General features: G+C 41.0%; 1 protein-coding gene across 2 annotated transcripts; it reads right to left on the reverse strand.

Annotated features, from left to right (window-relative positions):
* Positions 1 to 1,653: 1,653 nt before the first annotated feature.
* Positions 1,654 to 60,470, reverse strand: Mecp2 (methyl-CpG binding protein 2). 2 transcript variants are annotated; one of them, XM_071606605.1, is made up of 3 exons: positions 60,346 to 60,470; positions 4,007 to 4,357; positions 1,654 to 2,873 (listed from the first exon to the last, which is right to left on the reverse strand). In XM_071606605.1, the coding sequence occupies exons 1-3, from the start codon at positions 60,405 to 60,407 to the stop codon at positions 1,787 to 1,789; spliced, it is 1,500 nt and encodes a 499-aa protein (XP_071462706.1). In that variant the 5' UTR covers positions 60,408 to 60,470; the 3' UTR covers positions 1,654 to 1,786. The 2 variants fall into 2 exon arrangements, with proteins under 2 accessions (XP_071462706.1, XP_071462707.1); XM_071606606.1 differs by lacking the exon at positions 60,346 to 60,470 and having other exon boundaries at positions 1,654 to 2,709; positions 2,819 to 2,873; positions 4,007 to 4,032.
* Positions 60,471 to 72,089: the final 11,619 nt, after the last annotated feature.

A 72,089-nucleotide genomic window follows, 5' to 3' on the forward strand; every position in this document is an offset into this window, starting at 1 on the left:
TGCCAGCTCAGGTCTTGGGAGGATTTGCACTTGTCCTGCCATCTGCCCTGCCACACTCTGCTAGACATCAGACTTCTGAGGGGGGCCGAGGGCGATGGGCATGGAGCCCCTGCTGGGCCACTCAATGACTGGCAGGCCACAGGGGACCTCTGTGCCTTCCTCAGATACCACATGTGGCCTAGCTTCTCTGGCCCACTTCTTTAAAGCAGAAGGGTGAAAAGGCATGTTGTTTAGGGTCTGAAGTCTTTTGCCTTTTTTCTTTTTTTTTTTTACCAGGGAAGAGGGCCTACCTAGGAGAGCAAAAACTCACTGCTCTTCACAGATGCCAGGGCAGATTCAGCAGAGCCCAGGACTTCCTCAGGGATCAGTAATGATGGGGCTGGTGCTGGTAACAGGGAGGCAAAGGGGAAGGAGAGTTCTAGGGGGTGGAGCCAACTGTGTCAGCTCAGTGTATGGTTGGGCATTGCAGCTGCCTGGAACAGAGGGGATGAACTGGGAGGTAGGAGGAAGGGGAAGAAATGAAAGGATGAAATGAAAGGCAGGCAGAAATGGAAGGACAGAAGAGAAACCAATCAGGAAGTCCTTATAAAATTGCAGCAAACACTTAGAGTTTCGGAGCTTCGTGGGAACCCTATGTGCTGAGACCACTTTAAAACAAGCGCAGGTATATACAGATCCAGGTAGTTCTGAACACCATCATGTCTGGTGGCTTGAGGGACAAAGTGTCACCAATTCAAGCCAGCTTGCTCTCAGAGCATCTGTTTGTTTTGAAGTGGGAACATGAAGACTCAATAGTGCAAATAATCTAAACTGTCCCTAAAGGAGAACTGGAAAGTAATTGGAAGAACATTTTCCCTCTCTTCCCTCCTTGCCCTTTGTCCCATCAATAAGTCCTTAACTACCAGTCACAGACTGCTCTGAGCGACTAGGAATCTCTCTTGCCCTGCTGCACTAGGCCTGGCCTGATCCTGGGCCAGCCTGCCTGTGCCTCCTCCTGCTGCTTCCATAGCTTCTCTCTCTTTAGCGCCACCCACTGGATGAAGTGCCTCAAGAATGGTTGATGCCACCTCACCCTGGGCCACCCTCTCCTGTGGCTCAGGCCAGTCTACACTCAGCAGTTCAGGACTCCCTCTTAGCCATGCCAGAGTTGGAGCAGACCAGGTGCCACCTTCCTGTCCTGTGAAATGTCATCAGTTTTGGATTGGGGCTGACATGGGGCTAGACTTGTGCCACCACGGGTGGGATCACATGGGCCATAGCCACTGGCCATCTCCGTTGTCTTCTCTAAAGAATCCAACGGTCTCTCCTGCCTCATACCTCATTGTCCCACCATGGTTGGGAGTGGGAGAGGTGAGGGAGACAGAGTAGCTGTGGGTGGGGGTACCAATGGCACCAAAAACTGGAGTGTCCTCTCGACTGTTCTCTGTCCTTAATGACCACATGAGGAAAAGATTTGGGTGGGAGGGGAGGTGCCTGGTCAACAGCTTGTCTGGTCAGTAGTATCTGCAGCAAGCCTTGTTGAAGGAGCCTAGTTTAGAAAAGTGCAAAGCTACTTCTGGCCCTGGTTAGGTCTTCAACCTGACTGTGCTTGTCGGTAAGAAAAACATTCCCAATGCTCCAACTACTCCCACCCTGAAGCCACGAAACTCTAAGTTTACTGAAAGAAAAAAAAATATTTTTTATTTCAGTTAATCGGGAAGCTTTGTCAGAGCCCTACCCATAAGGAGAAGAGACAACAGCTGCCTTTATTCTTGTTGGTTTGCTTTGCAATCCGCTCTGTGTAAAGTCAGCTAACTCTCTCGGTCACGGGCGTCCGGCTGTCCACAGGCTCCTCTCTGTTTGGCCTTGGCATGGAGGATGAAACAATGTCTTTGCGCTCTCCCTCCCCTCGGTGTTTGTACTTTTCTGCGGCTGTGGCGGCAGTAGCGACGGCGGGCTGAGTCTTAGCTGGCTCCTTGGGACAGCCGTCACTCTCCAGCGAGCCTCCTCGGGGCATCTTCTCCTCTTTGCAGACACTGCTGCTCAAGTCCTGGGGCTCAGGGGGGCTGGTGGGGTCCTCGGAGCTCTCAGGCTCTGGTGGGGGCGGGGGCGGGGGCGGGAGCAGCGGCACAGGGGCCTTTGGGGACTCTGAGTGGTGGTGGTGATGGTGGTGCTCCTTCTTGGGAGGTGAAGAGGCGCTGCTGCTGCTGCGCCCCTTGGGGCTGCTCTCCTTGCTTTTCCGCCCGGGGCTCTTGCAGGTCTTCAGTCCCTTCCCACTCTTCTCACCGAGGGTGGACACCAACAGGGGCTTCACTACTTCCTTGACCTCAATGCTGACTGTCTCACGGGTCTTGCGCTTCTTGATGGGGAGCACGGTCTCCTGCACGGACCGGATGGAAGACTCCTTCACGGCTTTTTTCTTGGCCTCAGCAGCAGCAGCTGCCACCACACTCCCTGGCTTTCTGCCCCGTTTCTTGGGAATAGCCTGGGGATCGACCTCAGCTTTTCGCTTCCTGCCAGGGCGTTTGATCACCATGACCTGGGCAGATGTGGTGGCCCCACCCCCCTCGGCCTTGCCCCCAGGTGATGCTTGAAAAGGCATCTTGACCAGGAGCTTCCCAGGACTTTTCTCCAGGACCCTTTTCACCTGAACACCTTCGGATGCTGCTGCCTTGGGTCTCGTGGTGCCGCTCCCTTTGGGGCGTCCCCGACCTCTGCCAGTTCCTGGAGCTTTGGGAGATTTGGGCTTCTTAGGTGGTTTCTGCTCTCGCCGGGAGGGGCTCCCTCTCCCAGTTACCGTGAAGTCAAAATCATTAGGGTCCAGGGAGGTGTCGCCTACCTTTTCGAAGTATGCAATCAACTCCACTTTAGAGCGAAAGGCTTTTCCTTGGGGACTGTGGGACAAATGAAGAGACACAAAGAAAAATCAGAAGCTTTCCATAGCAATATCAGAGATGAGGCAGAGCAGATGGTGCTGGTGAGCTCTCTGATAGATGTTATACTCGATCAAGAGTCACACTGAAAAAAAGTCAGGATGAGCTAAAGGGGCACAACCAGGTCAGATGTATGGGCAGGAATCAGGTCACCAGGGGGTGAGCACCTGTATGGCCTGCTCTGGTGCCATAACAACTCAGTGCTGGCTGCTCACCAGATGTTGGCTGGAAGCCCTGATGGGGAGCACGGTCTCCTGCATGGACCAGATGGAAGACTCCTTCACGGCTATAACTATAACCCAGGTGGACCTGACTATAACCCAGGCCACTCCTCTGACCTTCTGAACAATCCAGCAACCAAAGGGGTCAGGTTTAGAAAAGTGGGGGCCATCAGGCTGGGGCTCATTCTGCTGGTTGTTGCCCAGGCCTGATCCACCATCAGAACATTCCTATGTCTGAACTTGGGCATGGTGCTCGGTTGCTCTGGAAATCTCAGTTGCAAAGGATGCTTTGCTCATCCTTCTTAGAATTGTGGAATTAAATGAGACTGTTCACAATCATACTTTGAAAACTGCTAGCCTTTCTGGGATCATTTAAGGTACAGAACTGGGATGTACTAAGAAGTACATCTGCTCCTCTAAACCTTTGACCCTGGAAGTTAACTCTGCTTCAACCAAGAACACCCAGCTGTCACTCTAATGCTAGACAAATGCAAAAGAGACAGCTGGAAATGCACATAGAGCCTGTCTGCCTCTTTTCCCAGAAGCCCTTTTAGCACACCTTACCCAATACTGATTTGCAGAGGAAAATAAAATCAGACTAGATACTTCTGCTATTTCATCTCCAGACAAGGACTTGAGGTATGGCAAGGGTAAAATGGGCCTGCTACCCCTAGCACTTCCAGGCAGGATAGAGACCTCTGTACAAAGTCATTTTTAAGCATACCTGGTCCTTTTGTTCATTATTTTTTCGCCCCCCAGGTGGGGTTATCCACACACATTTTTCTGATCAATGAGCAGCAAAGAGCTATAATTCCAATGGATCCCTGTCCCTGACCTCCCCACCCTGGAGAAACAAGACCAGCTCTTACTTACTTGATCAAATAGACATCATACTTCCCAGCGGAGCGGCCAGACTTCCTTTGTTTAAGCTTTCGTGTCCAACCTTCAGGCAGGGTGGGGTCATCATACATGGGTCCCCGGTCACGAATGATGGAGCGGCGCTGTTTGGGGGAAGCAGAAGCTTCTGGCACAGCTGGGGCAGAGCCCGATCCTTCTGATGTCTCTGCTTTGCCTGCCTCTGCTGGCTCGGCAGAATGGTGGGCTGATGGCTGCAGAGGCTCATGTTTGCCTTCTTTGTCTTCTTTCTTATCTTTCTTCACCTTTTTAAACTTCAAGGGTTTGTCCTTGAGGCCCTGGAGATCCTGGTCTTCTGACTTTTCTTCCCTGAAGTGTTAAACAAGTATGTAAGTATCACAGAGAACACAGTGGTCTGCAGAAAAGCAAGCAAGGGCAAATTTGGAGCACATGTGAGGCTACTGCATACCCAGATCCTGGTGACTTCCCCAGTGTATTCCTGGGCTAGCCTGGGGCCCAATGCAGGGACTCTGGGCTGCTAGTGGTGTTGACCAAGTGCATTTGACCCATAATGTGGCCACCCCAAGTCCCAGTCAGAGCATCTCAAGGGAGTGAGCAACCTTTCTTTCTTTCTTTTGAGTACAAGCACTTGGAGCTTCTTAGCAAATCACTTTGGCAGAGGCCAATTTATGAGTCATACCTGAGGGCTCCTGGGCTTGCCGACTGATAAGAGGCCCTCCACTGGAAAGGAGTTGCTCACCCCAATGGGGGTGGGAGTTTCCTCCAGGAAGGCCCAGGTTTGGGTGAGTTTTTGGTTTTCTCAAGTGTGTTAACACACCTATCAAATCTGTGCTCAATAAAAATCAGCGTGTGAGGCACAATACAACTTGATGATAGGAACATGGCCTAGCACAACCCCCAGGGAGATGGTATACAGCAGTGTCATGAAAACACCTTATACAAGGTTTATAGCCAGCCAACCTGTGTTCAAATTCTGGCTTTGCCACTTTCCAAACACAGAACCAGGCAAGTGACTTCAGTATTTCTTGCCCTAATTTCCTCATCTCAATAATGAGGCCTCCTTACTGTGACTATCATAGAATAAAATTCCTGAAGGTACTATATAAATGCCAGCTATTGCCAACTGCTGCTCAGGGTTCTGGTGTGAGAAGAGATTCTAGGTCATTTTTTTTTGTGTGTGTATATGTGTGTGTGTGTGTGTTCCTCGGGATTGAACCAACGCCTTGTGCACCCAAGGCAAGCACTCTACCAACTGAGCTATATTTCCAGCCCTCACATAGGCCTTTATTGCAAGACACTCCCTTATAAGGAATGGCCTTGGTCCCAGCAGATGTGGAGGGAAAAGGACAAAGGTTTAGTTTCAGTGTGTCCCCTTCCTGTTGGCACAGATGAGCACCCAAAAGCACTCTCCCCATTCCTCAGCAGGATGCCTGCCCATTATTTTATGAGGACAGAAGCAGCTCCCTACCTACACTTCAGTTCAGCCTGGTAGGGTCCCTTCCTCATGTATTTTAGGGATCAGTTTGGCTGTAATGCTCTAGTGACCATCTGAGGGAAACAAGAGACTCCAGGACTTCAGAACCTGGCAATGCTGTGGCCTGTACCTCTGAGCTGCAGGCCAGGTCAAGGGAAGCTTATAAAGAAACAGCAGCTACCCCCCAGTTCCTTGGTTAGCAGTTTATTCTGGAAAAGAACATGACCATTCCTCTGTGTTCTCAGCTCTAGAGTTCCCTGTCCTACTTGGTTCATGTTAGTGCTGGTCACCGCCACATGACTGGTGTACCCCAAGCAACTTCCGCTCTTGCCCTCATTGTGGAAACTGCAATAAAGGCACTGTGGTGTGCACCAACATGCACCATCAGGAAACTGGATCTCAAACAATGTGGTAAGTCACTAAAGGCTGGTTAGTTAGCTCTAGGACTCAGAAGCTACATGGACAAAACTTTCCAGAATGATCAGGTCAGGTGTGGGGAGGCAGCAGTGGCTCCCACTGAGTGACAAGATCCTAGTGAGGGAGCACCCCAGCTCCACTGTGGCTTATTCCTGAGTTTATGCTTATCCTGAATCTTCCTGTAGCAGTTTAGGGTCCATAGTGGGGCTGCTAGTTTCACCTAGAGCCATGCCACATATAGATGCATCTAACAGCCCATGTGGGGGGCCTTTTCTCACTGAAACGTATGTGTCCCTAATGTGTTTCAGCACAGGTCTCACTTTTTAAAAAAAGTTTTTAGTTGTAGATGGACACAATACCTTTATTTTATTTAGTTTTATGTGGTGCTGAGGATTAAACCCATTGCCTCATAAGTGCAAGGCAAGTACTCTGCCACCAAGCCACAATCCCAGCCCTCACTTTAAAAAAATTTGTTTTTAGTTGTAGATGAACACAATACATTTATTTATTTTATGTGGTGCAGGGGATGGGGATCAGAACCCAGTGCCTTATGCATGCCAGGCAAATGCTCTACCACCGAGCCACAACCCTGCCCCCCCTCATTTTTCATTTCTGTCACTCTTAGGGTTCTCAATGGGAAATGAGAAAAAGCCCTGGGAATGTAGGTGTGGCCTGTGGCTTGATTATTCAGCCATTGGGGCTGGACCACTAGGCAGCAACTCTCCATGGAGAGGAGAGAAGGGGAGCTCACTAACAGAGCAGGCAAGAGAAAGGCCAAGGCAGCAGACAGGCATTCTACATAAATCCCCAGGGTCCTGCCTAATGCCAGGGCTGCTCCCTGGAAACTACACAGTGCTGGAGTCTGAGAAAAACAGTGGACTAATGAGAAATGTTGGCTTCTTCAGAAATCTCATTTGTATTCTCAAATATCTTAACTACCACAAGGTCAAGTACCAACTATATGACCAAAGAAATGCCTTCCAGAAATCTTCTGAGAAGAAAAGCATGATGATATTCACTACAGCATTATTTTGACTAGCCAAACACTGTAGACCCTTCAGATCCCTGTCATCAGGGGCCTGGTGAATAAACTATGGTACAGCCACATGCTGGACTTTGGAGCTTCATAAGGATGACCTGCTGCAAAGTGAGTTCCAGGATCCATTGTTAAGTGAAAAAGTAAAATGCAGAAGCGTTTATCAAACTACCTGTGGTGCAGGAAAGAGAAACTGAGGAAGGACAGAAGCCATTAGTTGGCCTGGAGGTAGCAGGAACAAGGTGAGAAAGCTTTAGTAGTGCCCTGGGTGGAGCTCAGGGTGGAGTAAATGGACGATATAGTACCAGCCTGAGGGTAGAGAGAGAGTCACTGGTGGACTAATGTGGGGCAGGGGTGAATTAAGGACAAAAGTGTGGGGGGACAGTGTGCCACTGATTGAGAAGGGAAAGGTCGATGAGGAGAGGACCTCAAAGGCTTTTTAGCTACAACATATAAAAGGGGAAAGATGTGCTTGGACTTTGACTTGGGCCTAAGTCAACTTTCTTTTTTTTTTAGGTTCTAGTATAAATTATAGTAAAAACATAATATAAAAAGTTTTCCTTGGGCTGAGGTTGTGGCTCAGAGGTAGAGCACTCACCTAGTATGCGTGAAGCACTGGGTTCGATACTCAGCATCACATAAAAATAAAACAGAGATATTGTGTCCACCTATAACTAAAAAAATAAATATTAAAACATTTTTTTCCTCTTTTTATACTAGGGATGGGGCCCAGGGGTGCTTAACCACCGAGCCACATCCCAAGCCCATTTTTGATACTGAAACAAGGTCTCACTAAGTTGCTTAGGGCTCAAGTTGCTGAGGCTGGTTTTGAACTTGCAACCCTCCTGCCTCAGTCTTCCAAGCTGCTAGGATTACAGGTGTGTGCCACTGTGCCCAGATTTTTTGATTCAGCTGATCTGGCTAGCTAGGCAAGTGTTCTCTTTCTCTCTTACTGCTCCATGTGCATCACTGCTGAAGCTATGTGCTCAGTTGAGGAGGACAACCACCCCAGATAGAGGAGGACTGTTCTTTAGTCAAGGGTATATAAGTAGCTGCATTCCCATGCTAGAATCTCTAAACAACTCGTTTTTTTAATCCTTTCTAAGTGTCCAATAAGTGAACTTTTAATATTACTGAAGATGGGGAATAAAGGGCCTCTAATTCTAGTATTCTAGTTCTGCAGGTGAAATTATTTGAAGTAAATAATAACCACTGATGATTTTCCATTTTGTGAACTGAAAGGCACAGGTGTTTGTTATTGTATTTTCTCACTGTTAATTCATATTTAAAAAGAAATAACAAAATCCCACAAAGAAACCTGGATTCTGTTTGGCATAGAATAGAGTTAAAATTCATATAAAATAGGCTCTCCAAATGAGTTTACCCTGGCCCACAGGTCTGCTCAGTCCTAGGGTGAATGGGGCACTTGTACATCCCCATTTCCAGGGTGCTAGGCAGCTTCCCAAGGCTGCTCTCCAGGGGTTTTATGGGGTTTACTAAAATATATTTTTTTGAAGATACCAAACACACGTCTTCACCCTTCCTGTAATCAGACCATAAGTGTACACACAGACACACAATCTTGCAATGAATTATGAAGAGAACTGAGCACCTAGTTTATACATTCATATAGTTGAGAGTTGGATGTATCCTTAGAAAAACTACCTATTCAACACTTGTGTGTTATGAATGAAAAAAAGGAAGTTCAACTACACGAAGAAACGTGTCTGATGTTACTATTGAGTCTACAACCAAGAAAAAATACCTCCTGATGCCTGGCTTTGCTGTAATACACATGTGCACATGTGCTCTTTGATAGCCTTTGTTATTGTGCCTATCCTATCACCATTGTGGTGCCTTTCCCTAGAAGGAAAAGTGACCAATGATGCCTTTCCTGTGTCACCAGAGGCTCTCAGCCTGCTCGTTCCCACATATGTCTCCACTTAGAAATCTTTGTCTTGCAGATTCAGTTAAAAAGCACTTTGGACAGGCCTCCCAGCTTTTGCCTCTCCTCTCCCAATTCTGTAAGCCAGGCTTCCCCATAAACCACATTGTACTTAAAATACACAAGAGTTGGGGCTGGGGATGTGGCTCAAGCGGTAGCGTGCTTGCCTGGCATGTGTGCGGCCCGGGTTCCATCCTCAGCACCACATATAAACAAAGATGTTGTGTCCGCCGAAAAACTAAAAAATAAATATTAAAATTCTCTCTCTCTTTAAAAAAAATACACAAGAGTGTACCAATCCCCCACTTCCTTATTCATGTACAGTGTAGGCACAGGAGCAACACTTGTATCTGCTTTGTGTGTGTGAATGTGTGTGTGTGGTATTGAGAATTGAACCCAGAGGTGCCCTACCACTGAGCTACATCCCCAGCCTTTTTAATTTTTATTTTGATACAGGGTCTTGCTAAGTTGCCCAGGCTGGCCTCCAACTTGTGATCCTTCTGCCTCAGCCTCCTGAGTATCTGGGATTACAGGTATGTGCCCAGTTTACATCTGCATCTTTGGATGGCTGTACTCCTCTCTTCTAGTAAGCGAGGGCTAGCTTAGCAGTAAAATCAGGCTGGCTCTGAACAAGTGAATAAAATTATGAGTTTAGGAACTACCAGTACTCTCTTGGACATCAGCATCACAAGAACAGTGGTATGAAGGATGGTTACACCATGAAGATGGATGAGCTTCCAGCAATGTAGCACACAGTCCTTCTGCTGAAACAACTAAAAATGCTGGACCAAAATATATTAAAAAAAAAAAAACACTAGAGAAGACATAAATGTACCTACACACTAGTAAGTAAGGAATACACAGGGTAAAGAGTTAGGAGACTGAAGCAAAGCAACAAGTGACTGCAACATGTGGCCCTGGACTGGATTTTGGGTTGAAAGATACTAACAAGGGATTAATGGGCTGGGTATGGTGGTATAATCCCAGAGATTTGGGAGGCTGAGGCAGAAGAACTGAAATTCAAGGCCAGCCTGGATAACCTGGTAACACCCTGTCTCAAAATAAAACACACACAAAAAAATAGAGCACTGCTGGGTTTGATCCACTGTGTGTGTGTGTGTGCGCGCGCACACACACACACACACACACAGCATTTATGGGGCATCTGGGGAAACATGAATAAGGTTCTAGTTAGCTCACTGATGGTACAGTAACTGTACTGTCTGCTCTTAGGAAAACCAGGCTTAAGTGTTGAGGAGTGAAGTGCCATGATGACTACAATTAACTCAAATGTATGCAGTGCCAATATGGTAACATGTTTAAAAAGGGGGAAATGACAGCAACGTTTAGAAGCTGTGCTGGTGATGGAACTCAGGGCCTCTTACATGCTAGGCAAGTGCTCTGCCACAGAGCCAAATCTTCAGCCCTAACAGTAATATTCTGAGGCAGTAACAGAGAAGCTTCTTAACAAAGAGAACACTTTCATGTTACACAAAGACATTACAACAAACATTTGGAAACATCAAGTAAGAGTCTTCTTTTAGTGGTGAAAGAATCACGACGTTTTCCACAATGTTATCCGCTATATGGTGAAGCTCTGAGTGGGAATGAAGATGTAGAAACATTTCTCCCATGTTTAAGAAAAAAGTACCACCGAAGAAGGACCTTGCAGCAGCATGAGGAAGCAATTAAGGTGTAGTTATGATGAAAAGGGATGATGAGGGCTGGGGTTGTGGTTCAGCAGTAGAGCGCTCGCTTTGCACGTGAGACCCTGGGTTCGATTCTCAGCACCACATAAAAATAAATAAGTGAACTAAAGGTATTGTGTCCCACTACAACTAAAAAATATTAAAAAAAAGGGATGATGATGATGCTGGGGGTATGTGCTAATGGAGACTGCAGTGTGCATGGTGTACTTGGAACAAGAATTAATGGTTTCATTAGTAAGCTGTGATTACTAAACCACACAGGTTTGAAGTGGTCTACCAAACCACCCCATTTTTTTCTATATGAACTTAAAAAAATTTTTTAGTTGTAGGTGGACACCTTTATTTTATTTATTTATATGTGGTGCTGAAGATTGAACCAATGCCTCACAAGTGCTACGCAAGCACTCTACCACTGAGCTACAACCCCAATCCTCTACATGAATTCATTTTTAAAAGTTTTTGGTAGGGCTGGGGTTGTGGCTCAGTGGTAGAGCACTTGCCTAGTATGTGTGAGATCTTCAGTACCACACAAAATAAAAATAAATACATAAAATAAAGGTCTTGTGTTCATCTACAACTAAAAATATATATAAAAAAAAATTTTTTTTTTGGTACTGGGGATTAAACCCAGGGATGCTCTACTATTGAGCTACATCCCTATCTCTTTTCATTTATTTCTGTTTGTTTGGTAACAGAGTCTCCCTAAGTTGCCCAGCTAGCCTTGAACTTGCAATTCTCCTGCCTTGCCTTCCCAAGTAGCTGGATTATAGGCATGCACCATCGCACTCAGTTGAGAACTTGTATTTTTTTTTGCTGTGTTAATCAATTTATTTTATTTTAGAATTCATATTTTTATTGTATGATTTGTGGAACACAGACTTTTTTCCAGGAATGCATATATCATATTGGAGCAGAAAGGCCTTCACAAATCTTAAATATCTACACAAATCATGAGGTAACACTCCTGTGTGATAAAGCATCATTCACAGATTCTGTTAGTAGAATGCCATCATTAGATCAAATCCTTCATTTGATATAGCAAAGGAAAATTAAGAGTTGCAGGAATCTTGGTTTCAGGCCAAATCACCATATCCTAAGGGTTCTGATGGTGAGAACTGACTGGATTTTTATAAGGAAAATTACTTATAGTAATCATGTATACAAGAGGCCCTATGGGGCTGGGTTTATGGTTCAGCGGTAGAGCGCTCACCTAGCCCATTTAAGGACCTGGGTTTGATCTTCAGCACCACATAAAAATAAACAAAACTATTGTGTCCAGCTAAAAAATAAATATTAAAAAAAAGAGGCCCTGAAGGTAGTCCCAGCAGGCCACCTATGGTGCACTATTTGACACAATACAGGTAACAGGGGCAGGTTCAGCCAGTCAGGCAATTGCAGTTGAGAAAGAACTATTCAATCCCTACAGTTTTCAGGTTAAAAAAAGGTATATGTGGAGACATGGTGGCTCATGCCTATAATCCCTGGGAGGCTGAGGCAGGAGAATTCTAAGTTCCAGGCCAACCTTGGCAACCTGGCAGGACACTGTCTCAAAAATAAGAAATTTTTTAAAGGGCTGGTGATGTAGCTCAGTCTTAAAGCACTTGTCTAGCATGTGCAGGGCCTTGTGTTCCAATTCCAGCACTGAAAAAAAAGAGAAAAATGAAAAAGGAATGAGAAAGCAGCTGCTGAAAATTGTTTTTCACTTGAGTTGGAATCCAGCCCCCTCCCTACCCTTTCCTGAGTGAGCTCCAGGGAAACTTCCAGAACTCCACCAATATTCTGACCTTTCCTAATTTCACTCATGTGTATGTTAGGCCAATTTCAGGAGATGTGTTTCTTAGCAGCTTTCATTTCCAGTCATCCTGTGGAGCAGCAGAAAGAGCCAAAGTACCACATGAGGCTGCAAACCTAGGGCAGGATGGTAGCTACTTCCCCAGGTGAACAGTCTAGATCCAGAGGACATTATCTCCTTGCACTGGGGCTGCTTCCATCCTATAGTGTCATTCACTCAGTGCCTAAAACGCTTTCTACTTTCATAAAAACCTGCAGAATCTCTGAATCAAAGAGGCCTTCTCTTTATGAATTAATATAAAGGGAGCAGCATTTTGAGACACCAGTTTTAGCCCTTTAAACATCTGTGAAATCAAACTAGCACCAGAAGAAGAAGACTGTCTCTATGGTCTCTGGGGAGTATGGGGGATAGAGGAGGATGGGATTCAGCTAGAAGGCGACAATGGTAAAGCCTGAGGTTCAGCTGCTCCACTCTGAACTCATGGTACATTTTTTAATGTCCCCCCTTTGAGAAGATGCAAGAAACCATCTATATTTTGAAAAGCTAAATAAAAACACAGTTCCTGTCAAACAAAAACAGATCCCTCCCCAAATACAGGCAACCAATACAATATAGTAAATCTCATCTTTAGAGGTGTATAAAATGAAAGCTTAAACACAAGTTCACCACACAAACCTCATTCCTAATACGGAAATGTCTATCAGTTTCAGAAAAATGTTAAACATGGAGTTCCCATATGAACCAGCAATTCCACTCCTAGGTATAGACCCCAAACAGGCACTCAAACAAATACTTGTACACCAACATGACTCACATCAGTCAAGTTGTAGTGGCATTCTTTCCTCCACAGAAAATCTTAATTAAGCTTTTCCAGAAATCTTTACTATAATTAACCTTAGGACTATCAGCAAAAGAGTCTCTACAAGAGTTCAATGTAGTTAAACTTCTTTTTCCTATTGCTCTATCTTACTGAGACCACTAACCTGGAAGAGATCAGACTCCACATGCAGAACACCCCTTATTAGTTTTTCACAAACATTTATGGACTATCCAGTATAGTACTTTGTAGAAGTGTGTTTGCAAATGCAAAGTGTGATAAAAAAGACAGATCTTTTAATGAGGCCTCCAGCCTTGAGCCTGAGTTTCACAGAGATATTTACATTTCAAAGAGATGATGTTGATAATTGGGCTCCAAGGTAACAGTTGGCAGGGGGAAGGAAGAAAAGGGAGAGAAGCTCTCCCCTTCTACGGTAGTTTCCTTGAAGGGTTAACTTGCCCAGAAAAAAGCTGCTTTTATGTGAACTTATGCAGACTGTAAACTTCCAACCCCTCTCCTTATATGCTGGGTATAAAGTTCTGAAACTGCCTGAACTAGGGGTTCAGGGGGATTGATTACAGCAAAAACTTTGCCCTCAGATCCTGGCTACAGCCAAATAAACCTGCTTCCTGTTTCATATCCAGTGTCCTGCTTAGTCTGTCTCCTGCAACAAAGTGGTGAAAGCAATCTGTGTGTTCACTGATGAATGAATGAATGGATAAGCAAAATGTAGTTTATTAATACACTGGAATACTATTCAACCCCCAAAATGAAGGAGATATATATATATATATATATATGAAATGTCCAGGATAGGCAAATCCAGAGAGACAGAAAGCAGATTAGTCACTGCCAGGAGCTTTGGGTAATAAGGAATGACTGCAAATGGGTCTAGAATTTTTTTTTGGGGGGGGGGTAATGAAAATGTTTTGGAATTACAGAGGTGATTGGCTACACAACACTGTGAAAGTACTAAATGCTACCGAATGTGGCACTAAGGCCTTGCACATGCCAGGCAAGCACTCTATCACTGTGCTACATCCCTACCATACCCCTACTTTTTTTTGAACTCATTAAGTTGCTGAGGCTAGCTTTGAACTTGTGATCCTCCTGCCTCAGCCTCCAGAGTAGCTGGGATGATAGGCACGTACTACTGAGTCCAGCTAAACTGTATACTTTAAATGAGTGAATTTCATGGTATATGAATTACATGTCGACTTTTAAAGACCCTACTAAAACAGGTAATGTCACCAATTACTCTAAACCATAAAGGCAGATTTTATAATATCCAGGCAGTGCTCACAGCCTACAGTTGTCTCCCATTTAGTCTGTCAGCTGTAGCACAGAACCCCAACAGGCAGAATTGCCATCTCAGAGAAAGTTGCCAGCGTGGGGACCTATGGTGATACATGTTAGATGGGATCAAGCCAATGCAAATATCAAACTCTGAAGCCCAGGACATAGTAACCTTGACAGTCAGAAAGGAATTTAGTTCAATAAGTTTAATGACTAGGCCAGGTGTGATGGCACATGCCTGTCATCCCAGCTGCTTGGGAGGCTGAGGCAGGAAGATCATGAGTTCAAAGCCAGCCTCAGCAAAAAGTGAGGCCCTAAGCAACTCAGTGAGACCCTGTCTCTAAATAAAATACAAAATAGGGCTGAGATGTGGCTCAGTGGTTGAGTGCCCTGAGTTCAATTCCTGGTACTCCCCTAACCCCAAGAAAAAGTTTAATGACTAGGCACTTAGTCAGACTGATATCATTGGCTAAATATTCTGAGGGCATGTGATCATCTATTTTATCTGTGGTAAAATGAACATAACATGAAATTTATCGTTAGTGGCATTTAGTAACCATTACCACCATCTAGTTCCAGAACAGTTATAACTCTCAAAGGAAACCCTGTACCCAAGTAAGGAGTTACTTCCCATTCTCATTCCTCTGAGCCTCTGACAACGAGTAATCTGTTTCTGTAAATCTGCCCATTATGGACATTTCATCAGTGGAATCATACAGTTTGTGGCCTTTTGTGACTGGCTTCTTTCATTTAGCATAATGTCTTCAAGGTTCATCATGGATCAGAACTTCATTCTTTTTTATACCTCAATAATATTCCATTTTAGAGAAATACTACACTTCACTTACCTATTCATCCATTGATGGACATCTGAGATCTTTACACATTTTGGTTATTATGAATAATCATACCAATGACTACATGTTTTTGTGTGAATCTATGTTTTTAATCCTCTTGGGTCTATAAACCTGGAAGTGAAATTGCTGGATCATATGGCAACTCCATATTTAACCTTTGAGGATCTGTGGACTGTTTTCCATGGGGTTTCCTTTGGGGAAGATAGAAATGTCTGGAACTACACAGGAGTAAAGTTTGATAGCAGAAACCACTTCCATTTTGGAATGCTTAGGAGCAAGCTTTAAATAAGCCATCAAAGCAAGAATGCTGGGAGTAGGTCAGGGTTGTTTCATTTCACTGAACTCACTCATTAGCCAACATTCCTCAAGTGCCTTCTATATACTGTACCTGCGCCCTGCCTAGGTCAGGGATGACACAGCCTCAAGACTCTCTTAACCTGGATGAAGCATCTGTTTTGCTCTTTTTTCTGGTGTACTGAGGCAGTCACTAATGGAATAATAGCAACCTTGATGAATGTTGTAAAAGGAGAGATACTGTAAGCTAGGGGAGATGCCTTAAGAAGCCAGGGAAGCACTCCAGAACAGGGATGCAATGGCTATGATGTGACCTGTTGGGAGTGGAGGAAGGATGGGGTCTAGGTTGTAAACCTGGTAAAATTGTGGAGCCACAACTGCAACCCAGGCAGGGTGGCTTCATCACCAACTGTCCACATGAAAGTGATCAAATGAGAAAAAGAAGGGAGGCAAAGTAAGACCCATCACTTAATGTGGAGGTTTTTGTTGTTCATTTCTTCCTCTGGAAAGCCTGTTCTCTTTTTTAAAAAAATATACTTTTAGTTATACATGAACATAATACCTTTACTTATTGTTTGTGGTGCTGAGGATTGAACCCAGTGCCTCACACATACTAGGCAAGTGCTCTACCACTGAGCCACAACCCCAGCCCCTGTTCTCTTTTAAGATTAACGTTCCATTCTCTAACAACTTCTCTATTACTTTTTATTGGTCCTTTGCCTCCACATTCTAATTATATGTGTCAATTGAAAATAAAACTTAAGAGAAAAATCTGCATAAGGCCAGCTCACTTGGTCTTTACATCCTGTAACTACTCTGGAGTAATACTATTATTTCCCTTATATGTCTTCTCACTAGTGTAGGTTACTCCACGTCTGCATGTCTGACTATCTTGTCTTCTCCTGAAAATGACATCTGAGACCTCATGTTTACTGCAGTTTAATTGTACTTAAAATGACCAAGGAAATGGAATGGATGGAGAATATTTATGAGTGCTGGCAAGAAGATGAGGACTGTTAGGGTCTAAGAACCTTTGAGAAATTACTGCAGGATGTGGTGCAGCTGGGATCAATGTGAGACGAGCAGTGATCACCCAATTCTACAACACACAATTAAGCATACACACAAAGCAGGAACTCACTGGGATGTATGTGGGTAGAACTCCCCAAGAGAGTCCTAGAAAATCTTCAACATCAGAAAAACCAGACTTGTGAGTCAGCCTGGCTGAAGTGCAGTTTGCTGGTGGGAAATGGAAGGACCTAAGAGAGCCTAATGTGCCCTAGGTGGAAAGGCTAGTGACAGGCTAACCAGGGACAGGGGCGCAGAGAGGTTGTGCACATACATGAACAAAACAGAGGGGATCCCTCCTAGATCTGACAGTTGGATTCCAACTTCCTTACACAATTGCTGTCTCCCAGTCTCTAGTAAAATGAGAAATAAATAAAGGCAGGGAATGCAAGTGTGAAGGGAAGAATTCATCAAAGGAAAGGGACATGACTGAATGCAGCCTAGGGAAAGACTTCAGAGGACAAGGCAGGAACAGGATACAACTCCTGCCTGCTGCCTCTATCCCTAGAAACCATGCTGCAGAATGGACAACATCCTGAGAATTCTCAGCCAGTGAGGTATAAGAAGCAAATGAATGGGAGTTCTTCCCTTTCTCCTTTTAGGGCCAGGAACTATAGAAACTCCTGCTGGGAGACACAGGAGAAACATCTAAGCAGTCAGCAAGCCAGGTCAACTCCGTGAGAAATGAATGTTCTGAGGTACATTCAGGTTAGGGAACCACCTGGAGCCTGAGGTGTCCCTTTCCCTAAGAGAAAGGTATACACATCGCTTATGCAGCTAGAGTGAGTAAGTATAAGGACCTGACAAAGTTCTTTAGCTATGGCTGAAGACTAACTATCCAGCTGCACATGGCAGCTCCCCACAGCATGTAAATTCTTGTGGAACACAAGATAACAAGCCTGCACAAGATAGCTCAGAGGGAGAAATGGAGAGGGTGCCAAATGATTAGGAAGAGAGGGCCAAGAATTCCCCCACCTCAAAGTAAACAGAATGACTGCACAGAAGCAACCAAGCTGGAGCCAAGATGAAATAAGTGACACAGTAACTCTGCTCACATTATGGCCAAAAAAAGGAGAGAGAGAGTACAAGAGTGCGAGAAAGGCCCGGTGTCCCACCAAAAAACAGAATATACTGCAAGAAAGGGAGGAAATTCCTCACAAGTTTGTAACACAACATGTTCTCAGTAAGAGTTCACAGATGAAATGATAAGACAGAATAAAAGACTTCCCCAACCTAGAAAAATAAACTGCCAACCAAAACTTTATGGTGAATACACTGAAAAACAGCTAGAAATGAAATACATATAGCCTAAAATCAAATCAGACAAACAGTGCATGCAGATGAAAAGACAAAAGCTATGCAATTAGTGCTAAGCTAATACAGCACTGGAAGAGACCAATACAATCCAACATAAGGATAATTTGTGTCCCTAAAGTAGAGAACTCAAGTAATGGGGCAGAAGGTGCCATGAAGGATGTACTGTAAAAGAGTTGATCTGACACAAAGATGAAGCATCTTCATTTTGAAGGAACACATCTGGTGCCCAGGGAAATCAGACAAAGAATGCTCCACAGCAAGACAGACTTCAGTCTCACAACACAGTTTCAAGGATAAACAGAATTCTCCAGGCACCCTGGCAGGAATAAGCAAGTATGTTCCAACGAGGAAACACCAGAGGGCCAAGAATGATGTCTAAAGTTCCAAAGCAGCTCAGAGCAGGGATGGTGGGATGAGGAGTGGTCAGAGGTCAGGTCAGAGACAAGTAGGTGCCAGAGCCAAGACCCTGTCCAACAGCAATTTGGCATGTTCCAGGAGAAGCCAGAGTAGCAGGCTGGAGTTTGCAGAGGCAGGTCAGGACCAGGTTATATTTGGCTGTTGAAACAGGCTCAGGCACATCATTTGGGGGGCCTGGTGCAAAATGAAAACATGGGGTCTTTCATTCAAAACTTTGGGAATTTTGAGCTGGTGACAGTGAGGCGTTAAACCATGAAATCAGCCTGTTTCCAAAAAGGCTTGGGTTTTATTCTAAGAGGGTCTTTCTCAGGGTGTGACCCAATTAGACAAACATTTTCCAAAAGCCTATTCTAACAATGGGAAGATATAGAGTGGGGTGTGGGCAGGAGGATGCAAGGATGCTACAAGGTGGGTCTGCAGAAACCAACAGTGTATCACAGTTTGGGATTCAAGATGTTTATCAGGGACTGACACTCATAAAAGGAGATGGGAAGAAGTCAAAGTGTAATAATGTTCCACGGGAGCTCTGTACCCCATCTTACTGTCTCCAGGGCACTGTCCTGGAAAAAGGGTGGCCTTGGGTGAGGAGGCAGCTCCTGCAGTTGAGGTCAGCCCTAAGGGACAGGCGGCTAGAGGATGCCTGCTAAATGCACTAAATTTTATCTTACATGTATTTTATCACAACAAAAATATTAGGGTTAAAAAAGACTACTGAGCAGTCAGTCAGAGGATCACTAGAGGGTTTGAGGAATACATTCAAGTTTAGTTGGCTAGGAACATTACTCCAAATCCTGCTGCCAAGCAGGACTGGTACAGCCAGTACTGTCTCTACCATCCTACATTGGGACAGCATTGGCCAATGGCATTGTGGGCACTGCAGGCCTAGGAGCTCATCCTTTTGTGCAGCTTCAGGGCTGAGAGGTCTCCTACTCTCCTGCTTCTTTTAGAAGGTGAGGGTGACTGGTGGAGTACAGGAAATATACACATGCCCTTGTGCAGGGCCCAAACAATTTTTTTCTATTAAGAACCAGATAGTACACATTTTTTCAGTAAGGATTTTACAATTTCAGGGTCGGTCAGTCTGGGTCCCAATCTTTCAACTTCTTGTTGTAGCAGGAGACAGCCACAGGCAATGCAGGAAGGAAAGGGAAAGGGTGGGGCTGGGTTTCAATCAACTTAATTTGCAAAACAAGCAGTGGGCTGGAGTTGACCCAAGGGATGTATTTAGGATGTAGTTTACCAACTGCTGCTGTGAATGAAAAGGAAGCGTAGGTAAACAAGCACCTGGTATTTTCAGAAATCACATTCAGAGGTCACTTGGATTTCAATCAAATTCATAAGCTGTGAGAATCCTCCCAAACAAGAAAGGGGGCCAAAGGTGCAAAGTGAGATGGCTGGTGTACACAACATCTGAGGAGGGCGAGATCCTAGAAGAGACATGAGGAAAGGGTTTCGAGAAGGAGTGAAAACTAAGGCAAGAAAGGACATGCCACTGGTCACAGTAACATGGAGGTTCACCGGGAAATGGTGATCCCATTTCATGGGACACAGGGGAGAAAGCTTTCATGGAGTGGGCTGGGGAGGGGAGGAAAGGGGTCAGAGAACAGAGAACTCCAGAGTTTCGCTAAGATGGGAAATGGAGACTGGGCAAGAGCTGGGGAGGGTGTGAGCTGAATCAGGGAGTGCTTAGTTCAAAAAGGAAATTCTAAAACACGTTCATGATGATTCATGAGAGAGAAGACTGATGAAGTCCCAGGGAACATGGAATGGTGATCAACACCACAAGCTGGCAAGAAGGGAAGTCCTTGTCACAGGCGGAGCTGTCTGAGCTTGGCTCTAGGGGTGGCAGAGTTTCTAATGGTGACTATGAAAGTGGGTGGCTGAGGTCACTGGAGTGGAGGTGGTGAAGGAGATGGGGAACTAGACACTAGGAGGGCTAATTGCACACTACAGTTACCCATAGGATAGAACGGACTGGGGCAGAGAAACAAAGGTTGTGGGTCTGGCTCCAAATCCTCAATAGGTTGAACTCTTAACAGAGAGTCCATGGACTTGGACAGCTGAGAGTCACAGTTCATTCTCCTGCCCCTGAGGGACATGGGACATGAGACTAATCAATGAGCTGTTCTCAGAAGAGCTGTGGAGGATTTGGTATGGGGTGTGGGCACTGAGAGGTAGAGACCTAACCCAGATAGGGAGTGGTCAAGAGGCTGGAAAGAAAACCCAGGGTCACATTAAGGGCCTTGATGTCACTTGAAGGCAGGGTTTCCATTTGGGTTTAAACAAGAGGACAGTATTTTACTCTAGCGATTATTAGGAAAGCTTGTGAAGTTGTAGGAGTCCTAGAAAGAAATGAAGGCTTAGTCCAGGAAAGTGGTAGAAGGGGTGAATAAGGGAGCAGTGAGAGAGTAGGGAGCAGTGGGTGCAGGTTGGCAGCTCTCTGGGTGTGGGCAGTGCAGGGGACTCTCAAGTGTCTGTCTTAGGTGACTATAATAAAGACCAGAGCATATGACATTTGGCTATTTGGTCTTGTGATCTAACCAGCTTATTTTGGAGGTGGTGTGGCAGTAGTAGGGGCAGGCAGTGGGTTGAGAAGAATGGGAAGGAGAAAAGAAGACAAAAACCTTTCAAATGCCTTGCACAGTAAAATCTGAACAAGATGCACATAAACTCCATGAGCCTTTTTCTACCATAAAGCAAAACAAAGTTTATTTTCTCCACATTTCCTTTTAGTGCTCTCTGTCGCCACCTAATGAGATGTCAGGTGAAACCCAACTTGCCTGTGGACTACCAAAAGAGACTTAAGGCAGGAGCCTGGCCCACTCCCCAGGCAGGGGACCAAAAGAAGCCTGGCTGCTTCTACATCATTGGGACTACTTTCTGAAAGACCAGAAATTCCTTGGAGCTAAAAACAAGACAATCATTCCTTAATAATACCTACTTTCATATAAGATCATTTTCAGCAGGTATCTATCTACTTTGACTTCTTTGCTCCCAAGAAAAGAAATAAAATTGAGACACACTACATACGGGAACCTATGTGTAGACATGTTTGAGACTGTTTAGTAAGACAAAAATTCTATGGCTGAATCTAGCTGAATTCAGTTTTCGGTTCTAGTGTTTAATGTACCCCCTCTAAATTTACGTGTACTTTTTTTCTTGCATTTGGGAATGCAAAAAAATGTCCCACTGAAAAGTTTGGGCTCTTGGGCAAAGCAAAGAGCCACAACCCTTGTTGCTAACACCTTCCTTCCACGACCCTGATAGGCCCACAAATCTCATCCACCCAGCAAGAAATACAGCAATCACCAAACCATAGGTGACAAGGGAAGGGAAATGCTGCAATAGGAAACTTCAATGTTGCCTGGAACTCCTTGGAGGGAAGATCAGAGCCCACTGTCGAGAAGAGGGGACAACAAGGATAAGGGCCAAAGAGTACAACCTGGTTTAAATTCCAGTGAAGAGTTTTTGCTAGTGAGGAGCTACAAGAAGGACACTGGCATTTTCACGCATAAGAAGCTATTAAGATAAATGTTTAAGTCTGGTATGTTCTCATGTGAAGAGTGTCGGTAAGTATGTATAGTAGTTTCTAGGGTTGACAATGGACCAACGAGGAGCTGGAGATCATGATTAGGAGCCACTCTTTAAAAACTGAGCAAGACCTCAAAATATAGAAATACCTCCTATATTCTTGCATAGGCAGAATTAATATTGTCAAAATGGCCATACTACCAAAAGTGTTATGCAGATTCAATACAATTCCCATCAAAATTCCAATGACATTCTTCATGGAAACAGAAAAGGCACTCATGAAATTCATTGGAAAAACAATAGGCCCAGAATAGTCGAAGCAATCCTTAGCGAGAAAAGTGAAGCAGAAGGCACCATACTATCAGACATAAAATTAAAATATAGAGCTACTGTAAGAAAAACAGCATGGTATTGGCACCAAAAAAGGCAAGAAGACCAATGGAACAGAGAAAGCTTTCATGGACTGGACTGGGGAGGGGAGGAAAGGGGTAAAGAACAGAGAACTCTGGAAGGTGGCTAAGATGGGAAATGGAGACTGGGCAGAAAGACAAACCCACAGAAATACAGTTACCTCATACTAGAGAAAGGCTGCCAATAACATATGTTGGAGAAAACATAGCATCTTCAACAAATGGTGCTGGGAAAACTGGAAATCCAAATGTAATAGAATGAAATTGAACCTCTATCTCTTACCTTGCAGAAAACTCAACTCAAAGTGGATCAAGGACCTAGGTATTAGACCAGAAATCCTGCATCTACTAGAAGAAAAGGTAGGCCCAACATTCCAACATATTAGCTTAGAAAAGGAAATTCTGGGGCTGGGGTTGTAGCTCAGTGGTAGAGCGCTTGCCTAGCATGTGTGAGGCACTGGGTTTAAAACTCAGCACCACATGTAAATAAATAAATAAATAAAGGTATTTTGTCCATCTACAATTAAAAAATATTTAAAAAAAAGAAACTGTCTTTTTTAACATGACTCCTAAAGTGCAAGGGGTAAAATAATCAATAAATGGGATAGCATCTAACTAAAAAGCTTCTTCAGAGCAAAGGAAACAATCAAGAGCCTAAAGAGAGAGCCTACAGAATGGGAGAAAAATCTTTGCCACCTTTACTTCTGATAGAGCATTAATCTCCAGGATATACAAAGAACTCAAAAAACTTAATACCAGAAAAATAAATAACCCACATCAATAAATGGACAAAGGAACTGAACAGGTACTTCACAGAAGAACATCTCTAAAAATTAGAGAAATGCAAATTAAAATTACACTGAGATTCCATCACTCAAGTCAGAATGGCAATTATCAAGAATACAGTAACAATAAGTGTTGGTGAAGATGTGGGGGGGAAAAGTTCACTCATACATTGCTGGTGGGATTGCAAACTGGTGCAACCACTCTGGAAAGCAGTATGGAGATTCCTTGGAAAGCTGGGAATGGAACCAACATTTGACCCAGCTATTCCCCTTCTCGGACTATACCCAAAAGACCTAAAAAGAGCATTCTACAGGGACACAGCTACATCAATGTTCATAACAGCACAATTCACAATAGCTAGACTGTGGAACCAACCTAGATGCCCTTCAATAGATGAATGGATAAAAAATGTGGCATTTATACACAATGGAATATTACTCAGCACTAAAAAATAACAAGATCATGGCATTTGCAGGGAAATGGATGGCATTAGAGCAGATTATGCTAAGTGAAGTTTAGCCAATCCCTAAAAAACAAATGCCGAATGTCTTCTCTGATATAAGGGGGGTGACTCAAAACAGAGTAGGGAGGAAGAGCATGAGAAGAAGATTACCACTAAACAGGGAAGAGAGGTGGGAGGGAATGGGAAGGAGAAGGGGAATTGCACAGAAGATGGAAGGAGACCCTCATCGATATACAAAATACATATATGATGGTGGGAGGGGGAAGAAAAAAAAGAGAGAGAGAAATGTGTCACAGTAGATTGGGTAGAGAGAGGTGATGGGAGGGGAGAGGAGGGGAGGGGAGAGGGGGATAGGAAGGGCAGCAGAATACAACAGACACTAGTATTGTTGTATGTATATATGTGGCTATATAACCAATGTGATCCTGCAATCTGTAAAAAAAAAAAAAAAAGAAAGAAAGAAAAGAAACCACCATTTGACCCAGCTATCCCACTCCTTGGTATATACCAAAAGGACTTAAAAATCAGCATAATAAAGGGCTCGGGTTGTGACAGAGAGGCAGAGTGCTTGCCTAGCACGTGCGAGGCACTGGGTTTGATCCCTAGCACATGCGAGGCACTGGGTTTGATCCTCAGCACCACATAAAAATAAAGGTATAAAAAAATCAGAATAGGGCTGGGGATGTGGCTCAAGTGGTAGCGCGCTCGCCTGGCATGCGTGCGGCCTGGGTTCGATCCTCAGCACCACATACAAACAAAGATGTTGTGTCCGCTGAAAACTGAAAAATAAATATTAAAAATAAAAAAAAAATCAGAATAAGGTGACACAGCCACATCAATGTTTATAGCAGCTTAATTCACAACAGCAAAGATATGAAACCAACCTGTGCCTTCAACAGATGGATAAATAAAATGTGGTACTATATATACAATGTAATACTACGCAGCCATAAAGAAGAGTGAAATTACAACATTTTTCAGTAAATGGATAGATCTGGAGACTATCATGTTAAGTGAAATAAGCCTGTCCCCCCCAAAAAACCCAAAGGCTGAATGTTCTAATATGTGAAAGCTAACCTACAATAAAGGGGGGGGATGTTGAGGGGAAGAATATAAGTTCATTGGATTAGACAATGGGGAATGGAAGGAAGGAAGGGGGAATAAATAAAGGAAAGACAGTGGACATAATTATGAATTGGACATAATTATTTATGTACATATATGAAAACAACATAGTGAATCCCACCACCATGCATATCCATAAGAATGGAACTCTAATTAGAAGTAGATATATCCACTATACTCTATACTTGTATAAAATGAATTGTGCTGTCACATATAATCAAAAAGAACAAATAAATTAAAGAAAAGAAGCCACTCTTTCGGAAAACTCAGCTCAAATAAGATGTGGTTGTATTCAGAGATAGGGAAAAAGGACCCATTAGAAGACCACAATGAGAAGCATACTACAGGATATGATGGAATATTAGGTAGACTTTAAAAGGATGTTTCCAGTTTTTCATAAACATGGGTGTCTTGGTCTTCTCAGGCTGCCGTAACAAAACAGCACAGACTGGGTGGCTTAATCAGTAGAAATTTTTTTTATCACAATTCTGGAGGTTAGAAGTCCAAGATCAAGGTGCTGGCACATTCAGTTCCTGATGAGGGCTCTCTTCCCTGCTTACAAATGGTGGCTTCTCACTGAGTCCTCAAATAGCAGGAGAGAGAGAATGAGAGCAAGTTCTCTGGTGTGTTTTTATTTTATTTATTTTTTATTTGTAGATGGACAGAATAACTTTGTTTTATTTATTTATTTTTATGTGATGCAGAAGATCAAATCCAGTGCCTCACACGTGCTAGGCAAGCATTCTACCAAGGATCCACAACCCCAGCCCTCTGGTGTCTTTTTATAAGAACATTAATGCCATAATGAAGTTCCCACCCTCAGGCCTCACCTAACCAAATCACCTCCCAAATGCCCCATCTCCAAATATATCATATGGGGAGTTAGAACTTCAACATATGAATTTTCAGGGACACAAATATCCATTCCAGCACCAGATGTAGTGGCGCACACCTATAATCCCAGCAACTTGGGGAGGCTGAAGTAGGAGGATCACAAGTTTGAAGCCAGCCTCAGCAACTTAGTGAGACCCTGTCTCAAAAACTAAGAAGGGCTAGAGGTATAGCTCAGTGATAAAGGCTTAGTCCTCAATACCACCCCAAATATTCATTCCACAAAATGGTGATGTTTATGTTTTAATGCTGAAAGAAAAAATAAAGAGCAGAGTGTAGGACTGTCATACCAATCAGTCCAATAGATGACAATACAACAATTTGAATGTATTCAATGTTACTGAACTGCACACTTAAAAATGGGTAAGATGGTAAATTTTAGGTGATATGTATTTTACCATATTTTTTAAAAGTTCAAATGTGGCAAGGACAGAAAAAACATGAAAACATCCAAAAACAGAATGCACAAAATGATATAAACTAACCTAAATGTATCGGTAATCAAATAGATGCTAAAGGACAAAACAGAACAGATTTTAAAAAGAAAATTGGCTATTTGCCATTTTCAAGACAAAGACACAAAAAGGAGCAAAAGAAACGCTATGCTACACAGGTGATATAGCACCATTTCTATCAGACTAAGTAAAATTCAAGGCAAAAGTATCATTAACTATAAAGAGAGTCACTTTATAATGAGAAAGGGTTCAATTCACCGGGAAGATAAAACTTTTTAAAATTGAAAAAGTGGCTTCAAAATAAATAATAAAACAAAAATTCACAAAGGTCTGTGAAGAATCTGATGTGCCACCACCACAGTAGATTTTAACAGTCCCAGCAAGTGATAAATCAAGTAGACAAAATGACAGTAAGGAAATACTTCTACAACACAGTGACCAATACTGAGGTAATGAACACATGTAGAATCCTGCATCCATGTCTGGTGGTGGCACATTCTGTCCACTGGTAGTGCAGAAGGTCACAAAGCACTTCTCAACCAAATGCAAAGAGTGGTCTCACACACGCCAAGTTCTCTGACCACAGCGCTCTTTAATCCACAACTTGATTTTTTAAAAACAATTTAACTAGGAAAAAGAACCCTAAAGCCATGCACTTGGAAATCTAAGAAACACTTCTAAATAATTTATGGGACAAATAATCTTAAAAGCAATTTTAAAATTTTTTGAGGTGACAATATTACACCTCAGAACTTGCTGGGTGCAACTGAGATAGGTCCAGAGGGTCAGCCTAAATGCTTATATTTGAAAACAAGATTGAAAATCAGTTAGCTAAATTTACAACCTAAGAAGTCAGAAAAAGAGAGACTGTACTCCAAGAAGGTAGGAAAAAAAATAAAAGAACTTAATGAACTAAAACATAGTAATATAGGACAATAATGCCTACAAGTTCATTTTTTAAAGACTAATAAAATTGGCAAATTTCTACGAAGACACACAAAGAAGGTAAAGGTATAAGTAAATGCAGTAGGCGTGAAAAAAGAGACATAAATACAGATATTGCAAAGGCTTAAAAAAGACAACATGAGTAACTTTTATGCTAGTCAATTTAGTGACTCAGACAAAAAGGGCAAATTCCTAGGAAAAAAATAACTTCCCACCACACCGACCCAGGCAGGTGCAGAGAAAATAAAAATACAGTTTGATGTGCCAGTACTTCAAAAAACACAGAAAAGACAACAAAAGCAGCTGTTCCCTATAGAGGGGCCTGGGTAGCTGGGAGAATAAGGCAGCAGGGACACTCAGATAAAGCATCACTCTTGAGTCTGTTTTTACTGAACTGTGAACCATGTACAACCACCACAGTGAATCTGAATGTGCCCCTATCCAGGGAAACTCCTTACCTGGCTGCACCCTGGAGGTCTGGTCTAATGCATAATGCAGCACCAGGCAGGCAAAATGCTACTGAGCTATGGAGCAGGAACAGACCTGTCATCTGCCGATATGGGATCTTTTCTTTTTAATCTTTAACAAATTTGGTAAGTGAAAAAAAGACACCCTTTTGTTTTCAGTTGATTGAGGCAGAACTCTTTTCCTATCTCTGTGGGCCACCTGTTTTTCTTCTTTTATGAATATCCTATTCATATCATTTGTTTCAGTAGTTACTATTGGTAAGTTGGTAGTGAGAATGGTTGCACTCAACTCTAGATTGAAGAGGAAATTTAAAATTTGCCTACATGTACTAGCAATAAATGACTACTGAATAGCCCAATATAATCATGCCCACTGCCCAGAGATATTAAATCCAGGATGATTCACAGGATGGCAATCTGCAACCAAACTTTTGTTTCCAATCCAAATATTTCAGACTTACCCCTGCTCTTCCTCATCCCCTTTCCAGAAGGGTTCCTTGACATGCCCATCAGTACTCTTAAATCACTACCCCATTATCTAAATGACAGTCAATCAAAAAAAAAAAAAACCTTCCCAAGCTATTTCTTAATACTTCAACAACCATCACTTCACATACAATCTCACTGAAGGCTCAGCAACACACAAAAGCAGCATTTAATTGAGAGTAACCCTGAAGCTCAAGGAGGGAATATGACTTGACTGTTTAAGTCACCAGTCAGGTGACAGACATGGGATTTAATTCCAAGGCTACAAGAACTAAAAAGCTTCAGGTCATTTACTACACTAGAAGTAAAATCATCAAGGTATGTTTGTACCCTAAATACTAGGTTGCAAGCAACAGAACGAACTCTGGCTAACTTAATTACAAAGGAGATCTTGGGTAGCAGATCTGGTAACGGAGAGAAGATTAGGGAAGCAGGCTCAGAAAAGTGGGAGGAACAGAGAGACTGCACAACTGAAAACACCACCAAGATTATTTTAAAAGGACCATCTGGTTGGGACACCTATCTTGGACACCACTGCCACATCACCACTAGACATTAGCCACTACTGCTGGCTTCCTGATTCAGGGGCCACTACCACAATTAACTGCTTACTGCTCCTTAAGAGTCAAATTCCCCAAAGGCAGATTGGGCTAAGCCAAGCCTCCATGGTACTGCCACTTCCCAGGTTTCAGGGTGTAAGAGAGGGAAATATCCACCAACACTGGGCAGGTAATGCCAGCACCCATACCCCTACATACATCTATTTTCTCCGTCTTTCTTATTAACAGGACCCTGTACTCAACTAAGGCAAGATACGTACCAGCTTCCCAGCAGACCATGGAACTACAGTCTGGCCAATGACATGGCAACAGACCTCAATGCCTGCTCATCATTCTTTTTCATGCCTGCTGACTGTGAGCAGACCACACCTCCCACCCACTGGCTCTGGGCTTGCTCATGTGTCTGCCTTTCATTGACAGGAAAGAAAAGGCTCTGTGTATCTGTTCACTTCTCTTGGACACCTGACCTCTGCCTATGAAGAGACTGTCCCTGGCAGCTGCTTTTCTCTCCTAGATCCTAGAATGATAGGCTGGGAGAACAGATTTGTGTCCTATCATGCAGCTGACCAATGTCCATAAATGAGAAAAATATTGCTGTTGTAGTCACTGAGCGGCTGGGGCTGTTTGTTCCTTAGCCAAGATGACGGATGTAAATTGGTAATGTAATTTACTAAGTGGGTATTGAGGTTGAGCCATCATGTGCATTTTTGCACCTCCCGTTTTCCTTCTTCCTACCCAGGGAGGTGGGTAAGATTACTACAGCTGCAATTGCATCTTTGCAATCATGAGGTTGGAACCTTGAGGACAGAAGTCATACACTGAGGGACCATCAATAGCCTACCTCCAGATCTCAAGGCACATGAGAGAAAAGTACAACCCAAGCCCCTGACCTTGATGTTAAGCTAAGCAAAAGCTACGGTCCACCTGCCTTTTATTCAGGATAAGCAAAGTATGGGATTCTTTGAACACATAACAGTTAAAATGGTCAGAAGCCAACAACAACTAAATGTACATGATATACCTACTACATGTGAAGTTTATTCACTACACCAAGTTATCACAAATCATTATAACTCAAGCCATTGAATGAGACAAAATAAGTTGAGGCTCACTCTTTCTCTTTGTTAGCAAAAAAAAAAAAGCCTTTGAATTATTTGTAAGTGAATTCCAGAGACATAAATAAACCCAGATAATTTAGAATGTACTTAGTATAACACATACTCCTCCTATGTGATAAACTCCCACTATTTATTCAAAGAAACTTGCTTCATTGCAAAATATAAAAAAACTTAAAAAAGTAATCTCACAACATACCACCTACTACAACACTAGACTCCTGTCCTTCCCAACCTGATCAGAACAAAAACAAAACATTGTTGGAATTGTTGAGGCCAAGAAAATTCAATTATCCAGAGCACAGAAAATGTTCTATCAAACAACAGCAACACTGCGTACAGTGGCACACACCTGTAATCCCAGTGGCTTGGGAGGCTGAGGCAGGAGGTTCTTGAGTTTAAAGCCAGCCTCAGCAAAAGCGAGGTGCTAAGCAACTGAGGGAGACCCTGTCTCTAAATAAAATACAAAATAGGGCTGAGGATGTGGCTCAGGGGTAGAGTGCCCCTGAGTTCAATCCCCAGTACCAAACAAAGCAAAACAAAACAAAACAAACAAAAAACCCCACAGCTACCCAGCAGTGAAAGGAGCAGAAAAAGCCTCCTGAATGAACATGGATACCAGGCACAGGTGACAGGCATACTTAGATACAAATGCCAGGTTCCATAAGAATGAGCCAAAAACCCTGCTCCTTCCTATTCTCTTGGAGATTCAGGAAGGACTCAATTATCAGCTACTGGGTACCTTGATGAACCAGGTGCCATCCTACACAGGGAAGGTCCAGGAGAGTCACCCATGTTTCTGTCCTAAAGAAGTTCATAACCCACTAGGGAAGAGCTATGTGCCAGAAGGGGCTGCAACAGATGCTAGCAGGGGTGGGACAGGGCCCAGAGTAGGAGTGGCTAACTCTCTAGGGCTAGAGAGCTGAGGTAGTGTCAGCCTCTGCTCAATAATCAGTTCCTAAGGTTCCATCCAGTGAAACGGAAAACCACAGAAGCCATTATCATGGGTACTTTAAGTAGTACATCTGTTGGCAAAACACAAATGTTGTTACACAAATATGAAGCCACAGACTGCAAAGGCATCTGACAGCCTTTAACACAAAACAATATTATTTAATTTACAGAGGGTATATCCAGGGATGGCCACATTGGGAACATGACAGTTGAGTAGGCATGAAGGAGATCACAAAGGGAGCTGAGCAACACCTGAGACAGAATGCAGAGAAGTTAACACCTGGGGAGTGTTGGCACACCCCAAAAAGGAGCAAGGAGGTCAGTGTGGCCCAGGAGCTGGATGCGTGACAGGGGAGTGGCAATCACATTGGGTCTTGGAGACCACTGCAAAGACTTGGGCTGGGACTGTGAGTGAGAGGGAACTCATTGGAGGGTTCTAAAGAGAAGAGCACCCCCCAGTCTGACCCACATATTGCAGGACTAAACAAAGACTCAGGGAGCAAGTACAGAATGAGGGAGGCAGGATGCTTGGACCAGGACGGAGCAGTGGAATTAGGGAGAACTCATCAGATTCTGTATCTATCTTGTAGGTAGGATGAAGAGGATTTGTGGATAAATTGGATGGATAACTAGCACAAGGTTTCTAGCCTGAGGATCAAGAGAATGGAGTTGCCTTTATTGGCAGGGGGTGGGGGTGAGCTGGAGTTCAGGTGATCTGGTCAGCCAGTGGTTTACAAATGGGAGGGGAGCCAAGTCTGGACAACATCACTTTGGAGAGTGAGAATGAAGAGAGGTGTGACCACAAGGTCCTCCAACATCATGTGTGAAGATGAGAAAGACTGAGGGCGGCACCAGGCTCTGTTCTAGGTGTTGTGCTACGTAGTGAATCAAGAGGACAACCCTGCCCTATAGAGCTTCTGTCCAGTGAGGGTGAGTGTTTACCTAAGCACACTCAGTCACATATTGTTAAAAAAAAAAAAAATACAAACTATGGTTTGAAAGAACAGGTTTATCAGGGTAGGCCCCACAACTTGACTGGTTTTAACAACACAAAGGTCATCACTGGAGACATCACAGAGCAGCCTGGATGAGCCATGGCAGCAAAGGGTTCAGGACAGGTGTATGGAGAAGACACGAGTCTTGCTGGTAAAGGAAAACAGTGAAGTTAGAAGGATGGTGGGGTCAGGAACAGCTTTTGTCAAGGTTGGAGAAGTAGGAGAAGGCTTCTAGGGAATTGGGAGGAGAACCTCTGATTCAGAGGAACATAGAAGAAGCCTGGAGACAAGCCTCGGAAGGGAGGTGAAGGGAATCCCTGAGGGCAGAAGGGAGGCAGAGTGAGGGGGCCTGACGCTGGTCCAATTGCATCCCTGCTCTCTGGGAACTAAGAACCGGGCTATCAGCTGCAAGGAGGTGTTACAGCTGAATGGGGGTAGGCAAAGACCATGCAGCATGAGGTTCATCTATACTATATTAAAAGAGGGGGGTGCATATTCAGTTTTGTGTGGAGTAAACCTGGGCTGTTAGATGACTGAATTTTACCAGGGTTGGGGCTGGGAAGGAGATGGGTAAGGATATATGGAAGGAAAGGCCAGAGGAAAAAATGGAATAAAAAATGGATTCTAAGTGCATTTGAGAGAAGGAATATTGAGCTGAGTACTAGAGGCAGTGAGCTAGAAATATAGGAGGATCTCGGCTTTTGCAGATGAAAAATAGGTGAAATTATTAAGGCTAAATCTTTGGCACCAGCACTAGACACTGGGAATGTTTTCTGACTTTGAGAAAATAAAAAGAAGTGGCTAGGGGCTGGGGTTGTGGCTCAACGGTAAAGCGCTTGCCAAGCATGTATGAGGCAGTGGGTTCAATCCTGGCCACACATAAAAAATAAATAAACAAAATAAAGGTATTGTGTCCATCTACAACTAAAAAAAATATTTAAAAAAGAGAGAAGTGGCTAGTCTTCAGAACATATACATCTTTAAAAGTTGACTTTGAGAGTATAATTGTTGGCCAGGCATGGTGGCACATGCCTGTAATCCCAGTGGCTCCGGAGGCTGAGGCCCTAAGTAAGTTAGCAAGACTTTATCTCAAAATAAAAAATAAAGGGTTGGGTTGTGGCTCAGTGGTAGACGCTTGCTTCACAAGTGTGAGGCACTGGGTTTGATCCTCAGCACCACATAAAAATAAATAAAATAAAGGTCTAAAAAAAAGTATAATTATAAGCACTTTCACTTTTTAAAGTTTTGTTTCCATGTCTAGCCATAGAACAAGGAACAGAGAAGTATGAGTGGACTGAAGTGAATACTTGATTTTTTAATTGTTCTAATTAGTTATACATGATAGTAGAATGTATTTTAACATACTATCCTTACATAGAATATAATTTCTCATTCTTCTGATTGTACACAATGTAGAATTACATTGGTCATGTAATCATGTATGTACATATGATAGTAATGTCTGATTTTTAACTACACAAACTTTCCAGTGAATAGCAAAGAGTTGTCCTCTTTACAGTTGTTGAAATATGGCAACCAGAAAAGAGCCCAATATCACCACTGAAAACCAGAAGCTAAATGGGTGTTACTGTGAAGACTATTTATGACAAGTATTTCATTAAGTCTACCATGCTATATGGAGTCAGACTGACTGCCACTGTCTCATGTGCTTACAACCTGGGGTATAGTGAAATAATGGTCCCGTGGAGCCTCTGGTCCTTGGGCCCTTCTGTTGTAGAGTCAGACAGACTTTGAAGTGGCTTCAATGGTGGCCCCCAAAAGGTATGCTCACATATTAAGCCCCAGATGGTGAACAGGACCTTACTTGGAAGAAAGGTCTTTGCTGATCTAATTAACTGAAGTATGCTGAGATGACATCATTTTGGATTTAGGGTGGGTCCCAATGCAGTGACAGGTGTCCAGAGAAGTTGACAAAGACAGCAGGAGAAGGTAACGTGATAAAGCAGACCTGGTGATGTGGCCATAAGCCCAAAAAAATCTAGGACTGTCAGGCAACCACCAGAAGCTGAAAGAGGCAAGAAAGGATCCTCTGCTAGCACCTTAAGAGGGAGTGGGCCCTGCAGCATCTTGATTTCAGACTGCTGGCCCCCAATACTATGGGAGAATACACTGCTGTTGGAGATATGCCACTCAGTATGGGGTTCTTTGTTCTGGATGCCCCTCAATCTCACCAACTTCTACTCAAGCTCTAATTCTCAGTAGACTCCTGAGACCTGTCTTTAACAAAAAGAAGTGTCTACCCCAAGAGCACCCTCCTCTAAGGCCACTCTGGATGCCACCTCCCCTCTCCATGCCAGGCCTCTGCTTCTCTGCTTCCCCATTTCTTCCTCCTTGTGCTGCCTTCTCTGGGGGTCCTTTCCCAAAGGGATGCAAACATGCTTTTACAGCCACTTGAAAAAAACACCCTTTGCAATCCCATCTCTCTCTCCACCCCACCCCTATTTCTTTGGTCCTCATCACAACAAAATTTTTATTTAAAAATATTGCATGTCGGGCTGGGGATGTGGCTCAAGCGGTAGCGCGCTCGCCTGGCATGCGTGCGGCCCGGGTTCAATCCTCAGCACCACATGCAAAACGAAGATGTTGTATCCGCCGATAACTAAAAAATAAATATTAAAAAAAAATTTAAAAAAAAAAATATTGCATGTCGTCTCCAGTACAAACTGCCTTGGCTTGTGTTTCTAAGGTTAGTCTTTGCTAAGGTTTTCTAAAGGAAAGATAAAAGGGGAAAAAAATCTGATCATTAAAATTAAGGCACACAGCAGCAGTTTTCCAGTTCTCTGATTTAGAATTTTAGCACTAGCACTCATGTATTGGTTTATGTTTTATTAAAATAGTAAAACAAAAAACTTTTATGTGCTTCACTGTACACAGGCATCATCCATCTTATCATTACCAATTTTTTAAGTCATTTGCAAAAGTTTTTTTTCCAGAGTTTTTTGTTTGTTTGGTACTGGGGATTGAACCCAGGGGTGCTTTACCACTGAGCTACATGCCCAGCCCTTTTTGTTTTGAGACAGGGTCTCACTAAGTTGCTGAGGCTGGCTTTGAACTTGTGATCCTCCTGCCTCAGCCTTTTGAGCCACTGAGATTACAGGCATGTACCACCAAGCCTCACTTCCAATTAGTTTTTGTATACTAGCTTATACCCTGAAACCTGGCTGAATTCATTTTTTTTAGTTCTAATAGGTTCTTTCTTTTTTAATAGCTCTTAATAGAGTCACTTACATTCTCTATATTGCCTGCAAATAGCTTTATTTACTTTCTTTTTAAAATTTCCTTTCAATACTAATGCCTCTTACACCTTCTTCTTGCCTTATGATATTGGTTAGAAACTCCATTACAACGTTGAATATAAGGGTAAAGTGGACGTCTTTGCCTTTTTCCTCATTTTAGGGGCAATACCCTCAGTATTTCACTATTAACTATGATCTATCTTTATCTTTCATACATGCATTTTACAAGATGAAGAAATTCACATTTATTCCTGAGAGGGTTTTTTGTTTTTGTTGTTGATTTTTGTGTTTTGTTTTTGAGACAGAATATCACTATACTGTCCTGGCTGGTCTTGAATGTGTGGGCTCAAAAAATCTTCCCATCTTAAACAAGCTGTATATTATTAGCAACCCCTTTTTTTTTTAACCCTACTACTGAGCTACAACCTCAGCCCTTCACCCTCTATTTTCTAAAAGTTTATGTTATGTGAGAGTGATGTTAATTTACCAGTGAAATAATTTGGGCCTCTTTTGAGTTTTCTTTGTGGGAAGATTATGTACTAAATCTCTACTAGGTAAAGTGCTAATATTTTTATTTTTCAGGTTAAGTTTGAGCAAGTCTTCGTAAGACCTATTTTTCAAGGAATTTGTTCATTTCATACAAGTTGTCAACTTCAGTTGTTTATAATATTCCCTTATGATTGTTTTAAAACATCTTAAGGTCTTTAGTAATATCCTCTTGTATGCTTAAAATTGGTAACTTATGTGCTTCTCTTTCTACCTTAATTAGTTAGCTAGGAAATTGTGGAGACAGTCAAACAATCAATTTTTGCCTTTTTAAAATTTTCTAACTCACTGATTTCTGCTCTTACCTTTATCACTTCCTTCCTTTCTTCTACCTGCTTTGGGTTTACTTTATTCTTCTTTTCCTAGCTTTTTAAGGCAGAACCTTAAGATCATTTTTATAATTCTTTTCTAATAAATGCACCTAAAGCTACAGATTTCCCTCCAAGCAATACTTTAGATGTAACCCTACAAATCTTATATTGTTTTCATTATAATTAATAATCCTTTTAAAATCATCTATTTTTTTCTTGTAATTTCTTCTTTGACTCCTAGGTTATTTAGAAATGTGTTAATTTAAAAATTTACATTTATTTACTTGTTTGTTTGTTTCACCGAGTCACTGTTTTTTGTGGTGCTCAGGATGGAACCCAGGGCCTTGTGCTTGCTAGGCAAGCACTCTATCACCTAGCTACATCTCCAGCCCTAATTTTTAAATATTTGGGTCTTTTTCTACACCATATTATTATGATTTCTTTTTTTAGTACTGGAGATTGAACCCAGGGGTGCTTAACCATTGAGCCACACCCAAGCCCTTTTTACTTTTTATTTAAAGACAGGGTCTCAGTGAGTTGCTTAGGGTCTTGATAAATTGCTGAGACTGGCTTTGGACTCAATCCTCCTGCCTTAGCCTCCCGAGCCACTGGGATTACAGGCGTGGACCACCATGCTCGTCCATATTGTTCTGATTTCTAATTCTATTTCATTTTTACCAGAGAACATAATCTGTAGAATTTCAAACTTCTGAAATTTACCAAGACTTGTTTTATGGTCCAGCAAATGATATAATGTTGAACAATACCACTTACCCTTGGAAAGGATGTGTATTCTGTAGTTACTGAGTATATTATTTTACAAATGCATACTATGTCAAAGGTGTCTGGTAATGTTCCGATCTTTTATGTCCTTATTGATTTACTGGTCCAGTTCTATCAATTACTGAGAAGGGTATTACAATTGCTAAGTAATATGATTATGGATTTATTTCCCTCTTCAATTTTGCCCATTTTTTCTTCATGTATTTCCAGCTTTATAATTAGGCACATATACATTTCTGACTATTAAATCTTTCTAAAGAACTTACCATTTCATTGTTAGAAAATGTGTTCATCTCTGGCAAAATCCTTTGTCATGAAGTCTGCATTTTTCCCATATTAGTATTGCCTCTCTAGCTTTCCCATGCTAGCTATTTACATGGTGTATCTTTTCTCATCCTATTATTTTTCTACATAGTAATGCAGTTAATATTAAAACACCTATCTTATAGACAACACATAGCTCACTTTTGCTTTCTAGTTTACAATCTATGCCTCTTAACTGAAATGTTTATTCTGTTTATGCTTAATGTAATTACTGATGTGAACAGATTTAGGACTAATGATTTCTTCTTTCATTAAAAGCATATTTTCTTTTACTTCCTACTAATAGCTACTTTAAAATCCTTCTCTGTTGATTAAAACATCCAGGTCACCTTGGCTACGTAGGTCTCCCATTGATTATCTCTTCTTTTAAACAGAGGTGGGCAAAAGTACGGCCCACAGGGCAAATCTGCATGTTTTTGTTAATAAAGTTTAATTTTGAATACAGCCATAATTTCCCTTACATATTGTCTATGGTGGCTTTTGCACTACAACAGCAGAGTTTTGTAGTTGCAACAGAGACCATTATGGCTCACAAAACCTAAAATAGTTACTGGTTATGAAACAAAAATTGCTAACCCCTGCTCTGGTCACATTTTCCTATTTCTTCGAATGGCTAGATATTGTGAGTACTACAATGTCAGACTTTGGATTCAATGAAGTTTTATTAATTTTTATCTTTCTTTGGGCGGGGTACAGGGATTGAACTCAGGGGCACTTGACCAGTGAGCCTCAACCCCAGCCCTATTTTGTATTTTATTTAGAGAGAGGGTCTCACTGAGTGGCTTAGTGCCTCACTTATGCTGAGGTTGGCTTTGAATTCATGATCCTCCTGTCTCAGCCTTCCAAGTGGCAGGGATTACAGGTGTATGCTATTGTGCCTGTCCTGATTTTTTATCTTACCAGTTAATTTGGGTGAACTCAAACTCCAAACTGTCTTCCCTATGGTAGGCAGCAGTTGAAATCTCTATTCAATTCTTTTGCCTTAGCTGGAATTCAAGAGAGTCTATATGAAGAACTTGGGCCCTTTGCCAGTGTCTATCTGCTTTCCAGGATTCTACCCCACCTCAATTTCTAGCTTGCTATAGTTGTTCTGAAATCTACTCTCTGATTTCTCAACCCTAAAACTTAAGATTTCTAAGTCTTATCCTCCGTGCAGCACTGACTGGGCATGTGTCTGGTAAAAAAATCACAATAAGGAAATTTGCCCAATGCAGTTTCCTTCTTCCAACTATAAACTTTATCCTACTTTTTGTGTGCCTTTAATCACTTTCTAGTGCCTTTAAGTTGCTGGTTTTTAAAAATTTTTATCCAGAGTTTTAAACTGCCTGACAGAGGGATAATCCAAAATGAGTTACCTCATCACTACCAAAAAAGCAAATCCTCCAGTGACTTTTGGACCCAGTACTCTTGATTTTACATCCTTAGTAAGCTATTCCCTAGTGACAGCAATCTTAAACTTCAACATTTTTACTCTCAATATTGTTATAATTTTGGTTTATTTTATAATCATTACAAAATAAAGCAAATAAGTAACCATGTTAATATTATTAGGAACCAACATTTTTAGTGTAAGAAAAAGATATGTTTTTTAAAAATATATATATGTTTTGGGCACAGTGGTGCACCCCTGTAATCCCAGTGGCTTTGGGAGGCTGAGGCATGAGGATCGCAAATTTAAAGCCAGCCTCAGCAAATACAAGGCATTAAGCTACTCAGTGAGACCCTGTCTCTAAATAAAATACAAAACAGGGCTGAGGATGGGGCTCAGTGGTCGAGTGCCCCCGAGTTCAATCCCTAGTACCCCTCCAATCAAGAATGTAAAGATAAAAGTTAAAGAACCCAGTAATGTTAAATTGTCTTTGAAAATATCGCCATGTATTTGTGACTCTTAAAAAGTTTAAAATATTTTCTAGCTCTGTCCACTAAAAGGTCCTAGAAGTGATGCCACCCCATAAGAATCCATATCTTGGGTTATAAATACCATTTCCCACTAAAGGGAATCAGAGTTCTTTGGAATCAGTTCTGGCAAAGGAAGTACACACATTGGGATAGAATATTTTGTGCCAAGAAGGCTCAATGAGAATATGCCAAGAAAACACCAGTAGCATCATGAAGGGACTTTCACTGACCAAGTTTGAAATAACTTGATCACAAAAGAATGAATGTATCTGAATTCTAAAATATTTCATAACCAAAACTCCATAACTCAACACTAACTTGAGAGAAAAAACATAAGAACAAGATACTGTTACCATTTGAAGTGATTTTTACACTTAATGCATTCTAAAATTTAGTAATTAACTTAGAAATTAAAGGCAAAGATTAAACATCTATACTCTTTGTAGGGAAAAAATACAGTTCTTCCTTACTTGATAATAAAATTTTTAATTTTTATCTTTTTGTGTTATTGGAGGTTGAACTGAGTAGTTGCACATGCTAGGCAAGTAATCTACCAATGAGCTACATCCTCAGCTCTTTTTCAATTTTTCATTTTGATGCAGGGTGTTGCTAAACTTCACAGGCTGGCCTTGAACTTGCTTTCCTGCCTTAGTCTCTCAAGTAGCTGAGATTATAGGCATGTGCCATCAGGCCCAACTGGGGAAAGTCTTTACATAGGAATGCCAATAGAGAAATGACAGAATTGGAAAAAGCTACATACCTATAATCCCAGTGACTCAGGAGGCTGAGATAGGGTGATTGAAAATTTGAAGACAGTTTCGGCAATTTAAACAACTTAGTGACACCCTGTCTCAAAATTAAAAAATAAAAAGGGATGGGGATGGAGCTCAGTGGTAAAGCACCCCAAGGTTCAATCCCCAGTTACTAAATAAATAAATAAAACGCTTCCCTTTATTAAAAAAGAGAAAAGAAAACCTCTAATGAAATAATGGATTCAGTCAGGGATTATTAATGAATGATTAAATCATTAAGTGAAATAGTTGTTGGGCAATAGCATATTTGTAGACAGCCAAACTATCACATCACAGATTTACCAATTACAAAAGGAAAAATAAACACTTAGAATGGAAAGATTTGGCAGTCACTTTCTTTTTAACCAACTGGTAAAACACAGCATCATGAACCACAGGATAACCAGCCATCAGGTCCCTCCTGATCTGATGCAGGATGAAGTACAACAGTGCTGCCTGTGCAATATTCTGGGTCTGGGCCAAAATGTTTAACCTAAATAAGCCTGTGGGCCTGACTTCTCATTCACAATTAACATAAGGAATAAATGATTTAAATTACATCATGAGAGACATCTAACCCCTTTTATAATATGGGCCTTCTAAAGGACAACTGGGCCAATTGTTTCAAAAAAGTCAATTCCAAACTACAGAACACTAAAGAAAGAATTCGAAGAAGACCTTAGAAGATGGAAAGATCTACCTTGCTCTTGAATAGGCAGAATTAATAGTCAAAATGGCCATACTGCCAAAAGCACTACACAGATTTAATGCAATTCCAATCAAAATCCCATTGACATTCCTCATAGAAATAGAAAAAGCAATCATGAAATTCATCTGGAAAAATAAAAGACCCAGAATAGCTCAAGCAATCCTTAGCAGGAAGAGTGAAGCAGGTGGCATCACTATACCAGAACTTAAATTTATAGTAACAAATATGGCACCAAAACAGAAATGAAGACCAATAGAATAGAAGACATAGAGACAAACCTACATAAATACAGTTATCTCACACTAGACAAAGGCACCGTAAATATACATTGGAGAAAAGATAGCTTCTTCAACAAATGGTGCTAGAAAACTAAAAATCCATATGTAGAAAAATGAAATTAGACCCCTTTCTCTCACCCTGTGCAAAACTCAACTCAAAGTGATCAAGGACGTAGGCATTAGACCAGAGAGACCTTGTGCTTATTAGAACAAAATGTAGGCCAAACACTCCATCATGTAGGCTTAGGAACTGACTTCTTCAACAAGACTCCTGAAGTGCAAGAAATAAAATCAAGAATCAATAAATGGGATGGTGTTAAACTAAAAAGCTTCTTCAAAGCAAACAATCAAGAGCCTAAAGAGAGAGCCTACAGAATGGGAGAAAATCTTTGCTACCTGTATCTCCGATAGAACATTAATCCCCAGGATATACAAAGAACTCAAAAAACTTAGCACCAGAAAAATAAATAACCCAATCAATAAATGGGCAAAGGAACTGAACAGGCTCTTTACAGAAGGACATCTCTAGAAATTAGAGAAATGCAAATTAAAGTTACACTGAGATTCCATCTCACTCTAGTCAGAATGGCAATTATAAAGAACACAAATAACAATAAATGTTAGTGAAGATGTGGGGAAAAGGGTTCATTCATACATTACTGGTGGGATTTCAAATTGGTGCAACCACTCTGGAAAGCAGCATGGAGATTCCTCAGAAAACTTGGAATGAAACCACCATTTGACTCAGTTATCCCACTCCTTGGTATATACCAAAAGGACTTAAAATCAGCATAATAAGGTGACACAGCCATATCAATGTTATAGTAGCTCAATTCACAACAGCAAATATGTGAAACCAACCTGTTGCCCTTCAACAGATAAATGGATAAATAAAATAAATTAAAAAAAATATTACACAATGTAATATTACTCATCCATAAAGAAGAATGAAATTATGGCATTTGCCAGTAAATGGGTGGAACTTGAGACTATCATGCTAAGTGAAATAAACCAGTCCTAAACAACCAAAGGCTGAATGCTCTCTCTGATATGTGGATGCTAACACACAATAACGGGGAGTGAAGAATAAAAGTTCACTGGATTAGACAAAGAGGAATGAAGGGAAGGGAGGGGGAGTGGGAGTAGGAAAGACAGTAGAATGCACTGGACATAACTTCCCTATGTTCATATGTGAATACATCACAGTGAAACTCCACATCATGTACAACCACAAGAATGAGATCCTAATTAGAATCAGTTATACTCCATGTATGCATGATATGTCAAAATACACTCTAATATATATATATATATATATATATATATATATATATATATATATATATATATATATAGAATAAATTTTAAAAAGTCAATTCCACAAGTGAGGTGAGAAGGTTGTTCTTGGTAAAGGACACAAAGGAGGCATACTCAAAGCAATACATAACCCACATTGCTTTGTAGTAGTACCTCCCAAAAAATGGCTATGAGAGACATTTGGGGGGGGAATTTGAATTTGGAGTGGGTGTCTGATAAAAACATACCTATCTATACAGACCAGACAAATATGCGAATGTTAACTGTCAAATCTACATAGCAGGCATACAGACTTCAGAGTAAGTTAGAAAACTAGTTTGGCTGAAATAAAAAATTTTATAGAGGGACAGAAGATAAAGAGATCACCCAAAATTCTGAGCAAAGAAACAAAAGGAAAATATGACATGATGATTGAGACAGAAGATAAATATATATGGTCCAAAATTTAAAATGAAAGAATGGAATTTTTTTTAAAAAAAGCTGAAAATAGGGCTGGGGTTGTGGCTCAGTGGTAGAGTGCTCGTCATGCACGTGTGAGGCCCTGGGTTCAATTCTCAGCACCACATATAAACAAATAAAATAAACGTATTGTGTCCACCTACAACTAAAAAATAAATATTAAAAAAGCTGAAAATAGACAAAGTGTTCTCATTGAATGACCCCACAACAATGAATGAAAAAGACAATTCTAGATATACCCTCGTGAAATTTCAGGGCACCAAAGAAAAAGAGAAGCAGGACATGATGGGTACTCCTGTAATCCCAGCAACTTGGGAGGTTCAGGCAGGAGGATTCCAAGTTCAATGCCAGCCTGGGCAACTTAGTGAGATCCTGCCTCAAAATAAAATATAACAAAAGGACTGGGGATGCAGTTCAGTGTTAGATCCCCCTGGGTTCAATCCCCAGTACTGCCAAAAAAATAAAAATTAGGGAAGAAAAGGGAAATGAAGGCCCATCTACAAAAGAACCATAATCAGAGTGGCATCAAGCATTGTTTTATTCATATCTGTGTATGCTAGAAAGAAAAAAGGGAAAATGTTTCCAAAGATAGAAGGGGATGATTTTTGTCTTGGAATTCTATACTCAACCCATCAAGTGTAAGGGGTTCAATTCTCAGCATCACATATAAATAAATAAAATAAACGTATTGTATTTTAGATATGAAATGACTCAGAAGACCTATCTACTATGAGGTTTTTGGCTGCAAGTAACAGAAAAGCTGACTCAAACTGGCTTATACAATAAGAAATTTTATTCTCTCACAAAACTGCTAGTTCAGAGATAGGCCAGCCTCAGCACAATCAGTAGCTAAACAATGGGAGCAATACTCAGGTTCTTCCTGTTGACTCTGCTCCACCATCCTTAGCAAGTAAACATTTTCTTCAAAGTTGGTCCCTCAGTCTGAGGTTATAGAAGAACTACCAGCAGCACGTTATTTGCTCCAGTGAGAGAATGAGAAAGGTCCTCCCTAAATGTTCCATTGAAGCTCTTTCCTTTAGTCTGAATGGACCAATTTAGATTATATGCCAGCCTTGATGAATAATTACTCTCAAGGGAATACAATATAATGACTTAAGGAGTGCTTTATGAAGTTGGGAATAAGGCAAAGGTGAATAATATCAGGGATCCATTAGGAATGGGTAAACAGGGAATGGATATGGGATACATTACAAAAGTGTCTACTACAGTTTACTCCTCAAGCATCCTATCTTAATAAGTTATTTAAGAATGTATGCCAGAAAACAAGGGAGTAAATCAAATAAAATGATATAGGTTCTGGGAAACAGGGGCTACAACCTGAGAGCACAATGAAGGTAAGATCCAGGAGGCAGGTGTGTGCAACCTTAAAGAGCAAATATTTCAGACTGTAGGAGGAGAACAGAGAACTCTGAGAGGAATGCCTTTGGTGGGGAGCAGAATCATAGGAAATAAACAGCACGACTAAGAGGATTTTACAACAAGATCAAAGAATATTAAAGAAAGGAGAAAACAATCAGAAAAAAAAAAGCTATGTAAGAAAGCCAAGGTTCAAATATGAAGCAGATTAAATCCTGGCAAGGATGGGTCTAAGAAAAGAGAATCCATTTGACCTTGATTGGTCGTTCTCCTCTGAGTGGTCCAGACCTATAAAGAAGGAAAGGCAATCCTAGCATTCATTACTTGGCCTTGTCATGAACAATATTCACATACCTGTGATAATGTAAATGATGGTGACTTATTTTTAACTCCAGAATTAACTTTGGCTGTGGCTGCAGAGCAAAACACAAATGTTAAAAATTTTAAGAATGGATATGGTCCAGTATAGCTTTTAGAAGGTAGAAGTTGGGGAAGGAAAGTCACAGGAAAAGATGGGTCATTAACATCCTCATCTTACACTGAGAGGTATTGACCTATGAACTAAAGCTGATGGAACAAGAAACACCACCCAAAGTTATAGAATAATGAGAATACATGTCAATGTGGCAAGGTACTATAAATTAAACCATCCTATTTAACTTCAAGTAGTTAACATGTTCTTTCCCACATGAAAAGCCATCCTCCACTCTGCATCTTTCTCATTTCTGCTCAACCCTTGGTTCCCAGCTTTGGCATTGCCACTTTAGAGATTTCCTCAATCCTCCTAAGGCTGAGCTGTTCCCCATTATACAGGATCACAGTGAGCTCTGGCCACAAACGTATCCTTCCAAGCACTTAAATACTGTGTAATTATATAAAGTTTTCCCTGCTACCAAACTCAAGTTCCAGGAGGAAAGGTACCAAATCTGTCTAAATCACCCCATCCCTTGCCTAAGACAATGCCCGGGGTAACTACAGATACCTCACTCCCTTGTGAAATGAATGAATATATGATAGTTTCATGTACTGCATATCCTTCAAAATGGAGCTAGCATGGAACTCAGCAGCACCTAATTGAATTCTATTGGCCATATGAAAAAGATACTATATGTGGAACAAGTCCATTATTTAGAATTAATATAACAAACAGATTTATGAAACATGTAATGTCTCATAAGGATGTCAGTGAAGAAGCTGTTCAATATCATCCAAAGTCCTGCTGTATCTGAGAGGTGACTTGTGACTTGTGGCTTGTGGCTTGTGGCTTGGACTGAATGAAGTCCTGGCAATAGAAAAGGTGAGAAGAGGATGGTCTCACAGGACTTGTTACTGGATTAAAGGATGAGGAAGGAAAAGAGCAGAATTAAGTATGACTCTTAGAATTTTGGATCAAGTAACTGGGAGAATGTTGATGCTATTTACTAAAATGGAGAAGAGAGGAGGAATAAGTTTGAAGAGGGGAAAATCAAGAACTCTGTCTGGGACTTACTAAATTTAAGATAGCTGTGAGCAACTCCAGTGGATGCTGAAGGGGCCATCAAATGTGGAGCTCAAGAGAGAGGTCTGGGTGTAAACAGAATTGGAACCATAGGCTCACAGACATATATCATTCAGCAATGATTGCAGAAACAACGGAAATGCCCTTTAGGCACAATCATACAATGTGGTGATCAAAAATGATGGTGTAAAAACTTTATCCAGACATTATCTATCTATAGATGGCAGATTTATTGACTTTTACTTTTCCTCTTTCTGTATTTCCTGGAAAACTTAACTACCAAATTCATGCTATGCATGCAATTAAGTTATCTTAAGTTTAGGGATAAAATTATTATAGAAATACATTTTTACTAGCATGCAGAAATATCTACAACATAATCTTGAGGAAAGAACTAAAGTTACAGAGAACATATTATATGATCCCACTCACCTAAAACAGTATGTGCATGTACACAGGTAGATAAAGAAAACCAGAAGAATATTTAAAATACCAACAGCAAGGATAAATTTGGGGCTATTAATCATCAAGCAATTTATGTGGTAGTAAGTAGTCTTTTATACAGTTTTAGTTGTGTTATACTTTGCAAAACACTATATGTGTTCATAAATGTTGGGTATAATTAAGATGAACTAAACTTTACATGTCACTTTGTCTCCTTTTATTGTAACTGTGCTTTCCCCCATGCAACTCACTAGTTGAGTGATATTTTGTAATTGCACAGTACAATGTACAGAACAAGTGTTCTTAAACTTTTTCTGTCATGAACTCTTTTGCCTTTTGGATCCTGCCTCAGAAAAATTTTTTAAATGCATAAAATAAAATGATTAGAAACTGATTAATGATTAATTAAGAATGCTACAGCTGGGTGTGGTGGTGCATGCCTGTTAATCCAAGCTACTCAGAGGTTGAGGTAGAAGGATTGTACGTTGAAGGCCAGTCTGGACAACTTAGCAACACCCCATTTCAAATTAAAAAAAAAAAGAATTAATGGTAGAATATATGCTTCTTTAGTAAACAGATCTAGGGTAGCTATTAGGGTTAAAGTTTGAAATAGTAATGACAACATATGCTATTTCAAAATATCTGTAACAACTATAATATAAAAGCACCTTTGATCTCTATTGGTGACAGTCACATGTCCTTTTTTTTTTTTCCTTTTTGATGCTGGGGATTAAACCCTGGGCCTTGTACATGCTAAGCATGTGTTCTACCACTGAGCTACATCCCCAGCCCATAGGTAGTCCTAATGCTACCATGGTTTGTTGCCTATAACTGTCAGTGAAAATAAAAATGGAGTCTTTTTTCCAACAAAGGTCACAAACCCCTGAATTTGAAACTCCCAGAATCAAAACCCTTGGTCTAGAAATAATTATTTTTGCATTGCTGGGAATCAATCAAACCCAGGACCTCCCACATACTAGGTGTGCCCTCTACCACTGAGTTACTTCCCCAGCCCTAAAAGATATAAACTTTAAGGAGTTTTCTTTGTAGGGCATAATCATCAATAATTATGATCTTTTTTATTTTTGTGCTTACATGCACTTTATTTCCTACAATAATGTTTCACTTGTATAATAAAAATAAAGAGCTTGTGGGCACGGTGGTGCACACCTGTAATCCCAGTGACCCAGGAGGCAGAGGCAGGAGAATGACAAGTTTGAGGTCAGTCTCAGCAACTTAGCAAGACCCTCAGCAACTCAGTGAGACCCTGTCTCAAAAATAAAATAAAAAAGACTAGGATGTAACTCAGATGTAGAGCATCCCTGGGTTCACTCCTCAGTACATAAATAAATAAATATTGTTTCTGTTTATTTGTCTTAACCTGGAAGAATGACTAAGAAATTTTACACAGTTGCTTACAAGCTACATTAACATTTTAAAAAATAGTAATACAACCTTAAAAAATACTTTCAACTTTCCATAGTTACTTTAATCATTACCAAGATCTTCCCAACCTAGAAAAAAAATCACTGCAATTATTTATCCTGGAGTTAAACAGAACAAAAAGACAAACTGTCACAACTGCAGACATTTGTCTATTTTATTGCCAAGTCTAATTTCAAAAACAGCTGAAAATATTAGAGCAAATTAGTACTTAATATGGATTAACACTTTCTGCTGTTTACAAAAACACAAATACCAGAAACACGGAAATTTATTTTTTACAAATAAGTTACTAATTATGTAGAAAAATTTTAAATACAATTTATAAAAGTAATATCAAACTTACATACCTTAAGCAACATAGTTTTCCCCTAGTAGTTTGGTATGTTAAATTTATTTATATATAAAAGACACCTACTTCTTTAGTACAAATTAATGAGAAGTTAGGATTATCAAGAATTGAACACAGCTGAGCAACCTCTGCTAACTAGGCAAATAAAGAACATTAGTATATTTGTATGTATTTCTTTTTAATAAATGAAATTTGATTTCAAAGAAAAAAGTTATGTACCACTAGAAGCCCCAGAGAAACCAAAATGTTTTAATGTTTTCCAAAAACAATTCACACGTAGAAAGTAAGCTCATGCTGGAAAGTGTTCATGTTTTAGCAGCAATGTGGAATGTCGCAAAGGAGATAAAGACAAGGGAAATGGACATATCTCAGATGCATGCTTTGCTTTTATTCAAAACTAAAAATAAAACCTTTGCTCTGCCCTATCAGTCTAGAAATAGACGCCTTTTTTTTTGTGTGTGTGTGTGTGGAAATCTTTCACAAACATAGAAATAAAATATGTTCTTCCTGGTTAACAGGACCAAAGGATATAAACATAAACCAATGCCATTCCTTGTTTCTCTACAATTCCCTTCTCCCTTGGGGCTCTGGATGGGGCTTCTGTTGTAAAAATGTTTTCACAGCACAAGGAGACATGTTAGATGAAGGAACAAATTCTGCGCAGGGCAACACAACTAGTCTCAAAAGCCAAATATCAGAAGAAAAGAGTTGCAGAATGTTTCATACAGAATATCATCCTGTAATGATGATATAGAGAAATACTCTATAATAATAGTCTATATTGTCATGTACAACACAAACCCTGCATGGAGAGTATCCCAATCACCTTTAGGGGGTGAGCTACTTAGGGAGGCAGGGCAGTGAGTGCAACCATGGGATGCAATTTAGCTGGAGTTGTCATTTTTGAATTCCATAAAAGAAAGCTGACATGAATATAGCAAACTGCTAACATTTCCTAAGTCTGGGTGGAAAGAAGATCAATAGCTACATGAGCAGAGCAGAGAGGCTGGGGAGGACCTTGGAATGATCTAGGGAGGGTGGAAGACCAGGCAGCACAGAGGAACAGGGAGAAGGCTCCAGAGGTGCTGTCCACAGTAGTTCATCAGGATAGATCTGGTCCATGACAAGACAGGAGTAAGCTTGCTCACACACAGTTCCTTTACCATGAAAGTCTTTTTAAAAATAATAAATAAAATTCGGAAGGACTCAGGGCATACCTCACAGTATAGTACTTGCCTAGAATATTCAAGGCCCTGGGTCCAATCCCCAGCACTACAGGGGGGGAAAAAGGCCAGTGTGGTGATGTATGCTTGTTAGCTTCCAGGAGGTTGAGGCAGGAGGATGACCGGTTTGAGGTCAGTCTAGGCAACTTGGTGAAACCCTGTCTCAAAATGGAAAATAAAAAGGGCCAGGGATGTGGCTCAATGGTAGAGCCCCACTCTCACTGGGTTCAATCTCCAATACTACCAAAAAAAATCAGGGAAACTAAGCAATGCATTTAGTACCACAGATGACTCCTGCTCTCCTCACAGCCTGACACTATCAAGCATTAGAGAACAAACTGTGTTGGAGAAGGGGAAGCCCCATCCTCTTGGAGCAGAAGTGGAAGGATGGAAGGTTCTGTGAAGATACCTGGAGTGTCCAATGGGTGTCCAATGGATGAGGTGGGAAGGTGACAGAAGTTTGCTAAGGGCAGATGGCTTCTAGAAGAGTACAGGATGGAAAGCAAACAGGATATTTGGGCAGAGTGTGTCACTGCCTTCTGGGGCAAAGAGAACGTCTCAGAGTGTGATCTAGTGTGGAAGGAAAGTGAAGCCTACTTGGCATACCTAGTATATTAGTGCCTGAACATTTGTGGACTACTCTAAAAACACAAATGCTCCTCTCTACATGGCCCAGCTTGCTGCTCCTACCTCACCTCCACATTCTGAACTACTTTAATCCAGCTCCACAGATACTCTCCTGTGTGAGCCTCTATATAAGCTGATCTTTCCACAAAACTTCTCTCCCCACTAATGCTTTCTCCTGGATCTAGCTGACAGTTTCTTATTGTTTGGTCTCAGGTCTCATTTTTTCAATGAAGTCTCTTCCCTGGCCCCATTCGCCAAGTCTATGTGAGATCCCTTCTAATGTTAATGTGCTTTCTCAGTGGCACTGGCCTCCATCACAGAGGTTGGCCCACTGTACAGACCATTTGCTTGTCTGTACCTCCCTCCCATTAGGCCAGATTTCTGGGTTAGAGAGAGTTCCCAGGAGCTAGCACAGTAGCTGACAACTAGTACAGGTTATATGAATACAGGATTGCTAATATAAAGAGTACAACAGTTGCTGGGTGTGGTGGTGCTTGCCTGTAATCCCAGTAGCTTGGGAGGCTGAGGCAGGAAGATTGCAAGTTCAAAGTCAGCATCAGCAACTTAGTGAGGCCCTAAGCAACTTGATGAGACCTTGTCTCTAAATATAAAGTATAAAAAAGGGCTGGGGATGTGGCTCAGTGGTTATGCAACCCTGGGTTCAACCCCTGGCACCACAAAAAGAAAAAGACATCAGTTATAGGGAAATGAAGCAACAGTGATCTGGCCCTGAATACTTTTAGGATACTCTTTATACAAACTGTAATAGGAAGGAGGAAGAAGCCCAGCAGCTGAAGGAATCTGGAGTCACACAGAGCTACCACTTAGAATGGCCCCAACATAAAAATGTTCCATTTTCTTCAAGATTCACAAACATCTAGCTGAAATTTCTCGTCAAGTGAAAAAAAAAAGTCTTGCCTCAAATCCCCTGCTCATACCAGGTCACATTTGATGAAAAAGAAACTTCCAAAGTTTGGTTTTCTAGTGCTAACTACTGAAAACCACTTCTTCCTAAGCCTAATTATCAGCTCTCTAAGATCTACAAATAATACTATAGTCATAAATTTGTATGTTTATCTTCTTATAAGCAGTTTTTTATTAAAAGTCTGCAATTAGGGCCGGGGTTGTGGCTCAGCAGTAGAGCGCTCACCTAGCACATATGAGGCCCTGGGTTTGATCCTCAGCACCACATAAAAATAAAGGTACTGTGTCCAACTACAACTAAAAAATTAAGATTTTTTTTTAAAGTCTGCAATTAAAAGGTTACCCTTGGTTTAGTAGTATTTATTTATTTATTTTTATTTATTTTATTTTTTTTGAGAGAGAGAGAGAGAGAATGAGAATTTTTTAATATTTATTTTCTAGTTTTCGGCGGACACAACATCTTTGTTTGTATGTGGTGCTGAGGATCGAACCCGGGCCGCAAGCATGCCAGGCGAGTGCGCTACCGCTTGAGCCACATCCCCAGCCTTAGCAGTATTTATTAAAGTTTAAAATGCATATACCCTTTGACTCAGCAAGTTCCACTTTCCCTAACAGTTTTAGCAAGTTCTCTTATAGATACACTTGCCCGTGAGCAAAATGGTATATGTAAGATGGTTCACTACAGCATTAATGAAATTTTAAAATTTAGAAACACAAATACCTATCAATAGAAAACTGGTTAAATAAATTATAATACAACCCATATAATAAACTATTCAAACCCTAAAGTTAAAAAGAATGACATGGCTCTATATGAATTGACTCCAAACAATCTCCAAGATACACTAGAAAAAAAGAGCAAAATTTGCAAATACATACAATATTTTATAGTTTGCATAAGAGTGCACTCCCACACATCCTTGTTTATGTGCATAAGCACATAATCAACAAACACATATGTAAAAACTTACAATAATATAAGTTACCTAGAATCATTAAATTTATAGAGACACAAAAAAGAAGTTGCCAGAGGGTTGGGGGAAGAGAGGAGAAATTAAGAGTTAGTATTTAATGGGTATGGGATTTTAATTTTATAAGATGAGAAAAGTTCTGGGGATAATAGTGGTGATGGTTGTACAACAATGTGAATGCACTTAATGCAGCTGAAATGAACACGTAAAATGATTACATGGAAATTATATACATATATATATTGCCTCAATAAAAATTAAATACAGGGCTGGGGTTGTGGCTCAGCGGTAGAGCGCTTGTCTAGCATGTGCGAGGCCCTGGGTTTGATCCTCAGCATCATATAAAAATAAAATAAATAAAACAAAGGTATTGTGTCCACTACAACTAAAAAATAAATATTAAAAAAATTAAATACAGCTGGGTGCAGTGGCACACACCTGTAATCTCAGTGGCTTGGGAGGCTGAGACAGGAGGATTGCGCGTTCAAAGCCAGCCTCAGCAATGGTGAGGCGCTAAGCAACTCAGTGAGACCCTATCTCTAAATAAAACACAAAATATGGCTGGGGATGTGGCTCAGTGGTTGAGTGCCCCCAAGTTCAATCCCCAGTACCAAAACATTTAAATACATGTGTGCATACACACACACATTCATATACACACATATTTTTGGTGCTGGGGATTGAACGAAGGGCCTCACAAATGCTAAGTACATATTCTTCCACTGAGATATCCCCAGCCCACCCACAATTATTAAAGAAAATGGTAATGGTGGCTGCCTCCATGAAGAGAATGAATGTTTGGAAACACGGTAGCAGGGAGATATTTTACCAGTAGAAAAGTTACCATCATCATCATTCTAAGCAAAAATCAGTCTGCAATTACACAAGTTGGAAAACAAACCACTTATGTCACAGCCTACCCTTATGCTCTAACTTGTCAGAATTTCACACACACACACACACACACACATCTCTGGATTCTTCCCAGTGTATTGAAAACATACTTTTGTGAATATCTACTATTATATTGAATCTTTTGGAACAAGCAGTGTACACCTGCCCCTAGTCAAGAAGGTGCCATTTCCAAGGTTTAGTAATGCCCCTGGCTTGAAGCAGGTACCTCCAAAATTTGTGGGCGAATGACCCATTGTCTCCTGACAATCCTGCCTTCAAGCCTCACAAAGAAAGGAATTCAAAAAGAAAAAAAAGCTATTTTATAGAGAAAATAGAAAAAAACTTAAGAGATACTTTGTTCACCTGAAGAAGCCAACATTTGAAAAAGCAAAGTCGGGTTCAGCAGCAAAGTGCTTGCCTTGCATTTGCAAAGTCCTGGGTTTGATATCTAGTTCCAAAAAAAAAAAAAAGAACCCCACCAAAAAAATAAGATTAAAAAAAAGTGAAGACTGAATGACTGTTACACCCAATGGTTAAGACAAAACTGGTTAAATAGGCTCTAGACATCATCTCATTCCAAAGTTAAATACAAAAATGTATTTTTTTAAAATGGGCAAACACAGCACAATTTACCTATATGATTCTTTTGTATGTATTAAATATGTATGTGTGAATACAGTACTACTACACCATCATCATCATCATCATCATCACCATTTTGGTACCAGGGATTGAATGTAGAGGTGCTTACCTACTGAGTCACATCCCCAGCCCTTTTATTTTGAGATAGAGTCTCACTAAATTGCTTAGGCCCTTGCTAAATTGTTGAGGCTGGCTTTGAACTTGCAACCCTCTTGCTTCAGCCTCCTGAGCCACTGGGATCATAGACAGAACTGCGCCCAGCACAACATTCTTTCTTTTCTTTTCTTCTTCTTCTTCTTTTTTTTTAAGGAAGAAAGAAAATACAAGTTAATATTGACCTGTTCTTAGGGTAGGAAAGGAACTTCTGAGCATAAGAGGAAAAAAAAATCAACAGAAATTTTGTACATCAGAAAGAAAAGCAGAATCAAGACACATGATAAAGTAGGAAAAATATCTACATGCTGACAGTTAACATCATTAATACCCTAAGAGTGACTATAAAAAATCCTTACATATCAATTTAAAAAGAAATATCCTGATAGAATAATGAACACAGAATATGAACAAGCAATTCACAAAGACCAGATACGAATGGCCAATGATTACTGAGGTTCAGCCTCAGTAATAATCCAAGGAGCACTAATTTAAAAGATAGATATCCAATTCTGGGAGAATATTTTTTAAATAGCACTTTCTCAGACTGCCTTGGGAGCTGAGATAGCCAATTGGGAAGGTGATGTGGCAGTACCCACCAGCAACTCCAAGTCTAAGCAGTCATTATTCAAAATGAGTGGCTTAAGAGGAAGTTCAATCTCACAGTATTTTTTAATAGCAAACTGCTAGGAAAACTAATAGAGGGACAATGAAATGGATGACTGTAAGGTGGCGCCAGAATACACTGATATTTAAAAGAAATGAGGCAGAGATAAATATATAAGGTGAAGTATGTAATAATACCATCCCATTTGCTAAAAACAAAAAATGCATACTTGTATAATCTTAGAAGATTAAGAAGGGTCTACATTAAGTTATTAACAGTGGTTACTCTGGGAAGTAGGAGCCGAGTAAGGGAGCACTTCTCTTTTTTTACTTGATAAACTTTTAGATGGTTTGCTTTTTGTATAAAAGCATGTATTAGTTTATACTTTTTTTAAAAAGGAAGATAATAAGATATAAAGTTTTTGTCTAACAAGGACAAGTTCTATCCTTTGAGTTCAAATGGTCGTGTCTTTCTCATTCATAATGAATCAGAGATATTTTTTAAAAAAATCTCTTCCTTTCGACATTTCTTAGGAGAAACTTATATGTCACCACTGCCTTTTATAAATCCATTCTTAAACCAGAGAAAAAGACTGTTAAAAACAAACCACACCCCAGGCCTAACATCTACCAGAAGAAGCCCATTCACTGCCCATATTTACATTTAGTCCACACAATTTATTAGACAATGCACAAAGTACTAGCCATACAACTCCCACCAGCATAAATATGTGGATTACAAAGAAAGTCCTGTCAGCCAGGTCCAAAACACACCCTGCAGCAGTAAAGGGGAATGACAATTTGAATTACAGATCAGGAGTGGAACCAAATTTGGGACTTGGAGGCAGAATGATGCTCTTCCTTCCATACCCACTGTTCTCCACCACCCAAACCCCTCATATAATACCTAAATGGCTATTTGTAATGGATATCTACAACAGCTTTTATACCAACATGTCACAGAAATCACTAGAGAAACACAACAAAGTGCTACTTGGGGTCTCAGCTGGAATCATAATGCAGCATATGTGAAAACTCATTTTTTGTAGGCAAAGAAATGGAAAAATTCAATTGAAACATTCTGTTTTACCGCATAGAATTTTTGAAATCCAGGTGTCAAAATATCAAATGTGGAGTGACCACTGGTCAAAAAAGAAAAAGCTTGAGATGTTGAGTCCGATAGTTGAGAAATTAAGGAACAACTCATTTCTACAAAACTACAATCCACACAATGGTACCAAAGTAGTCCAAAGTGCAGCTGATAAAACACATGTCTTGGTCCCAGCCTTTCAAAAAGCACTCATCCTACTCTAGAGTCCCAAGAGCCAGATGTATGTCTGGGTATTCTCCTTAGTTTCCAAGGGAAGAGCGCAGGAAGCACATGCTAATAGCCATGGGCTCTGCTGTTCTGTGACAGCTTTTAGGAGGGTGTCCTTCTATGGAACCATACACCAGTTCCCATGTCTGAAAATGCATTACCACAGCTCACTAACATTGACCAGTAAGAAATTTACCCCAAACCAAAGCAAACAGAGAAGCATGCTGAAGACCGCTAGGCAACAGCAGCAGCATAGGTGAAGAGCTCAGGACAAGTGCTCTCAGCTCAGATGACCTGCTTCAAGGTGAACTGAAGTTGCAGATCACCAGTTCCGGCTCTAATCTGACTCCCGCCCCCAGATCACGCTGTAGTTACCAAGTAACTCTACCCAAACTGACCTTTCAGGGCTCAGGGAAGTGACTTTTTTTTATTATATGGCACAGTTTGGCACAGTTATGTCTTTAATCTTTGGGGTACTTTTATACTATCCAAGAGTTGTATATCTTTTTTTCCTTTTTTTTAAAAACAGATGGCCAAACCAGGACATATACTAAAAAAAAAAAAAGGAAGGTTACTTACCTGAGCCCTAACATCCCAGCTACCATGGAATCCTGTTGGAGCTGGTCTACAGAAGCAAGGTGTATTCTGGGGAGTCACATGTCACATCAAAGCAGGAACTGGTGAGTCTGTATTTTTATGGAGCCTAAAACAAAGAAAATCGTAAGTTGAAAGCCCCCATTGAGCTGCATGACGTTTTTCCCAGGGCTATTTGGGACATTCTGAAGATAAACACATAGACAAAGTACTAAATTTCCCGGCTCACCTAGCTAGAAACAAAGGATAAACTGCAAATTACTGGCACATAATGCACAGTGCTAAAATGAAGGAAAGATTCATGCTTGTTAGAATCAACAGTATTGCAGATCTTGTAAACCTTTGGGGGACACTTTTACACTAAAAAACATCAGGAGAGGTGATTTCTGGCAAGTATTTCTTCTACCACATTACACAGAAATACTTGGGGTAAAGAATATGTGTTCAAGAGAACATGCAACACCAAAATATCATCCCAAAAAGAACACCCAAAATCCAGAGGCAAAGTTTTCCCTTTTTTTTTTCAAGCAGCTTAAGTTACAAAGAGCTGCTGTATCATCATATGAAGGGGCTTTAACCCTGAGAGGAAAAAAGTACCAAGGGAAACCAAGCACCCCAGGAGATCCAAAGTCATCAACTAAAATATGCAAGTCTATTTCAGAGCAATCACTTTTAAGCCTCTCAGATCAGTAAATCTCTGATGTCCAACAAACTGAGTTAGTAGTTTGTTAGTTTCTCTTCTGCTTTTGAACACTTGTTCAATAAGGACTTTTGTTATTTAGGACAATCATCATCTCCTTGTTAAAACCTAAACTGCCCCATATAGGCTAACCTCTGATACCCTGCTGGCCCAAAAGTAGCACTTTTATCTTTAGACTAAAAACAAAAGGTAAGCATATACAATCTAGAAACCACTTGCACAATCACTCATGCAATTGAATCCAAAGAAGGGCAACACCAACCAAGTCTTATGGCTGGGCTGGTTGGCTGGTTAATAGCTACTTGGCTGGTACCTAAAATTATCTTTTGAGGTACAACAAAGTTTCATAATTCACAAAATTCCTTTAAACAAAAAGTCAAGTCTTAGAATGTTTTGAAATCCCAGAAGTTAACAAAATTTCTCAATTATCTGTATAATAAAAATCAAACCAGTATCCTGGTTAGGAGGCCCTGGAAAAGTCACAACTTCTCTAGACCACAAGTTGTTTTACTTGTAAACTGAGGGAGCTGGACAAAGGTTCCTTCCAGCTTTGAAAGTTTGAGATCTTTAATTAAAAAGCCAGAAAATTAGTCCAGTTAGGTGAAAAGCTAATAAAGCAAGTGTGTGTGCACGCGTGCACCCGCGCACACACACACACACACACACACACACACAGTCACTCACACTCTCTCTTTCTGTCTCTCCCCCCACCCCCAGTTCTTTGGCAGTGAAGACAAGTACACCCAGGCTTGGTCCTGTCAGTTTCAGGACCAGTAGAGTCCAGACATCTGCAGTAACTACGCACTGTGGTGAGCACACCACACACCAGCAGACCTAACAGAGTGTGCCTTAAATAAGTTAAACAGGCCAAGGCTTTATTCTCTAAAGGAATGGGCATACCACCCTCCTCCACTTGATACGGGAGTGGGTAAGACTGCCTGCCCCCAAATTCCTGCTCCCACTCAGTTACCCCACACAATATATACCTACCATCAAAGTGGTGGAACCAAGTATTTAAGCAATGACGTGCAAATCAAGCTTTCAAAAGGAAAAGGTTCCTGGGAAGAGAAAGGTAAAAGAGAACCAGGGAAAGCAGAAGAGCACATCTAAGGAGGAGGAACCCATTTACACTGGTCCTATCCAAAATGATATAAAGGCACAGCAGTTTGATAAGACAACAGCAATGTGACTAAAAAAGACTCGTATGGAAGAAATGCAGACAAAGTTGTCCCGCTGGAGTGGTAATAATGCTCTCTATCCAACAAAAAAAGACTGTGTCTGCCAGCCACATGAGACTGCTCTGCACAAATGTCACCACAACAGAAGGCAGGGAAAACAAGCAGCTGTCCCGCCACACTCCCTGGACCTCACCAATCAGGGACTGCACTTCACCATCCTGTACTTAAAACACTGGTTACTACACATATCAAACATTTTCTATGATTCTTTCCTCCCCAGAGATAACTCAGGAAGCCTGGTGACAAACTGTTCTTAGTCAATTAAAACATTTCCACTGATAGTCACCTTTATAAAAGATTATGGGTTCTAGAATACATCAATTATCTTGCAAATAGTCCTGGCAGGTACATGAGAGGAGGAAATTTGGCTCCAGCAAGAATCTAACAAATTTACCTCTGCTGTTCTTTATTCTAGGTTAAAGATACTATTGTCCCATCTCCATGTGGAGAAAGGTGTGTTCAGTGTGGGCAAGGGTGTATTGGACTCATTCAGTCCGTTTTTCTTTCAAACTTCACAGTTTGCCTCCCAGCCTATCTAGATTAGGTCTCACAGAGGTAGGGCAGGCAGGGAAAATCACTCTGGCTGGAGATTACAAACATATAAACACAGAATGCAAAACTATACCATAACCCTCCAAACACACTGTTTTGTGTGTCATGCCCTACACCTACCTCAGGATTCAAACAGCAAAAAAGAGCTGATTGCATGATGTTTTCTTGTAAGACCTGGTACTCTAGGTTTAAAGCATTCAAGGCAAAATTTTAATAAGAAGAAATAGAAGGTGTGATAGGCCAGTAGTAGCAAGAAAATTGTACATGGCTTTTTCAAGCTGTAAGATAGGCTGACTTCAGATGCCACCAGGCACTTTACAGAGAAACTAAATTCTGGAAGCTGCCTGCACTGTTCAAAGGGCTAGAGGTTTATAACAAACAGGTAATTGGAGGGGCACCTGAGGAGGCAAACACATTGCCAACTATGAAAACAAATCAGAGACTTTAAATTGTCATGTTCTAGGCTCAGGTTTACTAATCTCAGAGTCATTGTCAAGTGAGGATTGTGTGTCTGTGTGGAAGTGAATGCACCCCAGTAATCAGCTGCCTAGCTGACATGCCACAGATGGGTGATCTAAAGCAACTTATTATAATCAACTGAACTTCTACTAGATTGTGCTTTTTAAGGTTGACATATCCAGGTAAGAAAATAAAAGCAAGTGTTTCCTGGGCTTTCTGACTGGGATTTACAGTAGAAACCCTGAATAGCCCACATATAAGCCTATTTCCCTAAATCTCTGGTGGAAATTCCCAAAAGAACCAAAAAATCCTGACACTGTCTTTTTATAGGGACTAGTATATTTCAAAAGACCCAAAAGGTCAGCTTAATCTTGTTATTAACTGAAATTGCTAAGATTGAGATGAAAATTCCAACCACAAAACCCCAAAATTCTCCCCTAGAGTAATAATTGCCTATTAGTACAATTTTACTATGCAGGCTAGAAAAATGCTTCATTTTTATAGTAAAACAAAACACCTAAAACTTTTGAGAGTCGTACAACATCTAAGCCACTTAACATCATACAACAGTAGGTTTGGTTCCATGATCACCATCCGCCCTCTGAATTTGATCCTGTCATCTCACAGTTTGGGGTAGTGATACTCAACACTGGAGACAACCTGCGGATGGCTTGGCAGAGCCCATTCGTGTTCCTGGAAAAACAACCAGAAGCACACATCTGCCTGACCATGAGTCAGGAATATCAATTTTGTGGTGGAGCCCATTTCTGCTGTGACCAACCCATACCCGAACACATTCACAAAAGAAGCAACCGCTATAGAGATATTCCCAGCAAATCTTTCCCCCTGGGGGTCCATATTTAGCAATGCCATAAAGGGTCCCCCCTGTGACAGCACTCTTTTTAGGCTCTTCACAACGACCTTAAGTCTTCAGTACAAAACCACAGAAAATATTGCCACTGCCACATCAAAGTCACCCGAGTTTCAGTTTGGGTGATTCAGTCATAACCAAATTAAAAAGAGAATAAACTTTCAGAGACAATCGACAGGAGTCACAGCAATGCAATGAACCTGCCCCATCTGGTACTGGTGATCCTGAGCACTCCAAGGCGACAGAACCCGTTGCATACTATGTCCCACTCCACTTATGTAACTGGAAGATCGCCGGCGAAGGGGGGGGAGATGGGAGGGCTTTCATATTCTGAAGCCACAGAACCCCAAAAGAACCTCTGAGCACCCTGGGGCACGCTCTCACCAAAAAGCCTTAGATGCTGCCGGACGCACAGTCCCCTACCCACGGTTCTTGATGAGAACTATAACCACCTCTTTATGATGAGTTGTGAGATCCAGGAACACAATGTCTAGTCCTTTTTGTGGGTGGACAATAATTTCCCACCTACTTATTCCTGTTAGATGGGGAAAGGAGCTGGTGGACCGATTCGCTCGCAGTGGGGGCAGAAAGTCATAGAATGGGCGAGAAGGAGGGGGAGGCAAAGCTTGGAGATGGGGGTGAGAGCTCAGGAGCCCTTGTGGCGCACTCTCCCGACGGGAGGTGGACTGCGCACGCGCGCCGGTGGGGGGGCCGAGTAACGGGAGAGGGGGCGCGCGAGGGAGGGAGAGGGGAGAGCGCGATCCAGGGAGAGGCCGGGGCCGCGGGCGCGCGACGGCGCCGCGGCCCGAAGCCCCAAGAAGGGCAAGAGCGCGCGTAGCCCCGACAGGCAAAGCCCGGGCGACAGGGGCGCCCGCGGCGCCGGGGGTCGGGATGCACGCAGAGGGCGGAGAAAGGGGGCGCCAGGCGAAGGTGGCTCCGGGGAGACCGCGACGAGGACGGTCACCCGCAAGCACGGGTGATGGGCCGAGAGGAGAGCCGCCACCGGCGGCAGCGGGAGGGGGAGGGTAGAGAGGAGGGACGCCATCCGCCAGCCTTGTCGCCCGACCCCTCGGGCCCCTCCCGCGCCACGTCCCGCCCCTACCCCCCGCCCCCCGGCAAGGGTCCCCGCCCGCGGCCGCGGCGGTCCCACTCACAGTCTCTCCTCCTCGCCTCCTCCTCCTCCTCCGCTCGGCGCGGCGGCAGCGGCGGCGGCCATTTTCCGGACGGCTTTTACCACAGCCCTCTCTCTGAGAGGAGGGAGCGCGCGCGCCGCCGACGCCGGGACCCCGCACGGACGACGTCGCGCCCCGCCCTCCCGGCCGGCCTGCGCGCTGCTGCACCTGCGTGCTCACGCCCCGCCTCCGGCACCGCCGCAAGCCTGCCCAGTATTGGTTGGGGTGGCCAGTCTGGGGCGGGGCCTCGGCGGCGACGCCCTCAATTGGCGGGAATTCTTGTCCGTTTCGGCAAGGGAAAAGTGGGCGGACCCCTGCCCAAATGTTGATTGGTTGCCTTCAGCCGTCATTTGGGGAAAAGTGGCGGCTTGGGCGCGGAGGGGCTGGTTTAGTGGGCGGAATTTAAATGTTATGGATTAATGGGCCCTTGCGGATGCTGGGGCAAACGAGGGCCTAGGCTCGGGACGCCTGTTTGCTCTTCCCTACAGAGCGGTTGACTCTGTCCACAAAACGCACTGAGTATGTTGCAATAAGCATTTTAGTGCGCTGACATTTTCTTAAAATGATCTTCAGTAAATTAGCAAAGTTGCCTGCCCTACAGCCCGGGGTTGTTCCAAGCCTAGGGACACGGTTTAAGAGGCCTAACCATTGCATTATTTCACTTTAGCCTGCCAGGTGCCACACTCTCTTAGGGGCCGGGAATAAACTGACAACAAATCACGGTCCTAACCTTCGCGGAACTCTGGCGTGGGGAGAGGGTGCATTCCAAGCCCGCGTGAGACCTGTCATTGTTGGATCAGATGTTTTGGTGGAGGTGTGTAGAAGGGCAGTGGAAACAGCGCTTAGCTCTGCCTGGAAAACACGTAATTTGGGAGCGAGATCCAGCTGTTCATCTTCTTCGAAGAAGTGATTTGGAGCTGACATCCAGCAACTATTTCAGAAAAATATTTTAAAGTATGAGGAAAGTTGTAGCCAATGGGATATTTAGAGCAGGAGTGTTTGTTAAGGCGACCTTACCCTGATACCAATCATCAACCAATCCATCCAATGTTTGTGCTAGTTTTATTCTTAACAAGGAATCTTTGGATTCTGATTTGGCCCCCCGCCCCCTGCCCCCCATTTATCTATTTAATATCTTCTTTATGCCAGGCACTGTTCCCTACTCTGAATGCACGGTACTGAACAAGACAGTGAAGTAACACATTTTTGTGGGGGGAAAATTCATACTAAGCATTAAAATAAGGTATAACTCTACATAGTCATAAGGGCTTTGAGATAGATAAAGGGTGAAAGGAGTGCTTTTTGGATATCCACTAGCTTTTGCCTTCATTTTATTACCCCAAAAGGATATTGGGGAAAGAACATTCCAGTCAAGTTTAAAGGCCTAACCTGGCATATTGGGAATATGGAGACTGATTTGGTTGGAGAGTGCCATGAGAACTGGGAGTTTATTCTGAGATGAGAAGCCCTTGATTTGATTGAGTCAGAAGCTGACATCATCAGATCTGAGTTTTAGTTGGAGAGTGGAGAATTGGCCATGGCCGGACAAAACTAGGTACAAGATGCCCATCAGGAGACCCTGGGAACAGTTTTGGCTTTAACTAGAGAGGCAGCAGTAGTGATTTGAGATTCAAGATATATTTTGAGGTTGAGCAGAAAGGACTGGATGTAGAGTATAGAGAAAGAGAAGAAACAAGGATGATGCCTGAGTTTTGGTTTGGAGCACCTGAGTGAATAGCTTTCATCAAGATGGGAGAAAATACAGGAAAAGTACATGTTCAGAAGTCTCTTTGGGTCATATTAGGCTTAAGGCATCCCAACTCTAACAATGTGATGTAAGGGTAAAAGAAATTGAAGTTAAAGTGTAAAAGACCAGGCATTGTAAAGTTTCTAAGCTGCAAGGCCTGAGTTAAAATGTAAAGGACCAGGTATTGTTAAGTTCCTATGCTACTGCAAAACCTGAAATTCCTGTAGCTGTTAAGACAATACTTGGAACTGCCCAGTAAATATTCCCCCTGACCGCCTGGTTGTTTAATAACTCAGGGCCCTGTGCGATCTTGCACATAGGCATCGCAGGGCCTAAACCAATCAGTTTGGATGTACCTCCCCCCTTAGAACTGACCTATCACCCCAGCCCGACCTGTTCCCACCAATGAATGAACTAATCATGTTTAGGAGTTGTTGTTTGATTTTCCCAGTGTATGATGATTTGTTAAAGGAGACTGTGATGTATGTAAAGTCCCCGCCCTCCCCAAAAGTGTACTTAAGCATTGCACAACCCCTGCTCTGGGCTCTGGGCTGCTCTCTCTTCTTGAGTGAGCACGGAGCCCCAGCGCGCTGGATTGGATCCTCAATAAACCCCACTTGCTTTTGCATGAGCCGGTCTCTTGGTGGTCTCTTCCTCCAACGTTCGCCAGACCCTTACAGTGAAAGTAGAGATGTTGGAGTAGGTGGTTGAGTGTGTGAGCCTGGAGTCTCAAGCTATAGCTGAAGTGGCCAACATGTCAACAAGCTGAACATCCAACTCAAAAAGCTTTAAAGCATCAGCAGATGAAACCTGGAGAAAGTTGATGAAAGAAAAATAAAGACAAACAGAAATTAATGAAATAGAAACAAACAAGAGAGAAGATTGAGGAAATCAAAAACTGGTTCGTTGAAAAGTTGAACAAAAGCCAACCCTTTAACAAACTGGATAAAAAGAAAAGAAGCAAGTATGTCATATTGGAAATGAAACCATATATAACCATAGAATGACAGAGGTTTTCTTTTTTTTTTAATTTTAATATTTATTTTTTAGTTCTCGGCGGACACAACATCTTTGTTTGTATGTGATGCTGAGGATTGAACCCTGGCCGCACGCATGCCAGGAGAGCGTGCTACCGCTTGAGCCACATCCCCAGTCCCGACAGAGGTTTTCTTAAAGTTATGACAGTTATTCTGAATAATTGTATATCAGTAAATTTGAAAACAAGCAAAATGAGTAAACTCCACAAAAGTACAACTTACCAAGACTGACTCTAAAAACAGAATACCCAAATGGATTCCAATGACCTCAAATAAATTGACCATATATTGAAAAAACTTACCACCTCATTCACAAATACAGGCCCAGAGAGCTATACAGATGAGTTCTATCAAATCCTTAATGAGTAGGCAATTCCAATCTTGGAAAAGAAAATTTTTTTCCACATTTATTTTTTAAAATAATGTAACTACTATAAAAGAACCAAGGAAAGTATGACACGGGAAATGGAAATAAATGTGAAAATTCTAGATAAATAAATTGAATCCAGCAGGATATGATAATATATCATAATGAAAGCAGGTTTTATTCTAAGAATGCAAGGATTGGAAAATCAAGCTGGACATGGTGGTGTATGCCTGAAATCCCAGTGACTCGGGAGGCTGAGGCATGAGATTGCAAGCTTGAGACTAGCCTCAGCAACTTAGCAAAACCCTAATCAACTTAGTGTGACCCTGTCTCTAAATAAAAAATAAAAAGGGTTGGGGATGGAGCTCAGTGGCATACTGCCCCTGGGTTCAAGCCCCAGTAACACACACACACACACACGCACACACACACACACACACCAAATGCCAAAACCTATCTAAATATTAGACTTTACTGAAATACATAGAAGACCTGAAAAAATACAAACTATCTCATTCCTAGAAGGGAAGAGTCAACATAATAAACATGTCAATTCTAGAAAGAAAAGAAAAACAAAACTTTTTTTAAATTAAAAAAATGAAAATGTCATTCATAAATTAATCTGGAAGTTATTTTCCCTGATTAAAATCCAAGGGGCTGGGGATGTGGCTCAAGTGGTAGCGCGCTCGCCTGGCATGTGTGCGGCCCGGGTTCCATCCTCAGCACCACATACAAACAAAGATGTTGTGTCCGCCGAAAACTAAAAAATAAATATTTTTTAAAAATAAATAAATAAAATAAAAAATAAAATAAAATCCAAGAGTTTTGTGGATTATAACAAGTTAATTCTAGTTTGGAAAGAGTTATATACCAAACTAGAAGCCAAGAAATTTAAAAAAAAAATTATTTTTAGATGGACATGATACCTTTACTTATTTATTTATTTTAATATTTATTTTTTAGTTGTAGTTGGACACGATACCTTTATTTTATTTATTTATTTGTATGTAGTGCTGAGGATCAAACCCAGTGTCCCGCACATGCTTGGCAAGCACTCTGCCACTGAGCTTCAACCCAGTCCCTAAAAGCCAAGAAATTTTTGAAAAGCAATGAAGGAATGATACAATTCCTTAGATTGAATAAAAGGGACTTAATGCAGTTTCATGCTTAATATTGAAAATTAGAAAATACACTATTATCCAAATTATTTACTTGTAGAATTAAAAAATAGGCCATTTTAAACATGGGATTATACCATTTTAAAATTGATATACTTAAAATAATTCTATTGGAGGTAAAAACTGAGAGTAATATAGTGTAGTTGACAACAAAACAACAACAACAAAAAAATAATTTTATCAATATGGCAAATAGAGCACAAACATCTACTCCATTTATCTAAAGATCCCTTAAACTGTTGGAACAAATGTTTTAGAAGAGCAAACCTAAAATGATAAAGGAAAATGAAAAGGGTAAAACAACCCAAAATTTTGGAACTAACATCCCAGATGATGCCACAAAAAGTAGAAATGAAAATTTGCTTCGACCACTTATGGACTCAAGTGTGGTGTTGCATGAATGTAATCCCAGCTTCTTAGAAGGATGTGGCAGGAAGATTACAGTTCAAGGTCAGCCTGGTCAACATAGCAGGACCTCATCTTAAAAAAAAAAAAAATCAAACACTCTGGAACATCTCTAAAGTTGTGTGTGCATTAGTCTCACCAAAAACCAATCTCAGTGATTTCCAAAATATAGAAATCATGTAGATCACAGTCTCTGTAAAAATGGAATAAAATTAAAAATTAGAAAAGAAAGGATGGGCAAAAGTAAAACAAAACAAAAACCCAATTTCCACTTGGAAATTTAAAAACAGGTTTCAAAATAATTCTGGTTAAAGAGGAAACAAAAACTAAAATGATTTTCTCCAGAAATAACTAACAATAAGAGTCCTACAATCAAAACCTAGGAAATGTGGCCAAAGTGGTCTTCTAGACAATTAAAAGTTTAAGTACATTTACAATAGAAAAAAGGTAAGCCATGAATTGATTCTGATATATCACACTTACACTCATGAGTGCAAGCACACATACAGAGCTTTATTTCTTTACTCTAAGAAGCTCACTAAAAGAAAAGTGTCAAGGAACAGAAAGGAATAAACCCATTAGAGCGAACAGAATTTGGTGAGGATGTGAGGTTGTCATCCATGGACAGATTTCAACAGATTTTTGGAATGAAGATGGAAATTAGTCAATGAATAAAGTAGGCTTGAAAAATCCAGCTAAAAATATTTGAGAAAGGAACTACAAAGGAGGTACAGGCCATTTTGCCAGATGTAACACCAGAAAGTCAGAATTAGAAGGCATGTGGTAGAAGACAATGAAATTAAACAGAACAAAATACGTGGGGATTAACTGAAGGTCCCAATACATGATGATGGTTCCAGTTAGAACCTGCCCCCACCACCAGATAGCTGAGCTGGGAGCAGGTACAGGCCTACAGGGAAAACACCTGAAGAAATTTAATGAAATCTGTGGAGAGCTAGGGATTCCAGCATGGAAGTTGACAACCTCTGAACAATTTCTTCCTTATTCCAGCCTGTAGGGGATATGATATCTGCTCCTCGCCTTAAACAGAGAATAGTCACGGCAGGAAAACAGACCTATATGCCTAATAGCACATTAACTCTACAATATCTTTCCAATTCTTCTTTATTAGAAACAAACCCATCACTAAGTAGCATCAGAAATTGGAAGAAAGTGTTTGACACATAAAAGGGTACAGATAAACAGAAAAAAATGAATTTGGAATCCCAGAAAATACAGGGTACCTATGAAAAGCCCACATTTTAATTTAGTATATTCAAAAAACTAAGAGTGTTGTATCCATAAAACAAAACCACTACTATGTAAAATTAGCAACTGGAGAACAAGAAGAATTCTTGGAAATTAAAATATGATTATTGTCTGGGGTTCAGTGGTATATTGCTTGCCTAACATGTGCAAAGCCCCAGGTTGGATCCTCCAATATTGCAAAAAAATTGATTACTGAAGTTCAGATTTCAATAGGAATTTTGAAAAACAAAACTGAAGAAGTCTCCCAGAAAAAAAGAGCAAAACAGCAAAAACAAAAAATCTGAGAGAAAATATAGTTTGAGGAATAATCTAAGAAGTCTAGTAAGCAATTAACAAGTGTTCATGAAAAATAAAACCAAAATCCAGGCTCAGTGGTGCACATCTGTAATATCAGCTATTCTGGAGGCTGAGGCAGAAGGATCCCAGGTTCCAAGTCAGTTGCAGCAATTTAGTGAGTCCTGTCACAAAATTTTTTAAGAATCAGAAGTTCTGTGGGTGTAGCTCAGTGATCAAGTGCCGGTGGGTTCATTCCCTAAAACTGCAAAAAATAAAGATCATAAATAAATAAATAAAGCAGAGGAATAAAAGGAACAGGCATTCCAATAGCACCAGATTTCATAACAACACTGGATGATGAGAAATAATAGGGCAACAAGAAACAAATAGGATAATGCTTTCTAAATTCCAATAGAAAATGATTTGCAATATAGAATCCTACACCAGCCAAAATACCCATCAAGTGTGACAATAGAATAAAAATAGTTTTAAGATATGTAAGAGCTAAGAAAATTTACCATTCAAATATACTTTTTTAGCAAGCTACTTAAGGATGTTCTGCAGCAAAACAAGGGTGTAAGCCAAGAAGAAGGAAGCTGTGAGATCCACAAGACAATGGATCTAAGCCAGGAGGACAGTGACAGGAAACACCAGGGACGCCAATTGGGCAGAAGGCCTGGTTGGCAATCAGTCCTGGTTGGAGGAGGAGAATGAGAGAGAGGAGTCCAAGTGTTAGAAACAAAAAAAGTGTATGTGGACTCAACATGTTAGATGGTGTGTTTGGGAGTTTGAAGAAGCTGGATATGATGATGGTAAATAGTACAAGAAAATAAGGGAAAACAATTTGAAAAATCAGGGCAAAGAACTGTACAAGAAAGTTCACCATTAAAATAAGAAGCAATGGTGGGCTGGGCTTATGGCTTAGTGGTAGAGCATTTACCCAGCATGTGTGAGGCACATGGATTCAATCCTCAGCAGCACATAAAAATAAGTAAATGATAAAATAAAGGTTCATCAACAACTAAAAAAAAATTCTAAAAAAAAAAAAAGAAGCAATGTAGGGGCTGTGGTTGTGGTTCAGTGGGAGCGCACTTGCCTGGCATGTGTGACGCACTGGGTTTGATTCTCAGTACTGCATATAAATAAATAAAATAAAGATCTATCAACGACTAAATTTTTTAAAAAAAGAAATAATGTAAAATATATCATAATATCACCAATTGATGGTGGGTAAAAAATGGGAATTCATGGGGACCTTGATGGTAGCAAAGTTCTGGGTCATTATATTAGACTTATAAGAAGGAAGTATAATCTTAGCATGCCTTCTCTTGACCTGACATTGAAAACTATTTATGTAGACATCATAAGGAGAAGTTTTGTTTTTGCTTTTTAACCATTAGAGTCAACCTATGCAGAAAACAGAGCAGTAGGTTTATATTGCAGATGGAGTTAACTGAGCAGTCCTGGGTGTTCTGGACTGTGGCCTTGGGAATCCTTGACATACCATAAGTGGTATTTATGCTGTTATCTTTAGTTCTTATAAGTTTAAACAGTGCACTTAAACATCTTGCGGCACTTTCATTTTTTTCCCTTTTCTTTTTTTTTTTCTGTGGTGCTGGGGATTGAATCTAGAGGCACACACATGCTGGGTAAGCACCTGCCATTCAACTGTATACCAAGCCCCTTTTTGATTTTTATTTTGAAACAGGGTCTTGCTAAATGCCCCAGGCTGGCCTCCAGTTTGTGATCCTCCTGCCTCAGCCTCCCATGTAGCTGAGAACACAGGTGCTAACTTTCAGTACTAATGTTATCCTTGATCATTTTGTATCAGTTACACTTTAATTTTATATTGTCAGGATTGATATTTACTTCCCATTCTGATAAAGATGAAAAGGTCATTACCAAGGGAGAGGTAGGAGAGTAGAATAAAGGGGAACAAAGGCATAATGGGGCTTGAAAGATCCCCAAATATGCTATCCATTTTTCTCCTAAGTATGATGAAACTTGACAATATGATTCTAAGATTCATAAGCACACATACAAGATCAGCCAAGACAGGTTGACAAGGACAACCTTTGCTTTAACTAGATATCGCAAAACACTATAAAATGGCTATGATGAAAAGAGTGCAACTTTGGTGCCAAAACAGACAAATGATTGATGAAAGCTAATGGAGCCTAAAAGAAAACCAAATGCATTGGGGACAGTTCTCCTTCCTGCCTTGTTGGGGAGTGTGGTTACTATATTCCAGCTCCCACTCATTTCCCTATGAGATTCAGAGAAATCCCAGTGTGAATTGGGTGGCTTATGACATAGTTACACTGGGGGCTTCTGGGAAACTACAAATATTTGCTCTTCCTGGACAGGGTTAGGTCTGAAGGTGACATTGAATGGTGGCAGTAGCTCCGTTCAGCCATCAAGAGTCTTTATGAAAAATTTTCTGTTGTTAATATAAAATTTTTCTGTTCTTAACAAAACCCCCATGTGTTTCCTTGTTCACCAGTTGACTGTGATCCAAAGAGCTTCTGGGCACCTCTGTGAGGTCTAGGGTGATTATAGAGACTTCCTCAATATCTGTATATCCCAATTTGTGTTTTTAATTTTGTTTTCTTTTCCCTTGTTTGAGTTTACTACTGTTTTATCTTTTAGTATCAAAGAACCAATTTTGGAATTGATTTATTAATTGTTTTCTTTGTATGCTGACTTGGTATTTTCCTTGTACTTATCATTACTATTTTCTAGATATTTTGCAACTTTTTGACTGGAATTTTTTTAAAATGAGTTTTAAATTACGAAGTTAGACTTTTGCTTGTTTTCCATTTTGTCATAAATTTTCTTTTCCAAAAATATGTTCTGTATTATTTTTTTATCTTTTTAAATTTCTTTGTAATCTTTTCTGGCTTAATATTTAGACAATGGAACCCAGTGTGATGGCACACTTCCATAATTACCATGGATTGAGAGGCTGAAGCAGGAGGATTGCAAGTTCAAAGCCAGCCTCAGCAACTTAGTGAGGCTCTGAACAACTTAGTGAGACCCTGTCTCTAAATAAAAACCAAAGAAGGGATGGAGATGTCACTCAGGAGGCAAAGCACCCCTTGGTTCAATCCCAGATACAATAAAAAAAAAATTGGTCAGTTTGGTCAGTGGGTCTTCCACTGTTCCCTCTTCCATGATGCTCTAAGCATGGTCAGCTCCTTAATATGGGCTTCAAATGGTCTTCAGTTAGACTACCCTTCTGGGTAAAGGAGGGGTGAGAAATGGATTTTGTAAGACTTTATTTTTAAGATTCTTAAATCTTTATTTTTGAGCTGCATTAGGTTCACAGCAAAACTGAAAGGAAGGTAAAGAGAACAACCATATACCTGGTGCTTCCCCCCATGTACATTGCCTCCCCCATTATCAGTATTCTCTACCAGAATGGTGCATTTGATATACTTGATGAACCTACATTGACACACTATTATCACCCAAAGTCCATAGTTTACATTAGGGATCACTCTTAGTGGACATTCTATGGGTTTAAGCAAATGTATAATATGGAACTACCATTACAGTGCATACAGAATAGTTTTACTGTCCTAAAAGTCCTCTATGCTCTGTGCATTCATCCCTCACTCCCTTCTAGTCCCTGAAAACCATTTAACTTTATATTGTCACCATAGTTTTGCCTTTTGCAGAATGTCATAAAGTTTGGAATCACACAGGTTTTAGTATTTTTGGATTGGTTTATTCACTTAGTGATATGCATTCAGGTTTCCTCCATATCATTTCATGGCTTGATAGCTCATTTCTTTTTAGTGCTGAGGAAAATTTCATCAACTAGATGTACCACAGTTTATCCATACTCTTGATTGCTTTATGTTTTGGCAATTATGGATAGAGCTACTATGAACATCGGTGTGCATGTTTCTGTGTGGATGTAAGTTTTCAACTCCTTTGGGTAAATGCCAAGGAGTGTGATTGTTAGATGTATAAGAACATGTTTCATTTTGTAAAAAAATCAACAAACTGTCTTTCAGAGTAGCTGTACCATTTTGCATTCTTATCATGCCCTCATTACATTTAGTGTCATCAGTGCTCTGGGTTTGGGTCATTCTATGAGGTGCATAGTGTATCATATTGTTTTAATTTATATTTCCAGATGACATATGATATGGAGCATCTCTTCATATATGTATTTGCCACCTTTATATCTTCTTTGGTTAGCTATCTGTTCAGATCTTTGTCCCACTTTGTAATTGGGTTGTTTGTTTTCTTATTATTTTGAGTGTTCTTAGTATATCCTGGATAAGTCTTTTATCAGATATGGCTTCTTTTGCAAATATTTCTCCCAGTCTGTGGCTTCTCTTTTCACTCTCTTGACTGCCTCTACACAGAGCAGACATTTTTATTTTAGTGAAATTCAATTCTTTCTTTCATGGATCATACTTTGGTGTTAGATGCAAGTATTGCCAAACACAAGGTCATCTAGATTTTCTCCTATATTAACTTTTAGAATTTTATACTTATATATTTAACACTTAGGTCTGTAAACTCTTTTGAGTTAAGGTCTGTGTCTAGATTCATTTTTCTGCATGCAAATGTCCGTTTGTTGAAAAGACTATTTTTCTCTATTGTATTGCCTTTGCTCCTTTGTCAAAGAGCAGTGAACTATTTATGTGGGTCTATTTCCACACAATTATGCTCCATGATCTATTTTGATTTTCTTTTGCCAGTACCACACCATCTTAGTTACTGTAGCTTTATGGTAATTATTGAAATTGGGTAGTGCATTCTCCAACTTTTTCATTATCCTTCAATATAGTGCTGGCAATTCCAGATCTTTTGCCTTTCCATGTAAACTTCAGAATCTGTCAACAAAATAACTTGCTGCAATTTTGGTTGGGATTGCACTGAATCTATAGATTAAGTTGGGAAAAAACTGACATCTTAGCAATATTGAGTCTTCCTTATCCATGAACATGGAAGCTCTCTCCATTTCTTTGGTTCTTCTTTGATTTATTTTATTAAAGTTTTGTAGTTTTCCTCATATAGATTTTGAGTATATTTTGTTAGATTTATACCTAAGTAAGTATATTTCATTTTGGGGGGATGCCAATGTAAATGGTATTATATTTCTTAGTTTTTTTAAAATTTTTTAGTATTTATTTTTCAGTTTTCGGTGGACACAACATCTTTATTTTTTATGTGGTGCTGAGGATAGTACCCAGCACCCTGCGCATGCCAGGCGAGCGTGCTATCGCTTGAGCCACATCCCCAGCCCGATATTTCTTAGTTTTAAATTTCACTTTTTAATTGCTAATACATGAAAAAGTGATTGCTTTTTTTATAATAACCTTGTTTTCTGCAACATTGCTATAATCACTCATTAATACCAGGAGTTTTTTGTTAATTCTTTTCAATTTTCAATATAAATGATCTTGTCTTCTGTGAACAAAGACAGA

This window comes from Marmota flaviventris, chromosome X, assembly GCF_047511675.1.
Source record: "Marmota flaviventris isolate mMarFla1 chromosome X, mMarFla1.hap1, whole genome shotgun sequence".
NCBI classification, from domain to species: Eukaryota; Metazoa; Chordata; class Mammalia; order Rodentia; family Sciuridae; genus Marmota; species Marmota flaviventris.

Bases quoted from the DNA above. Each gene is read 5' to 3' on its own strand.
- Mecp2 (XM_071606605.1), bottom strand. From the start codon at position 60,407: ATGGCCGCCGCCGCTGCCGCCGCGCCGAGCGGAGGAGGAGGAGGAGGC. The intron at 4,358-60,345 runs GTGAGTGGGACC...TTAACACTTCAG, and splicing joins GGAGGCGAGGAGGAGAGACT to GGAAGAAAAGTCAGAAGACC. The intron at 2,874-4,006 runs GTAAGTAAGAGC...TTTGTCCCACAG, and splicing joins TATGATGTCTATTTGATCAA to TCCCCAAGGAAAAGCCTTTC.